Source organism: Leopardus geoffroyi, chromosome X, assembly GCF_018350155.1.
Source record: "Leopardus geoffroyi isolate Oge1 chromosome X, O.geoffroyi_Oge1_pat1.0, whole genome shotgun sequence".
Taxonomy (NCBI): domain Eukaryota; kingdom Metazoa; phylum Chordata; class Mammalia; order Carnivora; family Felidae; genus Leopardus; species Leopardus geoffroyi.
In genome coordinates this window covers 96727435-96799523 of record NC_059343.1, presented here as the reverse complement: position 1 = coordinate 96799523, position 72089 = coordinate 96727435, and positions in this window count along the sequence as shown.

Here is a 72089-nt window from a genome sequence, read left to right as displayed (position 1 = left end):
ACAGAGATGGTTTCCACTGGATACTTCAGAAGCCCGAGAAAGGTGGTTGCAATTAGGGAAGCAGCATCTTTTGAAATGCTACGTGATGGAATTAAAACAATGAGAAATCTAGAAGAGTCCTGAGGAATCATTAGTGCAACCCTTTTATCTTAAAGGGGAAACCAAGTCCAGAGTAGTGAAGTGAATCATCTGAGGTCAGCCCCCCCCCAACCCCCCCTCCACTCCGCCCGGGGCAGAATTAATTGCCCTTTCCATTATTACATGTCTACTCTTAAAGGTAAATTTCGGGGGTGCCTGGGGGGCTCAGTCGGTTGTCAGACTCTTTTTTTTTTTTTAATGTATTTTTTTTTAACGTTTAATTTATTTTTGAGACAGGGAGAGACAGAGCATGAACAGGGGAGGGTCAGAGAGAGGGAGACCCAGAATCTGAAACGGGCTCCAGGCTCTGAGCCGTCAGCACAGAGCCCGACGCGGGGCTTGAACTCACGGACCGAGAGATCATGACCTGAGCTGAAGTCGGCCGCCTAACCAACAGAGCCACCCAGGCACCCCCGGTTGTCAGACTCCTGATTTCAGCTCAGGTCATGATCTCACAGTTCATGGGTTTGAGCCCCGTGTCTGGCTCCTCACTGACAGTGCAGAGCCTGCTTGGGATTCTCTCCCCTCCTCCAACCCTCTCTGCCCTTCCTCACTTGCACTCTCTCTCTCTCTCTCTCTCTCTCTCTCTCTGTCTCTCTCTCTGTCTCAAAATAAATAAATAAGCATTAAAAAAAAAAGAGTGAAAAAGGTAAATTTTGAATTCCAGGTTTGGTTTGCACAGGTGAACTCAGGTACTGGCTAAGCTAAATTTATGGAATTACACAATATTAGTCTCAGGTACTATAGAAAACCTTATCTCAGGCGTAAATTAGGGAGAACATTTTTAACTGGTTTGGTAAAAAACATAAAGTTAAAAAGCCAGAGTTGTAGAGCGTAAGTCTAAAATTCCCAATCTTAGAGGTGTCTGGCTGACTCCATTGGTGGAGCCCGTGACTCTTGATCTCGGGGCTGTGAGTTCAAGTTCCACGTTGGGTGTAGGGATTGCTTAAAAACAAAATCTTTTAAAAGAATGTAAACGTTCCCAATCTGAGCTCTTTGAATTTCTTTACGTTTTGCACCAACTTCTGTAATGAATCTTTTCCCTATTGCAACCGCACCCCCAAACTATTGGTCCCGTTTATTTTCTATGAATATAACTCACACACACACACACACACAAAAGTAAAAGGGCAGGTTTTGTTTTACCACAGGGTGCAGAACAGAGATTTTTTAAAAAGCTTACAATGAGGGGTGCCTGGGTCGCTCAGTCGGTTAAGCCTCTGGCTTCGGCTCGGGCCATGAACTCACGGTTTGCGGGTTTGAGCCCCCTGTCGGGCTCTGTGCTGACAGTGCGGAGCCTAGAGGCCGATCCAGATTCTGTGTCTCCCTCGCTCTCGGCCCCTCCCCCACTTGCTCTCTGTCTCTCAAAAATAAACATTAAAAAAATTTTAATTGCTCGCAATGGGTTTAATTTACAGTAATATAATTTATGAGCATGTATACACGACATGTTCAGTGAATACCTCTAAAGAAAGTACCCGTCATACCCTTGGTGCTTCGGCATCCAAGTATTACCTCCAGGCCTCTGTTAAGGCCAGGTTTGTGGCCCCTGACTCTTCATCAGCTGACCTGCTGAAATAAAGCTGCTGGAGTGTAAGAAGCTACGGCTGTTTGCTATGGCCTCGATCGTTTCAAACCCTTTACCTGTGTCCCAGGTCAATACTGAAAGGATGCATTGCTGAGAGCAGGCAAAACAAAATGGCACCCGTCTGAAAGACGACTGGGACGACAAGCCGAGCCCAATAGCATGGAGGGGAGCAGAATGAGTTTGCCTTTCACCTGTGGTGCAGACCACAAGGATGGTTGCTGTTTCATTACTTTGTGTGAGTGGTAACATTGACGTCACATAAAACGAGCGGCTCTAAAGCCTACATTTCAGCGGCACTTAGACCATTCGAAATGCTGTACGACCGTCACCTCCATCTACCTCCAAAACAATTCGTTACTTCGATAGAAAGCCCCGCACCCGTTAAGCTATCACAACCCCTGGAAAACATCAGTCCACTTTCTGTCTCTATGGATCTACCTATCCTGGACATTTTATGGAAATGTAATCATACAATATGCGACCATTTGTGTCTGGCTCCTTTTTTTAAAAGAGATTTTTTTTTTTTAATTTTCTTAAAGTTTGTGTATTTTTGAGAGGGAGACACACACACACACACACACACACACAGAGTTCAAGCAGGGGATGGACAGAGAGATGGAGGCAGAATCTAAAGCAGGCTCCAGGCTCTGAGCTGTCAGCACAGAGCCCAGCGCAGGGCTTGAACTCATGAACCACAAGATCATGACCTGAGCCGAAGTCGGACACTTAACCAACTGAGCCACCCAGGGTGCCCCAAGATTTTAAAGTAATCTCTACACCCAGTGTGGGGCTCAAACTCACAACCCTGAGATCAAGAGTTGCTCGCTTCATCAACTGTGCCAGCCAGGCGCCCCAATGTGGCTCCTTTCCCAGCCTAATGTGTTTTGAGGTCTGCCCATTTCATAGCAGGTATTCATTCCTTTTTTGTGGCTGAATAATATTCCGTTGCATGGATATATCACATTTTGTTCATTGATCAGTGGGAGGAAATTTGGGTTGTCCCCAGTTTTGGGCCGTCGTGAATAGGACTGCTATGAACATTCATACGCAAGTATTTGTTTGAATACCTGTTTCCAATTATTTGGGGTATTTACCTAATAGTGGAATTGCTGGGTCATATAGTCATTCCATTATGAGCTTTTTGAGGAGTCCCTGATCTGTTTTCCATAGTATAGCTGCCCGTTTTCCATTTCCACGAGCAAGGTATGAGTGTTCTAACGTCTCTACATCCTTACCAACACTTGTTACATTCAGTTTTGTTGTTGTTGTTTATCAAAGCCAGCCTACAAGGTGTAAAGTGGTATCTCATAAGCTGTTTTGATTAGCCTTTCCCTAAGGACTAATGATGTTGGGCGTATTTTCAGGTGATTTTTGGTCATTGTAGATCCTCTGTGGAGACCTATCTATTCACGTGCTCTGCTCATTCTTTAGCGGGATTGTTTGTCTTTTTGTTGTTGTAAGAGGTCACTATATTGTGGGTAATAGACCCTGACTAGGAATATGCTTTGCAAATATTTCTCCTATTCTGTAGGTTGCCTTTTACTTTTATGATAATACTCTTTTTATGTACAGAAATTTTTATTTATTTTGAGAGAGAAACAGGGCGGGTGGGGGAGGGGCGGAGAGAGAGGGAGAGGGAGTGAATCCGACCCAGACTCACATTGTCAGTGCAGAGCCTGATATGGGGCTCGACCCCACAAAGCTGTGAAATCATGACCTGAACGGAAACCAAGAGTTGGACGCCTAACTGACTGCTTCCCTTATGTACAAAAATTTTTCACTATGAAGTGCAAGTTATTTTTTGTTGTTGCATGTGCTTTTGTTGTCATATCTAAGAATCCATTGCCAAACCGAAGGATATAGAGATTTATCCCTATTTAAAGAGACTTCTAGTTTTTGCATTTACATTTAGATCATTGACCCATATTTAGTTATTTTTTATATACGGTGTGAGGTAGGGGCCAACTTCACTCTTTGCATGTGGATATGGAGGCATCCTAGGAGCATGTGTTGAAAAGACTATTTTTCTCCACTGAATGGTTTTGGCACCTTTGCCAAAGGGACTCTGTCTGATGACCTGAGCCAAAATCAAGAGTCAGACCCTTAACTGAGCCACCCAGGTGTCTCTGAATTTTTTTTTTTAATTTCCTTTTTGGAATGCTCATTGCTAATGTATATAACTAGTGTGTGTGTGTGTGTGTGTGTGTGTGTGTGTGTGTTGATCTTGTATCTTGCAAATTTGCTGTATTCCTTTTTTAACCATAAGTAGCTTTTTTGGTGTATGTGGGGGGGGGGGGAATTTTTAGCATTTCTATATATAAGATCCGGTCATCCGCAAATAGAGATAATTCTCAACGTTTATTTATTTTTTTGGGACAGAGAGAGACAGAGCACGAACGGGGGAGGGGCAGAGAGAGAGGGAGACACAGAATCAGAAACAGGCTCCAGGCTCTGAGCCATCAGCCCAGAGCCTGACGCGGGGCTCGAACTCACGGACTGCGAGATCGTGACCTGGCTGAAGTCGGACGCTTAACCGACTGCGCCACCCAGGCGCCCCAAATAGAGATAATTCTAATGTTTCCTCGCCCGTTTGGATGCCTTTCATTTCTTTTTATCGCCTAACTGCTCTAGCAAGGACTTCCAGTACTATGTTGAACATCCAGTGCTATGTTGACTAGAAATGGTGAAAAGGAGATCACTGTCTTGTTCCTGATCTTAGGGTTCAAGCTTTCAGTTTTCACCATTGCATATAATGTGAGCTATGGGTCTTTTCATAAATATCCTTTATCACACTGAAAAAGTTCCCTTCAGTTCCTAACTCGTTATTTCTTTCATGAAAGACGGTGGGATTTTTCAAACACTTTTTCTTGCATCAATTGAGATCATCATGTGATTTGTTTCTTCCACTTTGTTAATGTGATATATTACATCAATTTATTTTTGGTCATTGCAGATCTTGGTCATTGTCTTGAACCATCCTTAGATTCCTAGGAGAAATCTCATTATTTCATGCTGTATAATCCACTTCATATGCTGTCGAATTCAGTTTGTTGGTATTTTTTGTTGAACACTGGACCTTTCGGGTAATGTAGTAACTCTCGAAACCAGACTTCACTCCCTTTTTTTTGTTTTTTATTATTCTTTCCTTGTTTTTGCTACTCTTTGTTTAAATGACATTTTTGAGCTAATCTCATATAGTGCGTGTTCTTTGTTGTCTGTGAGTTTGTGGCCGATGTAAGTTCTGTTTATTTTTGATCAGCTAATGATTGAGCTAAGAGTTCCTTAAATGTTTGGATCGGGTAAAGCCTCCTAGTCTTTGCCAAGGGGCTCAGTAGGTCTCGGAGCACACCTTCAGGACTCAGCCAGGTAGTTTACAAGTCTGCACATCCCGCTTGTGCAAGGGGCCAAGGTCAGCGAGGGATGAGACCTTGGCTTCCTCGCAGGTGTTTCCTGAGCATGCACACAACTCTGCACATGCAGGTGGCCCTTCCAGATGGCCTCCTGGCAATATTCCAGAGCTTTTCAGATTCCTCCATTAACATCTTTCCCTCCCTTGTTATTGCTGCCTCAAGCGATTGGGATGTTAAACAGTTGCCACTGATTGTTTTCCACCGACCAATGCCGGGAGCGGGAGGGCTGTTATGCAAGGATGCAAAGTAAGCACTGATTCTTGTCCTAATAATGACAACCTGCTTGGAGTGGGGGTTTCTCCAGGGAGCTATCAGACTGGTCACGGAGTGGCAACGCTCTAGAAATGAGAATGTTCTGAGAAGGGGACTTTCTGAGGAGCTCTACACCCAGTCGGCCTCCTCCCGGGACTACAAAAACCTGATTTTCATAGTGGCCAAGGTTTGTGAGGCTTCTGATACATAGGCCAATATAGAATCAAGAGTCCAGTGCTTTCGTTGTTTTTATGGTGGGGGTACCATTTACAGAGAGGTCTTTTCTCCACTGATGAGGTTTTGGGGTGATGGGGGGGTCCGGAGCCGATGACCAAGAAAGAATTCTTGAAGGCGTCTTTGGTGCAAAAAGGTGATTTTATTAAAGCGCGGGGACAGGACCCGTGGGCAGGAAGAGCCGCGCTGGGGTTGTGAGAAGTGGCTGGTCATATACTCTGGAGTTGGGGAGGTAAAGTCAAACCTGAGGCCTCCAGAGGGACTTTGATTTGCTAAGGAGGACTCCTAAGCTGCTTGCGGCCTTGCTCTTGTCAAGCTAAGGTTGTTTTTCCCTCTAGTAAGGCATTGGCATTAGGGCGGCAGGGGGTTCCTGGAGAAATGTTATACTCTGTGTTTGCCTCAAGTATTTGTCAACGGGCTGCGGGTTATAAGGAAATTTAATTTTACCTGCCATTGCCTTTGTGCCTTTGTGCCTCATATGGAGGGGTTGATGTTGGGGCTCCAGGAAACTGAGTCTACAGGTTTCCAGAGATTAGGCTACTGATAAGATCGCCTTCTTCCTGTAATTGACTAAGATATTTGCAAACTGTTGGAGACCCCTGTCCTGTATGACTGTGACCTCTATCAGTTCACCATTTGTTTTCTTTCCTTTCCTTTGTCCTTGGGCAGCCAGGAGGGCCTGAGGAATGTCACACAGATCCCACCTTGGCATTCTGTCCTCAGCCTGCCCCATGCTCCCTGATCACCACCACCCAGAAGTTCTACAATGGTTCACACCTGTGGCAGTTATTATTCCGTGTTCTCGTGTGACTTGACTCTTCCAAACTCTGGTAATGAGCCTTATCTTTTGTCCCCATGCCCGATCAGAAAGAGAAGATATTAATGTCACTGAAGTCTCACATACAGAATGGTAGCATCGTTACTGATAGGACAGTCCCGTGAAAGATCTCTCTCTTCGACGCACACACCTACTAAATACTACCTCCTTTCTTCTCTTTTATTTTAATGTTTAGTTTTGAGAGAGATAGAGATGGACCACGAGTGGGGGAGAGGCAGACACAGAATCCGATGCAGGCTCCAGGCTCCAAGCTGTCAGCACAGAGCCCGACGCGGGGCTCGAACCCACAATCCGTGAGATCATGACCCGAGCCGAAGTCGGACGCTCAACCGACTGAGCCACCCAGGCGCCCCTAAATACTACCTTTCTGTATACTGATAGGATACTACTGATGCAACACCAACAAAGCTTGTTAATATAGTAATGGTGATGAATCTACCCCTAATTCATCCATGCTTCGATATCCAGTCTCTTTGTGATAAGCAAAACATAGCTGTCAGGAAAAGGGATAAACTTAATTGACTTAATGAGAAGAGGACTCAAAAGTTTGGCCTCCATCGCAAGGTGGTCGGAACCCAACACTAACTTTGATGTTCGAGTAAATTCTGTTATTCCTGCAAAAATGAAGCATGGATAAAAGGGGAAAAAAGCCAATAATCTTCATTTGGACAAGGGTTTCAGCCTCCCCTCACGACCATTTGCCACAACTCTTAGCTTTCTTTCACATGGTTATCTTCTGATAAAAGAGCTAACAGAGAGAGAAGAAAACCCACTTACCAAGTAATTGGCTACTGGAAAACTGAGACCCGATTTTAAGAAGCTCCATGCCTTTCGGAAGCTCGCTCACTTGACAGATACCGCGTAATAAGGAATAAATTGGCATATTATTCTAGTTTCTTATAGACAAGCGGGAAAATTGCTTTTGTAATTAGATATTTACAAGCAGAGTCCCCTTAACTAAATTGCTTTTCAATCATGCAATTTGGAAGGGGGGCGGACGGGGGCAGGAGATGCATCTTCTTTGGCTTAATAATGAAACAGAATTCAAAATCGGTCAGTAAGCCTCATTTGCATTGAGCCCTAGTTTGCAGCAGGCTCCTGCTTCTTCCCTCAGGATCGCAGGAGCAGTTACGATATGCTCCACACAAAATGATTCCTTACCTATGCACTTCTGTTATATCTCAGAATAGCTTACGTAATTGGAAATAGAGAAACAGTGGCACCTATGTGCCACGGGGAAATTTGGAGAACACGTCAGGCAACAAACTCTGACACGCTATAAAGCGGTGCGTCTCAAACTTTCATCTGCACGCAAATCACCTGGGGGAAACTGTCAAAACCCAGGTTCTGATATAGGAGTTCCGGGGTAGGGCCTCTCGTGGGCACCGTGAGACATGTTCACACAATTCAAAAACTGAGGAAGTATGTCAAAATATCTAAAAGATAATACGGCCGGCTGACTCACAAGTCACGCATGTGTTATCCCAGTTTTGCGTGGTTCCCTCCAAAGAGCGCTGGATTCAGTATCGGGAATCCCGAGTCACCGCCTGGGCTGTACCTGCCCTTAACTAACTCTATGGGTGAGACTTTAGGTAGTCCATCGGCCTTCATTTCCATGGGTCCAAAAGAAAGGATTTGGAATAGTTGACCACCAAAAGTTCCTTTTTAAAAAAAAAAATTTTTTTTTTTACATTTATTTATTTTTGAGAAACAGAGTGAGACAAAGCGTGAGTGGAGGAGGGGCAGAGAGAGAGGGAGACATAGAATCCGAAGCAGGCTCCAGGCTCTGAGCAAGCAGTCAGCACAGAGCCTGATGCGGGGCTCGAAGCCCGGAACTGTGAGATCATGACCTGAGCCGAAGTCGGACGCTCAACCGACTGAGCCACCCAGGTGCCCCTATTTTTTTTTAAACATTTATTTATTTTTCAGAGAGAAACAGACATGAGCAGGGGTAGGGGCAGAGAGAGAGAGAGAGAGGGAGACACAGAATCCGAAGCAGGCTCCAGGCTCTGAGCTGTCAGCACAGAGCCCGACGTGGGGCTCGAACTCACGAACCGAGAGATCATGACCTGAGCCGAAGTCGGACATTCAATCAACTGAGCACCCAGGCACCCTATCTCCAAAAGTTCTTTTGTAGCACCAACACTTTTTTTCTGTGCTTCTCTTATGAAACACTTGGCCAACGTAGATGCTTTTCTCTTCTCCAGGATCTCTCATGATTTTTTCAACGTTTGGAAGATACCATAATTCCTTTAGGGCGAAGGCAAAACGAAGGTCTCTGGGGAGACCCAATCGGCACGACTCCTTCTGGAAGAGCATCAGCCCAGCTGGACTTTGCCTAAGGCCACAGATCTAAGTGGAGGGTCCCAAAGGGCGATATCTGAGTTTAGAGGAAAATCGACCTCCTCCACTTCCTTGGCTCCTCAGTCTGGATTGTTCATTACAGATCCAGTTTTCTGCCATTCATGTCCATGACAGGCCCACAGAAAGGCCAACCAAATTGTTCCCAGACTTTCTCGGTTACCGGTACTGTAAGGAGATCACTCGGTGAGTTTAGTGATAATGCATTTGTAGGACCGAATGTTGCAGAAAAGTGTCAAAAACTATCGTACAAGTGTAAAGGCATCCTTTTCCTCCACGTATAATTGAGAAACAGTAGCGCATTCTGGCTATGAGTACGACGCCGGGTTCGGATCTTCATTCGTGGTGCCCGCGGACAAGGGGACGGATTGACCTTTCCCTAGGGCAGTTTCATCCTGTGCCCCACATGTTTGCTTTGAGGATTCAGTGAGGGCATATGTGTCCTTGCTTTTCTAAGTGCGGGCCACAGGACAACAGCATCAGCATCGCCGGAGAGTATGTTGGGACAGAATCTCAGGCCCCACCCAGGCTTGGTGAATCCCAGAAGCTTCAGGTGAAAAAAAGATTCCTATACGCTAAACGTTCAGCCCAGTGTCTGCTTCCCAGCAAGGATTCATTAATCGGAAGTCACTGTTATTAGGATCTCCTTTCTCACTTTGTCCCCACCACCATCCGGTGAGGTAAGCAGAAGTTGTTTCTAGCTGGTCTGGCCCCCTGTGTTCATTACCAGAGCTCACCACTGGCCTCCTGGTCACCATAAAGGCCATCTGTCTTTCCTTCTGCTTCCTTGCTTCGACTCCCTCTCATCATTCCTAGTTGTTGAAGGTCTGAGGGTCCATTTTAAGGAACACCACCCTGCCCAACATACAGAGATTCCTTCCATATTTTTCACACCGATCCCCTGTTCACTCCCTGGACTCGATCCCACTGTGTCCTATTTTACGTGTCAGTTATTCTTACACAGTCACGAACGTGGGCTCTGAAGTTAAGATTGCGTCTTTACCACTTACCAGCTTTACCTGGGGCACGTCACTTAACTGCTTTGAGCTTCTTCCGTGAAATGCAAATGTGATCACGTAAGTAAAGCACGAACGGTAAAGGATAGTCCTTCGCAGTATCATTTCTGTGTTATTTTCGTGATTGCGTCTCTGTCCCCGTATTCTTACACAAGCAAGTAGTATCGCGTCTACTTTCAGATGAAGAAGTGTGAAGCAATAACTCCCCTAAAACCACACGGTTAATTTGTATAAAACCAAGTTTGATTTCAGCCTGCCTGCCCACTGTATCACATTCCCTCACACCGTAAGTAACACGGAACGTTAGAAACATTCTGGGTCTGGGCATGAGGACAGGATAGAGAAAATCAAATGAGGGTATAACCACTCATCAGTCTGGGGAAGTGGCCATGGGTTTCATCCAAGTGTATCAAAATCAGCTAGGCCACGGTCCAAATCATAAGCGCCATTATTCGATGCCAGAGCAGGATTCTAAATCGGCCATGCCCACAAGGTCAACGTCAGGAGTCCAGAGGCTACCGACTAAGCCAACAAAGCTTCCTTTTCCTTTGCCTTCCCAAGAGGTCCACACCCCTACTACTGGACCCTTGGAGTATGGTCAACCCTGGGAGGCAAGGTGAGTTAATGAAGAAAGAATCATTGGCAAGTCCAAAGTGCCTACTCGTTCTGCCCAGAATGGCTGTTAAAAATCCATGTAATGTAGATTAAAAGGGAAGGGCGTCACGAACACACGTGGAGCCAGGCTAAATTCCGAACAGAAAGGTTACTTGGTTCTTGAGAGACGAAAGGGCAAAAGGGAAGGAGAAGTGTCTGGAAAAGCACTGGTAGTTGATTAGTACCTCCTTGGTGGTCTCCTTTGCAATATGGATCAAGAGCCTTAAAATGTCTTTAAAAAAAATGCTTATTTTTGAGAGAGAGAGAGAGAGAGAGAGAACGAGCAGAGGAGGTACGGGACGGGGGTGGGGGGGCGCTGGGGACAGAGGATCCAAAGCAGGCTCTGTGCTGACAGCAGAGAGCCTGATGTGGGGCTCAAACCTACAAACGGTGAGATCATGACCTGAGCCGAAGTTGGACACTCAACGGATTCAGCCGCCCCGGGGCCCCTAAAATGTCTTTGACCCTATAATTCTACTTCAGGGAGTCTATCTTACAGAGACGCTACTAAATCTAAGGGTGGGGGGAGCTTTATTCTTAAAAAAAGACCTATGACAAACCTTGATAGCACGGTTGATGAAGGTGAAGCTTGAAAACGTTTTTCCTCTTCAGGCTCCAGGGGTCGAATCTGGCAAGGACTTTACCGCTTGTTATTGTTGTCACAGGAACATGAACTTCTGATTTGAACCTTTTACACGTGTCCTTCACACCAAGAAAGGCTGACACCGCTGCGGGATTAATTACATTATGAAAGACGTGGCTACAGAATTTCTTAAATAACTACCCTGAGTGGGTGGTTTCACGACAAGAATCTCTTACCTTTGTTATCTGAGCATATCCTTGGGTTCTAGGAGAAAATTGATTTTTCGTTGATCATCTGTTTATGTAATTAGTGTAATTATGCTTTATTACATAATTAGTGTAAGTGCATGTACTCAGCTATAACATATAATTACATAATGGAGTCATTGTAAAAAAAAAAAAAAACCCTCGTGAAACTAGATATAATGCTTTGTACATCTGCAGAAGATGAAAAGTTTAATTTTTTTTTTAATTTCGATTAGTTAAAACACGTTTTCATTTGCTTCTGGAGTGGTTACTTTACTCAAGGGTTAAGAGGTTCCACATCGCATTTCAAAGAAATGATCATACTTTCGGTTCACCATCTTGAAATTTCATCGTAAAAATGAGACTGTCGTCCAATTTTATCGGGTGCACAGCGGATCATTTAAATAGCTCTCTATACAAAGTTTGAGGCCCTGAGGAGGCTCAGGTGTGACAGTACAGGACACCGAAAAGAGGCGAGTAACGATTCCTTTCCGATCCCTTTACATATAATTGTGTGCGTCTGCCTACGATAGAAAGTTATTATAACTCAGGACACCAGATTGTAGGTCTTTGGGTGTTTTAGATAATCCAGCGACAAAGAAATTGATCGCGTTCTTTGCCTATAAGGAAGGTTTGGGATGGGAATTTTTCAAAAGGACCCTGGCCATCCTTTTTTTTTTTTTTTTTCTTGGTTCCAGTCTATATAAATATGAATTTAATTGATATTTTTTAAAAATAATGTACCTATCCTGGGTCACCTGGGTGGCTCAGGCGGTTGAGCCTCCCACTCTTGATGTCTGCTCAGCTCATGATCTCACAGTTTGTGGGTTTGAGCCCCATGTCAGACTCTAAGCTCACAACACAGAGCCTGTTTGGGATTCTCTCCCTCTCCCCTCCCATGCTTGTTTGTGTGCATGTGCACTCTCTCTCAAAATAAGTAAACAAACTTAAAAAAATTAATCTGTCCTGATCCAAAGAAAGCTGGGTGTGTGTGTGTGTGTGTGTGTGTGTGTGTGTGTATGCTTTTTGTAAAGGAAGTGTGTTTCCAATCACTCAAATTATTCAAGCAAAGGTGCTTTCTGAGGATGTCTTAAATGGAATCCTTGTATGGAATTATAAATTTTACCAGAGGACCTCTGAAATCCCTTCCCAGTCTTGAATTCCATGATGTCTGTTTTTATAAATCCAGGCAAATGAGAAAATCACTTTAGTTATAATGAAGAGGAAAGCATCACATTGCTACGAACGTGTCCGCCGTCAGGGAACAGATCACAGTTCTAAACCCACCAGGAGGGGCGCCCGGGGGGCTCAGTCGGTTAAGCGTCTGACTCTTGACTTGGGCTGAGGTCATGATCTCACGGGTTTGTGACAACGCGCTCTGCAGGAGGCTCCGTGCTGACAGTGCTTGGGATACTCTCCCTCCTCTCTCTCTGCCCCCTCCTTCTCACTCGCTCCCTCCCTCCCTCCCAAAATAAATAAACAAACATGAAAAAACAAAAACCCAATAAACTGAGAAAGCCAGTGAGGGGGAGCCCAGTACATGACCCCAAACACACCACTGGATTATCTCGAGCTGAAGGCAATCAAGGACTAAGAGACTCAGGAAGAGTCGTTTTTTGGTTTGTTGTTTGTTGTTTTGAACTTGTCCCTTACCTGTCTAAAAGAATTGAGAGCTAATACCAGAGACAACTTTTTTTTTAACTTAAAGAAAAAAAATTTTTTTTAATGTTTATTCATTTTTGAGAGACAGAGAGAGACAGAACGTGAGCGGAGAATGGACCGAGAGAGAGAGGGAGACACAGAACCCAAAGCAGGCTCCGGGCTCCGAGGCGTCAGCACAGAGCCCGACGCAGGGCTCGAACTCACGGACCGTGAGATCACGACCTGAGCCAAAGTTGGATGCTCAACGGACGGAGCCACCCTGGCGCCCCGAGACAACTTTTTAACACGAGAAAATACTGGCTTGTACGACCTGGCAAACGTTGGCTTGCCAAACGTTTACTCTTTTTCATCTTCCTGTGAATTGCTTTCCTTCCGTTAGACGTCCCAGGCCCCTACCCTTTTCTCCTTAAGCTCAGCATGGCATCTAAGCCTCAACGGCCCTTCTGGGAGCCTCTCTGTTAATCCACCTTACGTCAACTGAGTTTTAGACCAGCCAAAGAACCTAGAAGGCAGGAGGGAGAAAGTTTTCCTCCGTTATACTGGCGAGAGGCAAACCATTAATAAGGCAAAGATTATCGTTGCCTATTAATATTACTTTCAGGGGCGCCTGGGTGGCTCCGTCGGTTAAGCAGCCGACTTCGGCTCAGGTCATGATCTCGCAGTCCGTGAGTTCGAGCCCCGCGTCGGGCTCTGTGCTGACGGCTCGGAGCCTGGAGCCTGCTTCAGATTCTGTGTCTCGCTCTCTCTGCCCCTCCCCCGTTCATGCTCTGTCTCTCCCTGTCTCAAAAATAAATAAAACGTTAAAAAAAAATATTACTTTCAATAAAAATAACTGGGAGCACATATTGATGTTTTATTTGTACCGGGCCCCCTATTAGATGCCTTTACATGGGGTATCTTATGGAATCTCCCCAAAACCTTGTGAGAAGGGTATTCTAACTCTCTCTAGTTCGTGGATGTGTAAACTGACACTGTAAAATGTGAACTAGCTAGAAGCAGTGAAGCTAGGATTTCAGCTTCCATGTGTCTGAGTCCATATCGTGGGCTCATAGCCGCTCTATCATACTGTTCCTCTCCTTAGGCATTCGGTCCCCTTCCTCTGTCATCTAATTCCAGGGTCCTGCTACCCTCTGTTGTCAGGCACGAGGAAGCTGAGAAACTCACCTACACAGTTGCGTTTAAGCAACGCCTTTGATTTACGTTGGTCTCCACAACGGTTTTTAATCTTGGCTGCGTATTAGGACACCAGAACTTTTTAAAAATGCCAGTCCCGGGGCACCTGGGTGGCGTGGTCGGTTAAGCATCCAACACCAGCTCGGGTCATGATCTCGTGGTTCGTGAGTTCGAGCCCCACGACGGGCTCCGTGCTGATGACGCAGGGCCTGCTTGGGATTCTCTCTCTCCCGGTCTCTTTCTGCCCCTCCCCTACTTGTGCGAGTCTTCTCTCTCTCGCAAAACAATTTTTTTTTTTTTTTTTTAAACAAATGCCGGTCCAAGGGCGCCTGGGTGGCTCAGTCGGTTAAACGTCTGATTTCAACTCAGGTCGCGATCTCACGGTTCGTGAGTTTGAGCCCCGCGTCGGGCTCCGCGCTGACGGCTCGGAGCCCGGAGCCTGCTTCGGATTCTGTGTCTCCCCCTCTCTCCACTCTTCCCACGCTCACACTGTCTGTCTGTATGTCTCTTTCTCAAAAATAAATAAACATTAAAAAAAATTTTTTTAAATGCCAGTCCTGAGGCCCACAGTCCGTATCGGAATTTTGGGGGGTGGGACTTGGGCATCAGTATTGTAGAAAACAACTGACCTACGTAGTGAATGCCAAACACTAACGCCCTTTACGATTTGGACCTTGCCTGTTTTCTGCTCATGACAGCGTCCTGCCCACCCCCACCTCAGACCTACCCGCCCGCCATTCCTGGGCAGCCACGCAATTTCATGCCTCAGTCCCTTTAAAACTGCCCATGGAGTTCTCTTTGCCGGAAGTGTCCTTCCGGCTCTCTTCATCTGGTTGTGTCGCTCACTGTCAAGTTCCTTTTTAAAAGTTACTTCCCTGGCCTGGGAAATCTTCACATCTTAGGGTGAATTCGCCTCTTCTTGGCTGCCCCTCTCTTCACAGAAACCCATGCATGTAGGTCAACACTTCTCGTTAGTACCCTTCTGCCTTTGACTAGACCGTGTGTTCCTTGAGACCAGATTGGGTAAACCCTACACCCATATGACTAACACATAGCAAGCTCCTCATTCTGTCCCTGGTTGTAAGGAATGACCTGTGGCGCTGTTAATTCACGTTTCCCCCCCCCCCCCCAAAAGGTATTTATGTTTTTGTAGGTTTCCCCGCCCAAGAACAATTTTGTTGACCATGAGGTCTGGGGACGCCTGGGTGGCTCAGTCGGTTAAGCGTGCCCAACGCTCGGTCTCTGGCTCAGGTGACTGTCTCACGGTTCGTGCGTTTGAGCCCCGCCTCCGGCTCTACGCTGACGGCGCGAGAGGCTGCTTTGGATTCTCTCTCTTCCGCCCCCTCTCCCCTCCCCTGCTTGCTCTCTCTCTCTCTCTCTTCCTCTCAAAATACATAAAGAAACTTAAAAGAGGGAGACAAAGAAAATGAAGTCTGCACGGAAATGACTGCATTTCAAACAGAGAAATCGATCATCAAGGGTGGGATCCCGGGCCTCAGGAGGGAAGAGCTTCATCCTCAGAGGCTCATCATCTGACACCATTAACATGCATAATCATTCTCCTTAGGTGGACACGTAAGACCACAGGAGGAAACAGGCTCCTGTGTCAGATTAAAGATTCCTTCTCGGCTCCGGCAGGTGAGATGTGACAAGCACGTGTATCTTCTTTCCGCTGCCTCGGTGCCCAGGTCTCCCCAGTGCTTCCTCCTGTGCCTGGGACAGAGTCCGGGGGATCCTGCGCCATGGATCTCGAGGGCATCAGAGGTAAAGCGAACGGATGGGGCGACGGGGTGGCTCGGTCCGTTGAGCGTTCGACTCTCTGATTTCGGCTGGGGCGATGACCCCAAGGTCGTGGGATCGAGCCCCGAGTCAGGCTCTGCGCCGAGTGTGGAGCCTGCTTAAGTTTCTCTCTCTCTCTCTCTCTCTTTTCCTCGGCCCCTCTCTCCTGCTCACGTGTGCTCGCGCGCTCTCTCTTAAATTAAAAAAAAAAAAAAAAAAGATAAAGCTAAATGAGAGGAGGGACGCTGTAGGGAAAGTTAAGACCAGGTAGGGAAACCAAATCTGACAGCTGGCGTGTTTCGTGGCAAATCCAAGAGCGTCAAGGACGGGGCAAATTCTCTCCCTACCCCACTTGTCCCTGGGCTCTGTCATCCTCCTTCAGACACAAAGCAGGCAGGAACTGTAACAGAAAGTAGCACCGCCTTGTAACCTGCAGGAGCCAGAAGAAACCCAGGAGGGACTAAGCCACCGCCGGGGCCTGAGGATCCCAGGAGGAAGGGGTAATTCAAAAATAGAATTCGCCTAAGGCGAGTGCGGAGGTTCACTTTGGAACAGACCTAGCCTGACCGCAGGGTATCCTGGGCCGACGGAAAACTCACATGCACCTGCTATCTAGGGAGGCTCCAGAGCCACGGCAACGTCTGAGGAAAACAACAATCCTTGGGAATTGTCACATACATTTTCGGGGCATCAAAAGTGAAGCCGGGCTTCAGAATGAAGGAGATCTCTCTCTCTGAGCCAAGTCCAGAAGGCTGTCGGGAGGAGGGATGCATTCCCGAGGGCCAAAACACAGCAGCACAATGACTTCAAGATACTAGCAGGTGCCGATAATCGAATTCTCGCAGCTTTCTCCCCTGTTACCTGCAAGAAAACGTCTCTGCAATCTTGCCCCAACACCAGAGACTGGGCAGGGGCGGAGGGATTTCCTCGGAGCCGGTAGAAAAAGCCACAACATTAGCCCCTGAGCCTGAAAGCAGCGAGGCAATGAAGACGGACAGAGAAACACACCGTGGCTTTAAGGCTTCTCGGTATAAAGCAGTGAGTACAAATCAGGGAGGAGACAGGGGAGGTCAGGGCTGGAGGCAGCGCCCAGGTGCACCTGCTGTAAGTTACGCATCAAAGACAGTGTAGCAGAGGTTTCGTATTAAACCTTCCTGCTTTCGTTCCAAATAAAAGGTACGTTTGCTTTTCTTTTTCTCTACGGAGCAGAGTAATAAATACTACGGTTAAAAACTGAAGCAACGCAGAACGCTTACAGACACAAAAATGAGCCCTGCCCCCTCCAAAAAAATGAAATCACGCCAACCTTCACTGCCTAGAGATGATCCCTGTGAACATTTCAACGAACGGACTTTCTAGCGTCTCCATAATCGCGTGTCCAAAGCCCTGAGGGGCACCTGGGTGGCTCAGTCAGTTGAATGTCCCACGTCTGCTCAGGTCGTGATCTCCTGGTCCGTGGATTGGAGCCCCGCGTCGGGCTCTGTGCTGACAGCTCGGAGCCTGGAGCCCGCTTCGGATTCTGTCTCCCTCTCTGTCCCTCCCCTGCTCGTGCTCTTTCTCTCTCTCAAAAATAAATACACATTAAAAAATTTTTTTAAATAGATTACCCTATACATGCCCTTTTGTAACCCGACAGTTCCCTCAATAATACATTATGGATATTTTTTCTGTTTCAGTAAATACGGAACACTTTAAATAGATATCCTTTCACTGTGGGATGTGCCATAATGTATTTAACGAATCTCCTCTGAAAGACTATTTAGGATATTTCCTGTTCCTTACATTAGAGAAACCTTTATGCCTCCACTCTTCTCTAATATAAACAAAGATCCATGAAACGTACTTCGATACACATCTTTGTGGACCTAATTCCCTCTTTGGGAGGAAGTTCAGGAATGGGACTCCCCGATCGCAGTGTATACACGTTACATTTTTTTCTTATATTGTCAAACCGCTCCCTATTCCCGCTAATTTATTCTCCCACCTTATTTCAATTTGAGGATTTATTCATTCTATCTTGCCTTTGCTGGCACTCCTTTTATTTCTGTTGAACTGGTCACAGTTCCATGTGTTTCTGGATCATTTGGTATGCACGGCACTGATCGTGACAGCTTAGAAAAGGGGTCAACCCGGGTCATGGGCCCAAACCAGCCAGCGTGCCAAATCTGGCCCACCACCCTTGATCGATCGTGCGGCCTGCAAGCTGAAAATGGTTTTCACGTTTTTTAAATGCTTGGTAAAGGTGTCCAAAGAAGGATAATATTTTATGACGTATGGAAATTGTATGAACTCCCAATTTTCTGTCCGTAAGTAAAGTTCCATTAGTATAGCCACATCCGTTCTCTTCCGCGATATGTCTGGCTGCCTTCTCGCTACAGCCCAAGAGTCGAATGGTTTTGACAGAGACTCTGCGGCCGGAAAGGCCTACAGTATTTACTGACTGGTCCTTACAGGACAAGTTTTGTGAACCCATGGTATAGAGTAATGATGAAGTAGAGATTTCAGAGCCAAGGCATCCTGGATTCATATACCCGTCCCCTCTGCCGTTTATGTGACATTAGACAATGTACTTCATTCTCTCCGCCTCTGTTTTCATTCATCTGTATAATGGGGAAAATAACAGTACTCAGCTTGAAATGTTTTGAGGACCGGGTGAATTCAGCGCTTAGAATAGGGCCTACGATAAGTGCTATACAAATATCAGCCATCGCTTATATTCTTTTCGGCATAAACTTACCTTCTGTATTCTTGGCCTATCTTTCCTTTGCTGCCTATTCAATTGAAGCTTTTTCCTAGTGGAGATTTTAGTTCCTATCTAGGATGTGGTGCAATTTCTTTCCAGTTTGCTTGTGAGTGTACAACCTTGAAGTTGACTTCCATTTACCCTAAGAAAGCATACCTTCAATTTCCTACATTAATTCTAGGTGTAATCCATAAGATATTAGTAAACCAAGGGGGGGTCAAAATGAAGCCATCTAGTCCAACTAACTTTTCTCAGGCTCTATTATCCCCTTAGAAGATCCAGAAGCATTGGAGGACTCACGATCTCCTGGTGAAATGCGATCTTCCTCGGCCCCCAATTTTAATTCCTATGGTCACAAATGACACATCTAATCTCTCTTCCTTGTGTAGAGCCTCCAGGCCTGGGGAAACAGCTACCCCTCTCACCGTTACCTTCTTCCACTCATGCCTCCATCCCTGTCTTTGTTGGTTTTTTTTTGTTTTTTTTTAAGTATATTTATTTATTTCAAGAGGGAGAGAGAGCCCAAGCAGGGGAGGTGCAGAGAGGGAGAGAGAGAGAGAGAGAGCATCCCAAGCACTGACAGTGCAGAGCCCTACGCGGGACTCGATCTCACGGACTAGGAGATCGTGCCCTGAGCCGAGATCAAGAGTCGGACGCTTGGCTGACTGAGCCCCCCAGACGCCCCCATGACTTCACGTTTGCATGCCAAACTCATCTAAGGCCTTCATGTCGCATGGATTCCCTGACTCCATTCACCATGACCGTTTTTCCTCTTAGAACAGTCCAATCTATCGTTATACCTTTTGTCTTGTGCCTTATTGTGCAACGTGAAAACATCACGTCGAACACAGTCTCGTGACTAATTTCTAATACCTCATCGCACATAGCGCTCTCTCGGGGCTTCGGGATTTCACAGCTCCAAATTCCAGAAGCCTGTCTCTTTTATGGATCAAAACCATTTATATTCTAAATTGCCTCCTCCTGGGAATTAGCCAGACATCAGCATAGCACACGTTGTGTAAACTGGGATGCAGGGGCTTGGGACAGAATATGAAATAAGTACCTGTGGGACCTTTGGCCTCCATATTGGGTGCTGGGGTAAGAAGCATACTTATCATTCACTCTAACAGTTTGGGGTGCCGGCACCCCTTCTCCTGGTCATGCACACACAGCTCAAAGTTTAGAACTGGGCTGGCACGGAATCTTCGTTGCCTATAGGATCATATATAGTAACGAACATATATAAATAAAACATACTGGAGCTGGGTTTATTTCCTTCCAGCATCTCGACCAATCGTAAGTAATACTTAGCTAAATATATTAATAATTTTCCCCTGCCATCCAAATGGCATATGGAGTCACATTTGATTTTCATAAAGCTACAATTTCAGGCGGAGCTAGTCCAACAGTAAACAACTTTGTGAAAAATCAAGTGACTTGGAGGAACAGTTGTTTTTCTCCCCCGATTGCAATAAAAGAAACATTTAACTCCTAAGCAGAAATATATAATTAGATATGTGACATAATGCAAGGTCACCTACGCAGTAAGAAAACAGTCTCAACGGCAAGGAAAATGTCTTTTGCTTTCCTGTTTCGGAAAGTTTGGAAACGTTGGGATTTCGAGCCTTCCTAAATACACACCATCCCTCGTGCTTAACACAAAATAAAACAGGGGGTTTGGAAAATAAAAAATGCTGCCACCGAGTCAGTCCCATGGTTTAGTCTCTTACCAGTATAGGTCCCCACAATCTGCAGCCTTTGCCCCTTAGTGGTTTTATGACACCTTTGTTTTTTTGTTCGCTTAATTTTTTTTTATGTTTTTATTTTATTTTTGAGAGAGAAAGTGCAAGCAGGGGAGGGGCAGAGAGAGAGGGAGACACAGAATCCAAAGCAGCCTCCAGGCTCGGAGCTGTGAGCACAGAGCCCGACGCGGGGCTCGAACCCACAAACCGCAAGATCGTGACCTGAGCCGAAGTCGGACGCTTAACCGACTGAGCCACCCAGGGGCCCCGACACCTTTGTGAAACCAGACACCAGTTCCGCTGGCAGGATCGGAAGTGCTTTTGTATGCATATATAAAGCTGTACGTATTTTTTTTTTTAATTTATTTATCTTTGAGAGCGAGCATAAGAGGGGGAGGGGCAGAAAGAGAAGGAGAGAGAGAGAGAGAAAATCCCAAGCAGGCTCTGTGTGGACAGCTGGGCTCAAACTCACAAACCGTGAGATCATGACCTGAGCCAAAGTTGGACACACAAATGACTGAGCCACCCAGGCACCCCAAAGTTGTACACATTTAATGTATGCATCTCAATGAGTTTGGGGATAAGCACACACCTGCGAAACGGTTACCGCCATCAAGGCTGTAAATGCACCCATCATCCCCAACATACCCAAGGTTTCCTCTTACCCCCTTTATTATTTGTTTTCTGAAGAGCTTCTGATATTTTTCCTGTCTTACCATCAGATTAAGATAGTCCCCTGCCTAGCTCTACAGCCTATATATTTTTTAAGTTGTTTTTTAGTGTTTATTTATTTTTGAGAGAGAGAGCACAAGCAGGGGAGGGGCAGAGAGAGAGGGAGACACAGAATCTGAAACAGACTCCAGGCTCTCAGCTATTAGCACAGAGCCCGACGCGGGGCTCGAACTCACGATCGGCGAGATCATGACCTGAGCCGAAGTCAGCCACTTAACTGACTGAGCCACCCAGGCGCCCCGTCTACAGCCTATATTTTTTAAACGGCTTACATTAGAGAAAACTCCATGTTCCCATTGTAAAATTGCACAACGGCCTTCCAGGTCAGTGCCTTCCTATTGCCCGAACAAGCAGAGAGGTAATAGGGAGGGTTTATGACCTTCCGTTATAACCTCTATTTGGATGCTCGGTCCTGAGAGGGGCCCTTCTTATCTCCTATAAACTCTAAGCACCTTGTTAACAACCTGAATATCCTATGTGCATCCCTCCCATTTGTCAAGAACCAGTAGATCAGACAAATACTCCCAGATTAAGTAGATCCTACTTATACACTGGGAGAAAAAATAAGCACTTTAAAGTGATAGGACAGTACAGTTTATTGACAGCAGCTCAGCTTAATGAAAATAGGAAACTCGAAATGAGCTATAATGTGATCCAATCTTAGGGAACAGTGGGGAAGCTTTACTAAACCCAGCAAGTATATATCTAGACTTGTGCTATCTGATGGGGGTGGGGGGTATACCACCCCTGAGTCCAAACAAAGCCATTCTCTTCACAGTTGTGGGAATGGGGTTCCAGAGCAAGAAAGGATCTTCTAGACAATAAAGTAACATCTGGTCTTGTGCCTATGAGTTGAGAGTTGCGATGTCTTGTGCCTCTGAGTTGAGAGTTGCGATGTCTTGTGCCTCTGAGTTGAGAGTTGCGATGTCTTATGCCTCTGAGTTGAGAGGTGCGTTGTCTTGTGCCTATGAGTTGAGAGGTGCGATGTCTTGTGCCTCTGAGTTGAGAGTTGTAAATTTTGACATGTGTGTGTAGATACACATAAAAACCCATATGTACATACACTTAAGCCAATTCCATACATTCACCCTCCATCTTAAGAAAAGTACAATATTGGTTTCCTCCTTCTGAAGCAGGTGAAATGAATACTGTAAGAGTTGTGAGGGGGAAAAAAATCTAAAAACAATGTCTTGTACAAGGACAATTTGTAGGGGGAAAAAGTCAACTCTTTCATCCCAAATCTTTACATCCGTAAATATAATAAGCATCAGATAGTTTTAAAGTTCAAGAACAACCTCTACAAAATCGTGTACGGTTGACCCTTGAACAGCACGGGTGTGAACTGTGTGAATCCACTTATACACAATTTTTTAAAATACAGCATTGTATTTTTTTTTTTATGTGAGAGAGAGAGAGGCAGAGGGAGATAGAGAGAGAATCTTAAACATGAGAATGCTAACCGCGGAGCCTGATGCAGGGCTCCAGGGCTCGATCCCACGACACAGGGATCATGACCTAAGCCAAAATGAAGAGTGGGATTCTTAACCGACTGAACCACCCAGGCTCCCCTATTGTAAATGTATTTTCTCTTCCTTATGATTTTTATAACATTTTCCTTTCTCTAGCTTACTTTATTGTAAGAAGACAGTATATCAGACACATACAGAATATGTGCTCATCGACAGCTCCCAGTAAGGCATACGGTCGACCGTAGGCTATTAGTTACGTTTTGGGGGAGATATAAGTCACACCAGCATGCCGGACTGTGTGGGGGTCAGCTCCCTTAACCCTTGAATTGTTCAAGAATCAACTAGTATTTTGTTTCACACCTGAAGAAAGGTACCAAGAAACATTTGCGGTAAAATCTTGTGCCAATTCAACACGGACGCATCTGGTGATTACCTCCTGCCCTCCGCCAGTCTGTTTTCAGGGGAGACGAGGCTAAAATTCTTATTTTCTGGAAGAGATGGGCAGTGGATCGACAGGGAGGGGAGGGATGAGCATGTACCTTCCCTTTTATGTCCCACCGTGATGTGCTCATGGGGAAGAGAGCTCTGAGTGCCTAGCGGTGAAGTTCAAGACTTCCCAAACCTGACTGCCCCCTCACAGAATCACTTAGGAAGTTTGTGCCATATGTTTCGCGCAAGTATACATTAGGAGCCCCACCTCTGCCTGCTGGATTGACCTATTCAATACTTAGGGATTTGTTTATTTGTACTAGGCAATGCATAAGTGTGGTTCCAAATGCAGAAAGCACAAATGTAAGTATTGGTATCCAATAAAACGTAATCTCGTTTACTCCTCTCCTCTACTTCCCCTATCCTGAGGAAACCACTGTTACCAATGTAGTGAGTATACGGTTACCAGTTTCTTGAGCATTTTATGAAAAAAATGTATATATATATATTATATATATATTCGAGCAAATATGTACATTTATATCTTTCTATTATGAAGAGGAACAAGCTATACATACCACTTTATACCATTCTTTATCCACTTCCCATGTTTTGAAATTGTTTCAGATTATTTCACAAGGAAACTATATATGTATATACGTATGCATATATATATTACAGTTGTATATATATACGTTACAGTTATATATATATATATACACACAGAGTTATATATATATATTATATATATAATATATATATCACAGTTTCACAGATTTCATTGTTTGGAGAAGCAACAATATATTTGAACAGCCTCCCCACTGCTGGAAATGGAGATACGCTTTCCCACTTTTTGCTATTACGAAACAATGGGACAGCGAATGTTCTCACATTTATGATATTTGCATATGTGCAAGTGTCCACATAGTACACGTTCTCAGAAACAGAATTTGCTGATCAAGAGATACATGAAATTGGGTACCCTGGGTGGCTCAGTCGGTTAAGCATCTGACTTCGGCTCAGGTCATGATCTCACCTGTTGTGAGTTCGAGCCCCGCGTCGGGCTCGGGGCTGACAGCTCAGAGCCTGGAGCCTGCCTCGGAGTCTGTGTCTCCCTCTCTCTCTGTCCCCTCCCCTGCTCGCGCTCTGTGTGTGTGTCTCTCTCTCTCTTACTCAAAAATAAACATTAAAAAAAAGAGAGATGTGAAATTTTATTCTAATGAATATTGTGAAATACCCCTCCACACACACACACACAAAGTGCCAACTCTCAGTAGGGATGTGTAGGTTTTATAAAATCCCCTAAGTGATTCTAATTATCAGACAGGCTTAGAGGCCAGTGGTCTAGAATATCAGCTAGTGTGAGAAGTTTGGATTTGCAGATGGAAGATGCTTAACTGACTGAGCCACCCAGGCGCCCCCCACCCCCATCAATTCTTTTATTTGATGCTAGAAATAAACCTATAAGTTATGGACAACAGCTGGTTTTATCCTCGTTTCACAGATAATGAAACTGAGACTCAAACCCAATTTGCCCACATTTTTACAGCTAGTAAGTGACTCCTGAGCCAGGGTTGAGAAAATGGAATTACACCTTGGATGGTGAAGGGGTTGAAGCAATCGTCTGATGCATTTTATTGCACGCTCTTTTTTGTGTGTCGTGGGATATGAATACCATCCAGGATTGAGGATATTTACAATAAGGTGTCTTTATGGTGATCAAATGTTTCCGGTTCTTTGGGGGCATTCAGTCACCTGCGATAGCTGTTTATTGCCTGATGCTTGACAATGAACAGTATCCATCAAATTGCTCTTTGCTATAGTGCTGTTGCATAATTAGGTTTTCCAGGAAGTCTGTCTTTGGCATCATCATAATTTTCATTAACGTCGTGAGTAATGGTAGCTTCTTCTGCTATCAGACTGATGTGGTTATTTCTCAATAAGCCTGCCATGTTACCTTCCAAAGGTAAAGACGAGGGTGATGATTCAGGAGCTCAGAGTGCCCGTGGAGGGCAAGGGTGATTTTCCGTTTGGTAAGAGTAGATACGAGTAGGAACGTCTATAGTCACTGAAGAAAGTCTAGAAGCATGTGCTAGAGTACTGATTCTCTCAATCCCAGCTTCCGTTCCAAAATCCTAAAAATGGGAACCAGGATCCTACTGCATAATTCCTAGGTAGATGATGACCTGCTTTGGCCATGTTGAATATTTTAACATCTTAAAACCTATCGTAAAAAATGCCTCAAAGCTCACTCCGAGTGTCTGTCAGTTACAAAGTAAAACATGAATACAGTTAACTGGCAAATTTGGGTTCTACACAGTTCAGATCACAGGTGTTATACAAAAAAAAAAAAAAAATCCAGTTAGAACATCTAGTGGCTGGTCTTACACAAAATATATAGACTCAAGCTGTGTGAGTGAGAAAAAGAGAGATTTAAACCTAGCCATTTGGTATCATTGAGAAATCGCCCAATAATCACTCTTTCCGGTTTCAAACGTATTATTTTCATTTAGTTTAACTATAGTTAGGGAATAGAACCATAAAAAGAAATACTTGGGAAGAGATCAGCAGGACATTTTTATTATATAACTCATCCATAAAACACAGAGAGTCATAAATGATACTCTAGTTTAAGAACTGATAAAATAATGAATAGGTGTGAGTATGCCTGTGTTTTCTTTTACTGAGGATAAATCTTCTGGCTTACTAAAGAGTTCACTTTGCAGTGAAATTGGCTCATGTAAGGTTATTTTTTTTATATAGATACAGCAATGATATATATACATATATATGTGTATATATATGTGTGTATATATGTGTGTGTATATGTGTGTGTGTATACATATATATATATATATTTGGTGATAGATATTCTCTTACTGATCTTTCTCTTAAGTTTCATATAGTCAATGCTAGAAGTCCCCAGTTAGAAAATAGAATTTGTACTTGAACCATTACGCTTTTTACTGGGTGGTGGGGATTATGTATTCTGCTGAGTGGCAAAACATAGCAGATCCCTGAAAAATAATGTAGTCAGGTATGTGAAGTAACTACCACTGGGGGATAATCTGCTTTGTCGTTTAGAATCGGGCGCATAAATAACGCTAAGGTCCTTTTCTAGAGTCATTATGCAAAATAAAAAATTCCCTAATTTGTGAACCAAGCCCCAGACACGTAATCAATGCAGGATTTACGAAGCCCGCATAAACCAGAAATCGGGGAGAAGAGAATAGAGATGATTCTACTTCGCCATCATTAACAAACACAAAGAACTGAGGGAAATCTGTTTTTATTTGATAGGATCTAACGGGATTTAAAGAAAATGGCCAGTTTGCATACGACACAGAAAACTAGACTTCGGAACCAGACCTCTAATATCGCCTCCATGCTTGACTCCCTCTTCAAAAGAGCAGGCTATCCTGCCAACAATTCTCATCAAATATTTCTGTCACCATCAATTTTCTTGAGGTCATGGTCTTTTAGTCAGTATTTTATTGAGCACTGAGAATGAGCAGACGAATGAAAACAACCATGTCAGACATACATAAATGCATATATTACCGTGTGTATGGAGAAACTAGCCTGTTTCTAAACAAGGTGGGCTCTCTGTAAATTTCTTATCAGCACCGGCCTAAATGCAAAGAAAGGTCGATTCAGAGCTTCCTACAAAAACTGATTTTTTTTTTAATGTTTATTTTCATTTTTGAGAGAGAGACAGAGACAGAGGGGGGCACAGAATCCCAAGCAGGCTCCGGGCTCCGAGCTGTCAGCACGGAGCCCGACAGGGGGCTCGAACCCACAAACTATGAGATCATGACCTGAGCTGAAGTGGGGCACTCAGCCGACTGAGCCACCCGGCTGCCCCCAAAACTGAGTTTTTTGTAGTACCACATTTTAACTGACGTCACAATTTAAATCACTGAATAAAGGACTTTCATCTGTACCCATCTAAGTCAGTCATGTTTGGCCGCAATTTGTAAACAGATCACTTGAGAATTTGCGTACTCTCGTTACGGGTATACCTCGTTTTACTACCCTTTGCTTTATGTTACTTTGCAGAAGTTGCATTTCGTACAATTTGAAGGTCTGCGGCAAGCCTGCACGGAGGAAGTCAGCGAGCACCAGTTTTCCGACAGCATTTGGTCCCTTCGGGTTTCTGTGTCGCCTTTTGGTAATTCTCACAAGATTTCAAACGTTTTCATTACAACTGTATTTCTTACAGTGATCAGCGTTCAGTGATTACAACTTGCTGAAAGCTCAGATTCGCATTTTTTTTTTTTAGCCATAAAGTATTTTTAAGGTATATATACTGTTTTTTTTTTTTTTATTTGAGAGAGAGAGAAAGAGAGCAGGGCAGAGGGGCAGAGGGAGAGGGAGACACAGAATCCGAAGCAGACTCCAGGCTCTGAGCTGTCTGCGGGGCTCGAACTCATGAGCTGTGAGATCACGACCTGAGCCGAAGTTGCGTGCTTAACCGACTGAGCCACCCAGGCGCCCCCCCCAACCATTGCTTTTTAAACATAATGCTACTGCACACTTAATAGACGACAGTGTGGTGTAAACATCACTTTTATATGCGCTGGGAAACCAAAAATTCCTTTTTTGACTCACTTTATTGCAATATTTGCTTTAGTGCTGTGGTCTGGAACCAAACCCACAAAATCTCTGAGGTTTGCCTGTATAGTATTTAACTACGTACTATATGCAAAGCAATGAGCTACGCTTCCTCATAGATGAGCAACCCAGGAAGCGGGATGGAAGAAGAAAATATTTGGATAAACCCCAGAGCCCACACGTTCCAACACTAGGTGGCTACATATCCCGCGAATGTTATTTCTGCGCCCAATTTGAGAAGTTCTCAGAACGTATAGCGATCAGTATCCTTCCGTTCAATCCAAAAACGCCTGAGAGCGTCTCTGAGGCCCAAGTTCTCTGCACGTTGTTCCAGGATGTAGGGAGATGAATAAGTCCCGATCCCTGTCCTTGAGGAGCACCGACAATTATACAAAGAACTCTACTTTGAGGCCAAATGTTATCAGTAGACCAGCGAGGACCACCCACGGTGCTCTGGGCACCTTACAGAAAGAATCACAAGAACACATCATCTTGCGATGAGAAGAGGCTTCAAAGCAGAAGCAGGACTGGGGGCGCCTGGGTGGCTCAGTCGGTTGAGTGTCCAACTCTTGATACAGGATCAGGTCACGATCTCGCGGTTCGCGAGATCGAGCCCCGTGTCGGGCTCTGCTTGGGATTCTCTCTCCCTCACTCTCTGCCCCTCCCCTACTTGCTGTCTCTCTCTCTTTCTCTCAAAATAAATAAATAAACTTTTTTTTCTTTTAAAGAATCAGGACTGAAGATTGACTTTGATATGAATTGGATTTCGGAGCAGTATTGGCATACACGGAGAGGCAGGAAAGCCAAGGGTGAATTCAGAGACCAATGATTAGTTTATTTTGGCCGCAAAGGCATATGGGGATAGAAGGGGCTAGCGACTCACCTAGACCAACTGGCGGAATTAGGACCATTCGTGTGATGCTTTACTTTTCCTACAGCGGCCCCTGGTTGAAATGTTCCCCTTTCTTCTGAACTCCCCACTCTTCTCCAATCCCTCCTCTTTCTTCCAACAAAAAAAAAAAAAAAAAAAAAAAAAACAGCTTAATTTTTCACTTCCTTCAGCTTCCTTTGAGTACCCCAGGCCTTGTCTGATTAGTCGTAGCATTTCATATGGATTATACAGTTTAGTACCTTAATAAACCACTGTCTTGCATCGTGCATAGTCACTCCTGGTACGCTGGCTGTGAACATACCAAGTCGTTCCGGGCCAGCTTTTACCACATCCAAGATAAAATTAGCTTAATCCTTAAAGGTCAGGCCTACTTCTCCTCATTTGGTTCCTCTTATCAGAGGCAGGGTGTTCTTACTGATCGCTCTGCACCCCCCTGGAGCCAAAGCAGTATAATCAAAAGGGCTATCGGCTCAGGGCTTAACACCCCCTTCAAAACTGAGGTATCAACATAGTTTCTGTAATTTTCCAGAATTTTCTATAAGATGTTGCTCCTTTTTTTTTTTAATGTTTATTTTTGAGAGAGAGAGAGCGCGAGAGTGTGAGCATGAGTAGGGGAGGGGCAGAGAGAGAGGGAGACACAGAATTTGCAGCAGGCTCCGGGCTCTGAGCCGTCAGCACAGAGCCCGATGCGGGGCTCGAACCCATGAACCGTGAGACCATGACCTGAGCCGAAGTTGGACACTTAACCGACTGAGCCACCCAGGTGCCCCTACAAGATGTTGCTCTTAATGGGCATCTCACCACATAGCCATGCAGGATAACAAACATAACGCCGTCACCCATCACTATGACTTTCATTTTAATAACCCCAAATATTCATGGAGTGTTGGGCATGTGTCAAAAGCTATGCCAGGTATTGTAGGTTGTATTTCACCTAGTTGCTGCAACAACCCAGTGACACAGGTACCGTTTTTAATCCCATGTCACAGGTTCCTCAGCTGAGGTTCTCAGGGAGCCCGGGGTGGCTCAGTCGGTTAAGCACCTGACTCTTGATTTCAGCTCAGGTCATGATCCCAGGGCTCTGGGATCAAGCCCCATGCTGGGCTCTGCTCTGAGCATGGAGTCTGCTTAAGATTCTCTCTCTCTCTCTCTCTCTCTCTCTCTCTGCCCCTCTTCCCTGTACTCTCTCTCTCCCTCTCTGTCTCAAATAAACAAACAAACTGAGGTTCTCCACTTGTTTTGTTTGTCCTGAGGTTGGAAAAAAACGTCTTGATCCTTACATTCTACTCCACTGCCTCTCATGCACTGGTGAATTCCACCCAGCGCTTTTTAATGTGCACCGAAGTTTACCACCCATTAAATAAAATATGGCAGGCATCTGATGTGCGTACACAAAAACGTTACGCACACGTGAAAGGCTCTCTTCTGAATGGCGGTATCGCTGCCCCCCTGAGAATGGCAACTTCTTCAAAGTGCCACCAGAGGCTACGTTCTTTTTTTTTTTTTTTTTTTTTAATTTTTTTTTTCAACGTTTATTTTTGGGACAGAGAGAGACAGAGCATGAACGGGGGAGGGGCAGAGAGAGAGGGAGACACAGAATCGGAAACAGGCTCCAGGCTCTGAGCCATCAGCCCAGAGCCCGATGCGGGGCTCGAACTCACAGACCGCGAGATCGTGACCTGGCTGAAGTCGGACGCTTAACCGACTGCGCCACCCAGGCGCCCCGGCTACGTTCTTTTTCAAACATTCTCCATATGAAGCGTCCATTCAGAATGGTGCCGCCCTTCCGGGGAAAGGTTGCTGATCCTCAAGCCCGGCTAACGCTCTTATTTGTCTGTTTTTTGCCGCACGCATTGTCTCAACTTCTTAAGATAAACCTCCAACACTACATATTTATATAGAGCATGGCAAGGCTTGTGCCAAGAGCTATAAAATGGTTTCTCTGTTTGTGTAAAATAGAAACATGTCTCCCCCATTAACCTCTTAGCTATGACGACGGAAAACTAAAAGCGCGCTATTTGGGAGAGATGCGTCGTATAAACTAAAGTTGGCATAAAATTCTGAGCATCGTGGTGCCCTAAGAATACCCAGGGACATGTCCATCCAGAGTAAAGAAGAGTATTACAGTTGGCCCTTGAATAACATGGGGTTGAACTGCATGGGTCCACGTATGTGCTGATTTTTTTCAATAAATACGGCATAGTATTGTGATGTGTTTTCTCTTTCTTATGGTTTTCTTAATAACATTTTCTTGTTTGTAGCTTGCTTTGCTGTAAGAATACAGGGTATAATACATGTAACATATAAAATACATGTTAGAGGACTATGTTGTTGTTAAGGCTGCAAGTCAACAGTAGGCTATCAGTAACGTTTTGGGCAAGTCAAAAGTTAAATGCAGATTTTCAGCTGTGGGGGGCAGGGGGGTGGGCTCCCCTAATTCCTGCATTGCTCAAAGGGCACCTGTATTTTCCTGTGGCTGCTGTAAGAAATTCCCAGAAATTTGGTAGCTTAGAAAAATCAAACAGAAATTTATTTCCTCATGGTTCTGGAGACCAGAAGTCCAAGGTCAGTTTCACTACACCCAAATCAAGGGGAGACGAGGCCGTATTCCCTCCTGAGGCTCTCAGGAAGAATCCGTTCTTTGCCTCCTCCAGCTTCTGGTGGCTGCTGGCATTCCTTGACTTGTGGCCACATCACTCCAATCTCTGTCTCCAAGGTCACACTGTCTCTTCCTCTTCTGTCACTTCCCTCTACTCCCGTCTTATAAGGATACATGTGATTTCATTTAAGGCTCACCCAGATGATCCAGAAAAAAATCTCTCCATCTCAAGATCCTTAAGTTAATCAACATTTGCAAAGACCCTGTTTCTAAATCAAATAACATTTACAGGTTCTAGGTCTTGGGACCTCATATCATTGGGGGCCATCTTTCAACCTACCACAGATAGAAACATAGTCAAATCACGCAGCTTGTTGATTTCACCATGCTTCTACTGATGGTAAGTTCCATTTGTTCAGGCATCGTGGTATAAGAACAGTGACCTCCTTGCCTTGTTATTCCTCTCTTCCTCCAGCCAAGCATTCTCCACCCTACACCCAGGGTGGTCTTTCTGAAATACGTCCATGGCTCCCCACTGCCTAAAGGAAAATAACATACAGGCCTGTTTTGACGGTGTGTGATTTCGAACCCCTTCTACATCTGGCTCCAACCATTTCCCTGCTGGCCTCATCCTTGGTCATTGCACCTACATCTCAGTCATACTGAACTGGTCCTTGTTGCCTCAGAAAGTCACACTCTTTCAAGAAGCCTGGCTCCCTCTCGGCCTCTTATACCCTTTCCTTCCTCACCTACTGAATCTGTCATCTTCTTTTAAAACTCAATAAAAAATCTGGGGCGCCTGGGTGGCTGAGTAGGTTAAGCATCCAACTCTTGGTTTCGGCTCACGTCACGATCTAGCGGTTCGTGGGTTCAAGCCCCACATCGGGCTCTGTGCTGGCAGTGCGGGGCCTGCTTGGGATTCTCTCTCTTCTCCTCTCTCTGTCCCTCCCCTGCTCACACGGTCTCTCTCTCTCAAAATAAGTAAATTAATTAAAAAAAAAAAAACCCTCAGTATAAAATCTAAATCTGTGTAAAAGCACTTCCTCAGGGCAGAGTCTGATATCCTTTCTTCTGTGTTTCCACAGGAAGTTGTACAGACATCATCTTATAATTCATTGTATTTAATGATAAAAACCTGTTGAATGTATATCATTTTATGCTGCTCTATGAACTAGTTCAAGGGCAGGGGTACTGCGGTAGGCTGAATAATGACCCCCCTCGAAGATGTCCATGGTCCTAATCTCTGGAACCTTTGAATAGGTTGCCTTATGGGGCAGAAGGCACTTGGAGGATGTGCTTAAGGTTATGGGCCTCGTGATGGAGAGATTATCCTGGATTATCCAAGCGAGACAAATCTAGTTGCAAACATCTTTACCTGAAAGAGACAGGAGGGCCAGAGAAACAGAGAAAGACATAAAGATGGGAGCAGAGCTCAGGTAGGAGAGAAGATGCTATTTGCTGCTAGCTTTGAAGATGAAGGAAGGGGCCACGAGCCAAGGAATATAGATGGCCTCTAGAAACTGGGAAAGGCAAGAAAACAGATTCTCTCATAGAAGCCTCCAGAAGGAACATAGCCCTGCCAGCATCTTGATTTTTTTTTTCTAGAACTTCCGACTTCCAGAACTGTAAGATAATAAATTCATGTTGTTTGAAGTTACTAAGTTTGTAGTAATTCATTACAGCGGCAATAGAAAATGCACAGAGGCCCCCATCTCAATTTCACTTTGAATCCCAGCCATGGCGCCTGGCACAGAGTGGGCAGTCAATTCATTAGCCGAATCCGTAAACAAAAACAGTAATTGTTCTATTGGTGGAAGGATCTACGAAGATACTCGGCCAGCTCTGTAGACCCTGACACCATTGTAGGCAGGAACGTAATTTTACCCCCACAAAAGCTCTCCAAATTCTGATTAGAATTCCAGAGGACGCTGGGGCGCCTGGGTGGCTCAGTCGGTTCAGCGTCCGACTTTGGCCCGGGTCATGGTCTCACGGTTCGTGAGCTCGAGCCCCACATCAGGCTCTGTGCTGACAGCTCGGAGCCGGGAGCCCGCTTCAGATTCTGGGTCTCCCCCTCTCTCTGCCCCTCCCCTGCTCATGCTCTGTCTCTCTCTGTCTCAAACATAAATAAAACATTAAAAAAAAAAAAAAAGAATTCCAGAGGACGCTGAAAACTATTTCTGAAAGACATGGTTGAAGCTTTCTTGTTGTTTCTACCTTCCCGCATCCTAATCCTGGTGCTCATGTTCTCGGACTACAAGAATATACAGGACAACCAGCCCTTTTAGATTTTCCCTTTATTCCTATAGGTGAAAAGAAAAAAGAAAACGCAATGCATGCTGCAGCAAGAACATAAGAGACTTCCACATATCCCGTTATGATAGTTTAGTGTGATGAAAATACAAAGCGGCACAGGGAACATTTCAAAGGCATCGTTGGGATTTTTTTTTTTTTTCTCATAAAAATCCCATGGATCACTAAGCCCTGCAGGCCACCTGTCCCACCCAAGCAGCAGGCTGTAGACTGTTTCAAAAATCACCTCCAATCGTCCACTCAGACAGAAAGCGGCAGTTGTCGTCCACAATGTGGTACCATTCAAGGAATAAGGGGGCTCTTTTTTGGAATCCACAACCTTGGGGCGCCTGGGCGGCTCAGTCGGTTAAGCGTCCAACTTGGGCTCAGGTCACGATCTCACAGTTTGTGAGTTCGAGCCCCACGTCGGGCTCTGTGCTGACGGCTCGGAGCCTGGAGCCTGCTTCGGATTCTGTGTCTCCCTCTTTCTCTGCCCCTCCCTGCTCACCCTCTGTGTGTCCCTCTCTCTCTCAAAAATAAATAAATAAGCTTAAAAAACTGTTTGTAATTAAAAAAAGAAAGAAAGAAAATCACACCTGAGAAGCTATCTACTTCCGATTCCAGAAAAAGCATCATTTCAAATTTCCAATTGTTCTTTGGTTTGCTAAAGATATAGGCCCGAGGTAAACGACTCTTGTATGGAAATGCTCACTGTTGGGTCTTTTTTGTTTCCGCAGAAATAGGTCCAGCCTGGGACAAAACTTGGGAGTTCAAATGGGAGAGGAATTTGGAGGTTGGGCACAGCAACTAGGAGGGAGAGTAAGACAAGGGTCGAATTTAGGAGCAAATGAGACCCAGAGAAAGGTCTCTTGTTTGTTCATTCTCCCACTCTCTTTGCAAAGAGGATCTATGAAATGAAGCATCCCTATTCTTTCATCATCGGGTAGGTAGTCTGGGGGCCCAACAGTCAGCATCGTCTCAAGAGCTGATTTGATCTAGATGAGGTTCCATAGTGTAATGGACACTGATCTAGACGAATACACAAGCTTGATTTTCCCCCACTTTAATAGGGCATACATTCTCCCTTCTTTCTCACTCTTTTCTCCCTTTCCTCATTATCTATCCACCTGATCACGCAGCAGATATTTGTTTTTTTTTTTAAATTTTTTTTTAACGTTTATTTATTTTTGAGACAGAGAGAGACAGAGCATGAACAGGGGAGGAGCAGAGAGAGAGGGAGACACAGAATCCGAAGCAGGCTCCAGACTCTGAGCTGTCAGCACAGAGCCCGACGCGGGGCTCGAACTCACGGACTGTGAGATCATGACCTGAGCCGAAGTTGGACGCTTAACCGACCGAGCCACCCAGGCGCCCCGCAGATATTTGGGCGCCCCGCAGATATTTGTTAATTACACCACAGGTACCGGGCTAGGTACCAGAGGTCTGCATGTGTGAAGTTCACTGCCTCATGAAGGTCAAGTACAAGTAAACTTACTTTTTGAAGCCATTTGGAGAAGTTGCATTACACAACCTTAAAAGTGAATATAGCCTTTGACCCAGAAGCTGCAATTCATAACAAATAACAGGACGAGAATATTCAGTGAAGCGTTTTTGTAGTGGTTGGAAAACAGAAGAAAACAATAAATTGTTGAACAACAGAGGCTTGGTTCTATCATGCAGTAATATACAAAATATTAAAAATTCAAAAATATAAACTAGTAACATTTAACTACACGGAGACGTTTTTATAATATGTTAAGTGGAAAAACAAGGTGCAATACCATATATATGGCATGATCAGAAATGCATATATAAATATACAAAGAGAAATAAGCAAAAATGGCCAGACTACGTACAAAAAATGCTATCAGTGTTTATACCTTTGAGTGGCGAGATTATGGGGGATGCTTTAAAATTTTGATTTCCCTAGATTTTATAAAATTACCTGTTGTACTTTTTTTTTTTTTTACACGCATTCATTTTTGAGAGACAGAGCGCGAGCAGGGGAGGGGCAGAGAGAGAGGGAGACATTGAACCCCAAGCAGGCTCCCCACTATCAGCACAGAGCCCGATGCAGGGCTCAAACCCATGAACCATGATGTCTTGAGCTGAAATCAAGAGTCAGATGCTTAGCCGACTGAGCCACCCAGGTGCCCCTGTAATTTTTTTCTAACACTTTTCTAAAAAAATAGTATGTATTTTTGGGGCGCCTGGGTGGCGCAGTCGGTTAAGCGTCCGACTTCAGCCAGGTCACGATCTCGTGGTCTGTGAGTTCGAGCCCCGCGTTGGGCTCTGGGCTGATGGCTCAGAGCCTGGAGCCTGTTTCCGATTCTGTGTCTCCCTCTCTCTCTGCCCCTCCCCCGTTCATGCTCTGTCTCTCTCTGTCTCAAAAATAAATAAACGTTAAAAAAAAATTAAAAAAAAAAATAGTATGTATTTTTGAGAGAGAGACAGCGCACAAGAGGGGAAGGGGCACAGAGAGGGAGACACAGAATCCCAAGCAGGCTCCAGGCACTGAGCTGTCAGCACAGGGCCCTACGTGGGGCTCGAACTCAGAGACCACGAGATCATGACCTGAGCCGAAGTCGGACGCTTCACCGGCTGAGCCACCTAGGTGCTCGTCATACTCTTAAAATCACTTTTCGAAAACAATTTTATGCCAAATAATTTTGTTCTTTAGTCCTATTGAGCTGAGTCTTCCTAATCATTATTATTTTTCTCATTAGTAGAATATCCAACAGGTACTAACAGGATTTTTAGGTGATCTGAGGGCTCTATTAGAGACCCCAAATCAATACAAATATGCAGTGTGAATGCAGCAAAACCATAAAATATGGAGTCAAGATAGAGTTGGGCTCCACCGCCTAATGAAGGATCGTTCTTCGGAGGAACGGGATATGGGATAATAAAGGTTCCCACCAAGCAGAACTCACGTACGGCTTTATTTAGACCCTTACATGAAATGCATATGAAAATGTAAAATATCATATTGATATTACCAGTATTGTTCCTCAATCATTAAGCAAGGGCAACACGAACAAAATTAGATGATGATCTCTGATCTCTAGGTTTAGAAGGCCTATTTAAGCCTTACACAAAGTCAACAGTTCTTGGTTGAACATATTTGCCAGAGAGAAGTATTTGCCATAGACAAAGGGTTAAAATCTTCACTACTAAAAGGACTTAGAAAGCAATAAAATTTGAACATTTCGGGAGGGAAATAGGCAGTTTTGCACTAGCAGTTTGTAAGAGAATTACAGATGGGAATGACAACTGAAAAGTGATTACAGAATCACCAGTAATCCAAAAAAGGAATATTAAACAATGAAGATGTGCCTACAAGATTGTAAGGTTTGAAATAAGAATTTTTAAAAAATGGACGTTTGTAAAAACAGCTGTTATTTCTTTATAATGTTCAGGTTTTACTCAAAGAGCATTTATTAATTTTGTAACGAGAAAAATACGTTTTCCTAAAAAATCACATCGATGTACAATTTGATTATAATGCAGTGATGCACATACACTCTGAATATAATACGGTAATGCATATTTTATGTTAAAAATCCTGAAAATGTGCACATACAATACAACTTATTTCACAAATGCAATCACGCTGGAAACGATAAAACATACGTGAAGACATTCCAAGGAAATTTGTTTATAATAGCAAATATAGCATAAAGCAGGCTATAATAATTATCACTTTATGTCTTCACAAGAAGCATTCTAAAAATATGTATGTGTACTATAAGCTGTATGAATACATATCTTCTATGATTGCATTTTCACATATTAACTTTCCCAAGAGTAAACCTCACTTGTAATTATCCACTTAGCCTCGTTTTGCTATTACAGATGCCTTGTCCAAGCCATTATAATATAAATCAACCTTTCAATGTGTCAATTTAAAAATTTATCCAGCCAAGGAACGCCTGGGTGGCTCCGTCGGTTAAGCGTCCGACTTGGGCTCAGGTCATGATCTCACAGTTCCCGACTTCAAGCCCCGCGTCAGGCTCTGTGCTGACAGCCCAGAGCCTGGGGCCCGCTTTGGATTCTGTGTCTCCCTCTCTCCGCCCCTCCCCTGCTTGCTCTCTGTCTCAAAAATAAAGAAACATTAAAAAAAAAAAAAAAAGTGTATCCAGCCACAGGCACTGCAAAGTTCCTCTTTCTATCCGAAAATATTTGAAAAATAGGATCCTGAGATGTACCGATCGCATCATTAGACGTTTTCTAGGGTGCCTAACAATGAACTACTGTGCTTTTAGTTCTTAACTCTGCTGGGCTATTTCACAGTAAACAAAGCCTACGTATCCTCCACAGCATTCTTAAAAGCTCCCCGAGGAGACACTACCTCAAGATGGAGAGCCGGTACCCGGACTGGCTTCCTAATTCCTTTCCCATGATGACAGTTCGGAGTTTCTGAAGATGGGAAGCTGGCGCCTACGACGGCGAGTCTGTTTCTCCAGACCGCAGACAGAGCCGGGCAGGTGAGCGCTCTCTCCCTCTGCCTCACCAAAGGCACAGGGCTCTCCACCTGTCTGTCCTTGATCTCCTGGCTGCAGTTTGCCTACCAGGATGCCAATCAGTGCCAACAGGGCCGTGGGTGAACGTGCACACGGGCTTGCGGCGAAGAACTGGCAAAGAAGTCAGTGATTTAGTTTGAGGAGTGCAGTCTAAATGCACTGCACTGAGACAGACAGACTTGCCATTCAAACTCCGCTTTGTGATCTGTTTAAACCACCGCCTTCTGAATTAAAATGACCTCTCGTCACAATAACATGAGATAATCTATCCAAGAACACCCTGATTCTATCATCGACATGGTCATCTCGATCGTTGCCAACATTACTCGGGTAATGAGGGGAGCCAGGCTTTGGGCGAGGCACATACGTGAACCTCATTTATTCCCGTGTGTGTGTGTGTAGATGATATAGATATAGATATAGATATAGAGATAGAGATAGAGAGATAGAGATAGAGAGATAGAGAGATATAGATATAGATATAGATATAGATATAGATATAGATATAGATATGGAGGGAGAGAGAGAGAGAAAGCAGGGCACAAAGGAGGGATGCCACAAATATTTGATTGAATTATCTCGCTTAATTCTTACAAATTCTTATGAGATCTATAGATTATTAAATTCATCTTATAGCTGAGAAATCCGAGGCGCAGAGGAATTAAGTGATCTGCCCGTGATCACACATTTAACATGTGGCTGAATTCAGAATGAAACTCAGGGCTATCTTAAAAATCCCTCTAGACTTTAATCCCTATGATCTGTTTATATGCTTAGTCCGTCCACATCCCCTACGGTACCATTACACCTTGTGAGTTGCAGGTGCTCAACAGAAGTTAAATGTCATCAGATTTATATGCACAAAAGGTGTTCCACATTGTTAGTCACCAGACAATTGATACAACCTCACGCTCACGAGGATGCGTCTCCTCAGACGGACAGACAACAAATTTTGGAGAGCATATAGAAAAATTGGAACCCTCACAAACTGCTGGTATTAATGTAAACTGAGGCAGATGCTCTGGAAAACCATCTGGCGCTTTCTCAAATTGTTAAACATACAGTTCCCATATGCCCTAGTGATTTCATTCTCCCCAGAAATGAAATTTCACTCAAGAGAAATGAAAACAAATGTCTGCACAAAAGGCTTGTACCATTATTCACAATAGCCCAAACGTGGAATCAATGCAAATGTTTGTTCTCTTTCGTACCCACACAGGGATGCAAAAAAAAAAAAAAAAAAAAAAAAAAGTCTATCCCCTGATGGCTAGATAACCAAAATATAGTATATCCACATAATAGAATATTACTCAGCCACCAACAGGAATGACGTACGGATTCATTCTATAACATGGATGAAACCTAGAAAATATTATGCTAAGTGAAAGAAGCCAGACATAAACAAGGCAACGTGCTATGAGATGACATTTACAGGAAATGTCCAGAAGAAATAAATCTATGGAGATGAAAAGTAGATTAGCAATGGCCTAGGGTGAGGGTGGGCCTAAGGGGGGGGGGGCATGATGGGAATATTGGTAGATGAAGGCTAAAGGATCTGGGAGTTTCTTTGGGGAGTGATCAAAATGTTCTAAAATTGACCATGGTGATGGCTGCACAGATCTGTGGATATGCTACAACCCATCACATTAAAATGGGTGAATTGGGGGCGCCTGGGTGGCGCGGTCGGTTAAGCATCCGACTTCAGCCAGGTCACGATCTCGCGGTCCGTGAGTTCAAGCCCCGCGTCGGGCTCTGGGCTGATGGCTCAGAGCCTGGAGCCTGTTTCTGATTCTGTGTCTCCCTCTCTCTCTGCCCCTCCCCCGTTCATGCTCTGTCTCTCTCTGTCCCAAAAATAAATAAACGTTGAAAAAAAAAAATTAAAAAAAAAAATAAATAAAATGGGTGAATTGTATGGTAGGTGAATTTTATCTCAACATGTCAGTTATTTTGGGTGGGAAGGTGCGAAAATAACACACAGCTATGAGCACACCGTGCATATAATTTGTGCATGTGTATGCACACGTGTGTTTGTGTGTAGGCGTGTCAGCGTAAAACAAAACTTCATGTCAAAAGTTTGCTAAAGCCATTTTCTTTTTGTACATCTTTTCTTAAAAAACAATCCGAGGATACTGAAAAGACAACTATTGCTGTGGTAAGTCACCCGAAATGCATAGGTCAAAAAGTTGCCCTCGAAAAGATTGATTGGGGGAAGACGTGAAAACACCATCTGCTTAGGCACCTGCTATGGGCCAGGCATCATGCAGGCACTTTACGTGTAGTATTTCCCTTGATAAATGTGTGATATGGTAAAAGCAAACAATAGAAAGAGAGGTGAAAATATATTCCTCTAACACCTTTCAAATACTGCATAAGATAGAGTCCGATAGAAGATAAAGCATAGACGTTGTGATCAGATCCTAGTGTAAAAACTCAGTTCTTGGGACACCTGGGTGGCTCAGTCGGTTGAGGGTCCAACTCTTGATTTTGGCTCCGGTCATGACCCCAGGGTCATAGGATCAAGCCCCACATGAGGCTCCACATTGAGCATGGAGCCTATTTAGATTCTCTCTCTCCCTGGGGTACCTGGGTGGCTCCATTGGTTAAGCATCCGACTTGGGTTCAGGTCATGATCTCGCGGTTTGTGAGTCTGAGGCCCATAGCAGGCTCTGTGCTGACAGCTCGGAGCCTGGAGCCTGCTTTGGATTCTGTGTCTCCCTCTCTCTCTGCCCCTCCCCTGCTCGTGCTCTAGCTCTCTCAAAACAAATAAATAAACATTAAAATATGACTTCACTCATATGAGGACTTTAAGAGACAAAACAGATGAACATAAGGGAAGGGAAACAAAAATAATATAAAAACAGGGAGGGGGACAAAAACAGAAGAGACTCAAATATGGAGAACAAACTGAGGGTTGTGGGAGGGGGATGGGCTAAATGGGGAAGGGCCACCAAGGAATCTACTCCTGAAATCATTGTTTCACTACATGCTAATTTGGATGTAAATTTTAAAAAATAAAAAATTAAATTAAAAACAAATAATATTAACCTGCTAAATGCTGAGAACTCCAACACAGATTTTAAAATTTTCAGTCTGAGTAGCTTATCTTGGACTTTATTACACCCTCTAACATTCCAGTTTGAAGAGGGGCCCTAGCCCTAAAAACTATAATTTTCCTCCTTCAATTATAACTAGTTATATAGAGGACTTTGGCCTCAGTTTCTCCATCTATAAAATAGGTGATTTGAACTAAAACATTTTTAAAGCTCTTTAGTGCTCTAAATATGTACAAGTTTTGATGCTTTTTATTTACATGGCAAATATAGATGCCAGTCACTGAATATAATAAATATTATGACCTTAAAAGGTATATAACAGAATATTAGTGCAATGACTGCTGAACGATGAGGTATTGTTATGGAGGAAAGTGAAATGATATGGTGAGAAGAAAATGATCTTTGGAATTAAAAATATGAAATTGAAAAAAAAAGATGTTAAGGGAATCTAATTCACATATTCAACCTCTTAGTAAGTCATAACAAATACAGTAGAGGTTTCAGAGTAAAAAGACCACTTTTTGTAAATCTTATGAGACAATAAATTTATAGATTTTTGAAAAAAAAATAATTAAAAAAAAAACAAACAAGGGGCACCTGGGTGGCTTAGTCAGCTAAGCATCTGACTTCAACTCGGGTCATGATCTCACAGTTCGTGAGTTCAAGCCCCTCATCGGGCTCTGTGCTGACAGCTCAGAGCCTGGAACCTGCTTCGGATTCTGGGTCTCTCTCTCTCTGCCCTTCCTTCACTCACACGCACTCTCTCCCTCCTTCTCTCTCTCTCTCTCTCTCTCTCGCTCTCTCAAAAATAAACATTAAAAAAATTTTTTTAAATAAGAAAACAAAAACAAAACACAAAAAACCCTCAAAACCTCATTTCCATTTTCCGTTAGCTGTAGAAGCACAGGCAAGTTACTCGAGCCTCAGGACTCCCACCTGTAAAATGAGAATGCTAGTACCTCTGCTATTATGTTTGCTGTAAGAATTAAATAGCAGACTGAGAATATGGTGGCTGTTACAGAGCAACTCGCCGTAGATGTTACTTTCTTTTCCCTTTCCTTAATTCAGTTACCTTTCTAAAGTGGTGTGTGTGTGTGTGTGTGTGTGTGTGTGTATCAGATGTTCAACCAACTGAGCCACCCAGTTGGCTTTTTATTTTTAATTTTTTTAAGTTTATTTTGAGAGAGAGAGAGAGAGAGAAAGCAGGAGAGGGACAGAGAGAGAGGGAGAAAGAGGGGATTATAAATTAAAATAAGGGAATCAAACAACAGATGCATTATGGACAAATATCTTAAGTGAAAGACATTAGTTCCTGCCCCTCCGTCTCATTTGTATTGCTTTACAAACTTTCTTTTCCTTTCTAAGTCATCTGTGACCGGTAGAGCTGAAAAGAACTGAGTATTTGTGGATATTTATTTATCCTGGCCAGCAGAATGTACTTTGGGTTATAAGAGATTCTCCATCTAGATCATCAGGGGAATGCCAATTAAAACAACAATGAGATGCCACCACACACCTAGAAGAATGGCCAAACTCTGGAGCACTGACAACATCAAATGCCGGTGAGAATTTGGAGCAACCGAAACGCTCATTCATTGCTGGTGAGAGTGAAAAATGGTATAGCAATGTTGGAAGCCAGTTGGATGGTTTCTTACAAAACTTAAACATGCCCTTTTCATATGGTCCAGCGATCACACTCCTTGGTATTTGCCCAAAGGAGTAAAAAATGTCCATACAAACTATGTCCATAAAAAATATGTCCATACAAACGTGCACACTGATGTTTATTGAAACTCTGTTCATAATTGCCAAGACTTGACAGTAACCAGCATATCCTTCAGTAAGTAAAAAGAAAGGAGCTATCAAGTCATGGGAAAACATGAAAGAATCTTACACGCATACTACTAAGTAAAAGAAGCCCATCTGAAAAGGCTCTATACCATAGGATTCCAACTATATGACATTTTAGAAAAAGCAGAACTATGGAGACGGTAAAAAGATCAGTGATTGCCAGGAGAAAGGGGGGAAAAGATGGATAGACAGAGCACAGAGGATTTTTAGGGCAGTGAAAATACAGTTGATCCTTGCACAACGTGGGTTTGAATTATTTGGGTGCACTCGCACATGGGTTTTTAAAATAAATGTAGTACGGTTCTAGAAATGTATTTATCCCCCTTACGATTTTCTTAATAATGTTTTCTTTTCTCCAGGCTACTTTATGGTAAAAACCAGTATATAATACACGTGACATACCCAATGTGTGTTAATCGACTATGTTATCAGTAGGCTTCCCGTCAACAGTGGGCCATTACTCGTTAAGTTTGGAGGGAGTCAAAAGTTACACAGATTGCCAACTCTGTGGGGTGTCCGTGGCCCTAACCCCTGCATTGTTCAAGGGGCAATTGCACTCTGTATATTATAAAGATGGATATATGGCTGTATACATTTGTCCAAACCCACAGAATATGCAACACCAAGAATGAATCCTATGGTGAATGAAAGACTTGGGGTGATTATGTGTCAATATAGGTTCATCTTTGGTAAAAGTACCATTTTGGCAAGTGATGTTGATAATGGAGGAAGCGAGGCCTATGTGGAGGCAGAGGGGTATATGGGACATCTCTGTAGTTTCCTCTCCATTTTGTTGCAAACCAAAAGCTGCTCTAAACAATAATAATAAAGCCTAAAACAAATACACGGAATACGGCGTCAACGAAGCCTCAGTACTCCACACAGTTTTCAAAAGACAGAATGAGCAACATTTCAGTTGATTTTCGAATACAATTCCCATTTTTTTTCCTCCTTCTAAATGGAAAAAAAAAAAGAGAATTTGTCAACCAGTGGCCGCACTTCCCAGCCCTCCTAAGAATTCTTATTACAGTAAGATAACTGGTCAGGAGAGCAGTGACGTCGGGCAAAAAGTGTATTTTGAGATGAAAAAAAAAATTGCTGAAGATCATCCCAGGAATGAAGAGAGTAGACTAGTGTGTCACAGAAGGTTTTCCTGAAAAGAAATGTCGCATTTCATCTTTATTCATAAAAGTATATATCGTCTGCAAGAATCTTCGCGACAGCACAGCAGAGCAGATGTCTGATGACGGGGTGAACCAAAGAGCAGTATCAGGGAGGTGCTGGAAATGTGAATGTGACAGGTAAGGGAGTGGGCCAAAAAAACCCCAAAAAACCCAAGGGATTTAGCCAAGCTTTCATAACTAAGCAATGGCAGAATCTGATTTCTAATCCTGCGTCCTTCATCATTCACTTTTTTGTTGTTGTAGTTTTTTTAGCTGCAACTCTGGGTTCTCCTAGACCTTGAAGGGACAACTATGAAACGGACATTGTTCCTTGTCCTCAATGTAGGTTACAATCTATTTTGTCGTCCCTGGAATTGCACCATGTGTCCCGGCTACAGGGACATCACAGTCCTCCACGTTTGCCTTTCATGCTTCCAAATATTCAGACCTGTACCCGTGAAATATATGAGGCGAAAATGGAAAGAGTGAGAGAAATAGACACTTTAATGATAATTTAATAACCCCATTTTCGGTGATGGGTAGAACTAGACAGAAGATAAATAAGAGAAGAATTAAACACCACTATGAATTAACTAGACCTGACAGACATCTATAGAATGCCACACTCACCAAAACCAGAATACACGTTCTTCTCAAGTACACATGGAACCTTCTCCAGAATAGACCATATGTTGGGCCACAGATAAGCCTCCATAAATTTAAAAAGGATTGAAATCAAAGAAAATATGTTCTCGGGCCACAGTGAAGTAAAATTAGAAATCCACAGAAGGAAATTTCAGGAATGCACCATGTGGAAATTGGACAACACACTCCTAAATACGCAATGAGGCAAGGGAGAAATAGTAAGTAAAATGGCAAAGTATTTGGAAAGAAATGAAAATGGAAACAAAGCACACCCTCCCCTCCTCTCCCACAACCACCGGTTTGTTCTCTGCATTTATACGTTGCGTGAGTTCTGCTTGTTTGTTAGAGTTTGGTCTGTTGGTCTGTTTGCTTGGTATTTCTGTGGCCATATCCTGTGCCAGTATAGATCCTATGAGTTCGTATGAGACATGCCACTTCTCCTATCACTCAGTATATATTACTTAACATTAACTAATGCTAATCTTTGGATCTGCTGCTGCTCAAAGTTCAGCCCTGAAGACGTAAAACCTTGTATTGTACTAAAAAGAAAGTCAGCTGCGGGTCTACTGCTCTAGCTACTTCCTTTCCGGGTTACTACTGGTCAGTGCGGTCAGCGCTGAAAGCAGAGAGTGCCATGACCTCAGAAAAACAGCAGTTTCTGCCAACGGCTTCTGCAAAATAGCTTTTGGAAGTGCAGTGAGACGAATTTTAGAACTTCCCTGACTGTAGGGAGAGAAAAGAATGTCTTCCACGTTAAGTCCTCTTTGGAAGACTTCGCTCGCCGAAACCCTTACTGTTCTGGTGGTTTCCCGTTTCTCACTCTCAACAGTTGAAATTAAAAGGAGTTAGGGGACTATATTCTTATGTGTGACGGCACCCACTATATCACTCTATTGTAGTCCTTTTTGTCCGTCTCCTCTACTGGAGGATGAATGCTTAGGGAACCCTTATTCATTTCAATATGCATAATGTCAAGCACAACGCGTTGCACGGAGTAGACGGTCGCCGGGTATCTGTTGACTGGATGCATAGATCCATCTTGTACAGACGTTTTCCGCCAGGAGGTTAAATCAGAACTACGTGGTATTGAGCAAGTCTGAAAAACATGCCAGACAGTATCCTTACATGTAACTCACAGATCACCCATCAAGACTTTGAAGATATTTTAGTTTTGAAGAAGACCTCAATACGAAGCAAATACTCCGCGGAGAACCCTTCAAGATGTCCATGCCCTAATCCCCAAAACCTGTGGCTATAAACAGTTACCTTACGTGGCCAAGGGATTTTGCAGATACGATCCAGGTTACAAACCTTCAGGGGCGCCCGGGTGGCTCAGTCGGTCAAGCGTCCGACTTCGGCACAGGTCACGATCTCGCGGTTCGTGGGTCCGAGCCCCGCGTCGGGCTCTGCGCTGACGGCTCAGAGCCTGGAGCCTGCTTCGGATTCTGTGTCTCCCTCGCTCTCTGCCCCTCCCCCACCTGCACTCTGTGTCTCTCTCTCAAAAGTAAATCAAAACATTAAAAAAAAATTTTTTTTTAAAGGTTAAAACCTTCAGGTGGGGAGGTTATCCTGGATTATCTGAGTGTGACCAATCTAATCATGTGACTCCTTAAAAGCAGAGAAGCTTTCCCAGCTGTGTTTAGGGACAGATGTGATGATGGAAGGAGGTCACAGAGATGCAGCACTGCTGACTTGAACACGGAGGAGGGTCATGGACCAAGGAGTGTAGATGGCTTGTCGAAGCCTTCTAGAACCTTCAGAAGGAACACGGCCATGGTGACACCTTGACTTCAGCCCAGTGAGACCCGTGTTAGATTTCGACCCTACAGAACTATAACACAATAAATTTGTATTGTTTCAGGCTACCAAGTTTGTGGTGATTTCTAAAATTTCATTCATTCATTCATTCATTCATTTTTTGTGGTGATTTTTTTTAAACAGCAGCAATAGGAAACGGATACAAGAACAAAACCAGTCGTCGCATCAGGAAGTTTCTGGCAATACTCCCATTGCTAGATTTAATTTTTCCTTTATTGAACATTTGTTAACTGTTAGATAAAAATGATCATTAAGCCTCAGAATAAGCCTTAAGGGCAGCAATGTTCAGCAAAATACTTTATAAGCATCCTGTCTGTCTTTAACAACATCCATCTCAAAGAGTATGGTGATTAACATGAAAAAAATTGAGTGCTGTAACATTATCCAGCTGGCTGGGACTACACGCCCTTCAGATGGTCCTGTTACCGCTGATGTCTACAAACCCCTCTAAGAACGACCCTTAGAATGGGGGCTATGGCAGGAATTGCCAAGAGGTGAGTCCGTTTTTTTCCAAAGTAGGTTATGTCAGACAAAATTCGGAACTTCAAAAAGAGAAAAGCCCACGATTGGCCAGATGTTTTCCCCTTATTGACAGAAGACTCTCTCTGAGCTTCAAAAGTGGGGTCTCTCCTCCTGTCCTGGGGAACGGGATCGGCCATGCGGTGCCCCCAAATCCTCAGCCATGTGCCAAGTGAGAGCTTGTTTACATGAAAGCACGTTGAAGCCGTAAAGGGCTGTGTACGTGTTTTAAAGGACTGTATCACTGCCGAGTTCCCGTCGATCTATCCATGGTCTTCTTCAAGGCTCTGGTCACACCTAGCATCTCGTTAATTATGACAAAACCAGCTCGTGGTTCCAGAGCTATTTTTATCTTCCCGTGTTCCTATACTTGTACCGGCTCAGCCTTTTCTCCCACAAAGCCTGTGACATAGGAAGTTCAAATTTTATTAACTCCATGGACAGAGGAGAGCATTGAGGTTGAAATTAGGTAACTGCAACTCGGCAAATACACATAAGAACCATTGAATTGTACACATTATTGTGTTTTTGTTGTTGTTGTTGTTGTTGTTTTAAAGTAGGCTTCAGGCTCAGCGTAGAGCCCAACACGGGGCTTGAACTCACAACCATGAGATCAAAACCTGAACGGAGATCAAGAGTTGGATGCTTAACTGACTGAGCCACCCAGGCCCTCCGAATTGTACACTTTAAATTTTTTTTTAAATGTTTTTATTTATTTTTGAGACAGAGAGAGACAGAACGTGAGCAGGGGAGGAGCAGAGACAGAAGGAGACACAGAATCCGAAGCAGGCTCCAGGCTCCGAGCGGTCAGCACAGAGCCCGACGCGGGGCTCGAACTCACGGACTGTGAGATCGTGACCTGAGCCAAAGTCAGACACCCAACCGACTGAGCCACCCAGGCGCCCCAAGCTTTAAACAGGCAAATTCTATGGTAAATGAATCACATTCTCAATAAAGCTGTTATATATAAAAAAAAATCATTATTACCTGCAATTTTTTTTTTTTTTTAATTAAGTGCCCAGCCCAAGGTCTCACAGAGTTCGATCAGAGTTGGGTCGTGCTGACAACGTTGGAGATGCAGGGAAGTGAAAGAAACATAGTAGCAGAACCGTGATTATCATCAACCACTGAGCGTCAGATCACCGGACCCAGGAGTCTCGAGCTCTGATCAAAATGGAGTTCTCCTCACCCTGCCCCCTCCGTGGAAGCTCTGAAACTCCTTCATGCCTCGGTCAACTCCTCAGGCACTATGCTAAGCCCGAACCTAGAGGTGAAGGCCGTCGACAGATGTAGGTCGGCAAAGCAGGTCAGACAGAAGCAGTGGCAATGAACCAGAATTGCTCATGTGCTTTCCCAATGGACCGTGCTCAATGACATTGTTCTGTGTGTCTCAAATACAATGCCCAAAATACAAGTGGGTATTTCCAGCTTATTTATTTTCATGCACAAGTTAGATCCCCGTGCAACGCGAGGAAACTTTATCTGCTTGAGCATGCTCTATACTAATTTCCATTCCAACCTTTAACTGGAATAAAAGAAAAGGCAACAATCACCTCCCAAGTTATAGGACAACAAAAACTGGAGCTCAGAAGAGCCACTGTTCATTCATTTCTCCATAGAAAGAATATGGATGTGGCTTTGAAACAAATATCATTGAGAATTTTCTAGGCAAAACTGTGCATCTCCCCCCGCCGCCCCCCCCCGTCCCCATAAATGATGTATGCAGATTTTCCCTCCACATAATTCCCAGTGTGCCCCCTGATCTACAAGCTGACATTTCTTTGTGAATATTTAAGCTAATGTCTGTTCTGGTCTCCTGTGCAGAATCAAACGAAACTTTTCCCGCTCAACTTTAGTCAAGTCTTCCGTATTTGCTTATGAACATTGCCTGGGAGAAAAAAAAAAATGGGTCACCTATTTTAAAAAGATTATTTTGTATCTGTATAAATGAGGGTCCCTAAAAGGCGTTTTGGGGATTTTATTCGCAAAGAACAGATTTCAAAGAAGCTTTACATTTAGCCAGACTATAGAAAGCTGTCCCAGCTGGAAAATGAAACTACCGTTTCACTAATTACCTCCTTTCATTTATTGGAATAAAGTTTTGTTTGATGTACCGGGACTGTTCCAGTCAATGATGAGTTCAAATGTCTTTCTCTGTAGATGAAGGGCATTTAGTACACCTAATGACCACCTGCCAACTACGGGAACGCTTTTGCAAGTATCTTTTTGTGTTCCAGAATTTTACCATCGCGGGAACTTTTGGTCACAGCTGATCTGCCCGTAACAATCATCTAGTTTGCAACTTGAACAACTAACCCCTGAGAACGGGTGCTGGCTCTTCAGTTTCCTACATAATAATATTTTTCCATTTTGGCTCAAGTTTGTCACTGACTTTATAGGCAACCGCATCTATATGGGCTCCTGCCATATTCCAATCCATTCTGGCCGCATGTTAAATTGGTTACCTTTCTGCCGTTTCTCTAACTCTTAGTCACTTGATCCACGTTTCACCTCCATAATCCTTTCTTGACAACTGAGATCACTGCATGTAAATGAACTACCCTGTGCTAATGATTTATTTTACTCTGTCCCTCAATTCGTTGAGGATGGAGAGTGAAGCCAACACACAGAGAGAAGAAAAGCAGGAGCATTCATAAAATAAAGGGTGAAAGGGGCCTTAGAAATCAGCAGGTCCAGGGGTGCCTGGGTGGCTCAGTCAGTTAAACATCTGACTTCGGCTCAGGTCATGATCTCACGGTTTGTGGGTTCGAGCCCCGCATTGGGCTCTGTGCCTAATTCATCTCTGAATCGTTATGCACAGAACTACACCCTGCCTAAAATAGGTACACATCAAATGCACACATCCAACGGAATAAACTTGGATTTTTTACAGTGTATTTTTATTTATTTTGAGAGAGAGATAGAGAGCAAGTCGGGGAGGGGCACAGAGCAAGGGAGACAGAATCCCGAGCAGGCTCTGCACTGCGAGTACAGAGCCTGATGCGGGGCTTGAACTCACGAACTGTGAGATCATCACTTGCGCCCAAGTCAAGAGTCAGACGCATACCCGGCTGAGCCACCCGGGTACCCCTGGAAAAAAGTTGGGTTTTAAATTTCAGCCTCAACATTCAAATCAAAACCGAGCTAAGAGGCCCTTTTCACCTACTGGCCAGAGAAAAACCTCCAAGTTTAACAACACGCTTTTTGTTGGTGAGGCCGTGGGGAGAGAAACATCTAAATCATTGCTGCCGAGCACACCAAATACTATCCTCTCCATGGAGGGACCGTTGGGACTATACAGGGAAATTATCATATGGTTTAGCTTTTGACCCCGCAATCTCGCTTGTAGGAATTGATCTCAATGACACACAGGCAAAAGTACGGACAAAATGTTTACACGATACTATTTACTGCAGCACGATTTGTAATGGTGAAAGACCAGAAAATCACCCACGTTTTCCAGAAGACTGAGTGCAAGAAAGACTATGGTACATGTACAAAATGGATGCACTACGGACCATGCACCAAGGGTCAGTGTCTGACTCCTGATTTCAGCTCCAGTCCTGATCTCGTGGTTCATGGGTTCAAGCCTGCTTGGGACTCCCCATCTCTCTCTCTCTGCCCCTCCCGTGCACTCTCGTGCTGTTTCTCTCCCAAAATAAATAAATAAACTTAAAAAAAATTTTTTTAAAAGAAAGCAATGTGAAACAAATAAACCTAGCTATGTATCCAATTGATGACATAACCACAAAAAGAGGAACAATTCCAAGTGACTTTAAATCACGGTGATTTAGTGGCACTGAGTTACTGGGATAAGCCCTGCAGATAAAAATGACCGCAGGGGCGCCTGGGTGGCTCAGTCAGTTAAGTGTCCGACTTCGGCTCAGGTCATGGTCTCATGGTTCATGGGTTCAAGCCCCGCGTTGGGCTCTGTGCTGACAGCTCAGAGCCTGGAGCCTGTTTCGGACTGTGTCTCCCTCTCTCTCTCTCTCTCTCTCTGCCCCTCCCCTGCTTGCACTCTGTCCCTCTCTCTGTCTCTCTCAAAAATAAACATTAAAAAAAATGTTTAAAAATGACTGCAAAAAGCATCTTGATAGTTTTTTCCCCAGTAATCATATCATTATTAGTAGTTTTACATTGTTATTCTGCAGTTAAAGCCAATGAGCAATTATATCGGGATCGTTGAGAAGTAGGATTTTCAAGTGGGTAACGAGAGATACACAGGTGAAATTAATAAGGTTAGGGAAGCAAGACAAAGTAATGCTATAAATGTGTAATATACTTTACCCTAAAACTGAACACAAACAACACACATTCTCTAGCTCTGAACGCTAAAGGGTAGTAGAGACAAAGGCCATCCCAATAGCGGCAAACATTCCGAGTGCCCCAGTTGTCGTTTTGAAAGACAACTTCCTACTTAAAAGGAATCATCAAGGAACTCTTTGGAGAAATGGCTGATTTCAGCGCTGGGGTATGAAATGTACAAAAGGAGCCTGGAACATGTTTTAAGGTCATCAAGCAAGAAACCCATCAAAACCTTCTGGAGTTATGTCAAAAGGACTCAAAAACCAATCGGAATTAACTCTGAATGGCTTAAGATGGGATCGTATAGCATAAATAAAGATACAAGCTACAATAGGGGCGCCTGGGTGGCTCATTCCGTTAAGCGTCCAACTCTTGGTTTCGGCTCAGGTCACGATCTCACAGTTTCATGAGTTCGAGCCCTACGTGGGCTCTGTGCTGACAGCAAGGAGCCTGCTTCAGCGTCTCCCTCTTTCCCTGCCCCTCCCCTGCTTGCAGTCTGTCTCTCTGAAAATAAAGAATTGTTTTTTTTTTTTAATGTTTTTATTTATTTTTGAGACAGAGAGAGACAGAGCATGAGCAGGCGAGGGGCAGAGGGAGAGGGAGACCCAGAATCCGAAGCAGGCTCCAGGCTCCGAGCTGTCGGCACAGAGTCCGACGCGGGGCTCGAACCCACGGACCGCGAGATCGTGACCCGAGCTGAAGTCGGACGCTTAACCGACCGAGCCCCCCAGGCGCCCCAGAAAGTAAATAATTTTTTAAAAAATTATCCAAAAAAGGATTCAAGCTACAAAAAATTTAAATACTTTAAATATTTTAAATATGTTGACATCCATAGCTTTCTAATGACACTCAGAGAATCATAACTCACTTGTGGCAGATGCCAAGAAAGAAATCCATTATTCCGAAAACTGGTAAATGAGGAGAAGTAATCATTTCTCTTGCTTTTCCTACATGACATGTACCTCATGAGAACTAATGATAGATTAGGAAGCATTTGTCTTTGTGAAAGCATCTCAGCTAATAAATGAAGAAAGTTACGATTGCATGAGAATATCACCATTTAGAAACCCCTATTGTGTATCACAACAGATATCGGGCACTCGTGAGGGAAGCACTCTGTCACTTCCCTGTGGTACAGGCTCGCCATAACAAAAAAATAGGTAAAATAAAGTAAAAATTTGCAATGTATCCGATCCAGCCTATGCATCTAATGTTCAATTTACAGAAAATACTAGGGACAGAGAAATATGCTCATGACCCCACGCGGAGGCAGACAGCCAAACCAAACTGGAAACTTCCACAGACAAAAAAAAACCGTTTCCTCCAAAAAAGTTTACAAAGAAAACTTAGTTATCGGAGAATCTAGAGATTATATTTGGATCCCTACTTCGACAAACCATAAGAAGGTAACTACAGAGGAATGGCTATTTGAGGATATTAGAGAATTGTTCTCATTTGTTTTCAGAGGTAATGTTTAAAATAACATTTAAAGTTTTCAATGTCTATGTATTTGGGGGGGGAGGGGCAGAGAGAGAGAGGGAGACAGAATCTGAAGTGGGCTTTGCTTGTCAGCGCAAAGCCCGACGTGGGGCTCAAACCCATGACGCTCAACCAACTGAGCCACCAAGGCCTTCCTAAAATAATATTTTAAAGGGATACTTTTAAATGTCACCCAATATTTGCCAATTAAAGAATATTATATCTGAAGTTGCTTTACAATAAAGCTAACTCTGTGGCTGGGGTGCAGATGACACAAGATCAGTCACGAGTTGATAACTGTTGAAGCTAAATGAGTTGTAATGAGAGTCGGTTACACTGTTCTATTTTTGCGTACATTTGAAACTCTCAATGGAATATTCACAAAATTTCAGTCGGAAGCTTATAAATAAGTAAACAGAATTTGGTTCAATATTTTATTACCAAGGCTTCCATTGTAATCATTTTAGTGTCTCCTGCCTGAACCTCATTTAGAAACAGAATGGTAGTTGGATCTATTCTACATATGACAGAGGCCTTCGACAAAAATATAGCTGAGTTTTCTTCCTTGGCCCATACTTAGGGAAAGGGGGGAAAAAACAATCCTTTGCTGTGCTGTCTTTCCTATATTCTATCAGGACAACTTATGTCAGCCAATTTAAGAAGGGTCATAATGAGGGGCGCCTGGCTGGCTCAGTCGGTTAAGCGTACGACCCTTGATCTCGGCTCAGGTCATGATCTCACGGTTTGTGAGTTCGAGCCCCACGTGGGGCTCCATGCTGACGGCATGGAGCCTGCTTAGGGTTCTTTCTCTCTCCTTCTCTCGCTATCCCTCCCCTGCTCTGTCTCTCAAAGAGAAACACTAAAAAAAAAAACAAAAACAAAAAAAAGATGGGTAAAATTGGGCTTCATACACACGGGTATAACTAGCCACGGTGAGAAGGGCATCAGGATCTAGCCTCCAACAAAATGGAGGTGGGACCCTCTAAGGAATCTAGAACCTTCTCGATCCGTCTAGGAGTTCCAGAAGGGGCTTGATGTGCAAATGACGGAATCCAGATAGAAGCCACAGGATACGGATTTAGACAAAGGTAACATGATGGGGGACGGCCGCGGCTCAGGCACCCAGGAGTATCATAGGCGTTCAGAGCCAATATTATCCATCTGGCTAATGAATACGATCAGGAGAACACCTGGCTGGCTGGTCATGTTTGGTTTAAAAAATTGGGGGGGGGGGGGGTCTAAGCCTGCAGGCTGAAAGCTCTCAGTGCCTCTAGCTGTGCTTATTTCCATGCTGTCAGCCCTGCCTCTAACGCGTGATTTCCTGCTGAGGTGCCACTACTGATCTTTTCAGAATCAGGCCAACTATCATCTCTTCTAGGAAGCACTTCCTGATCGAGATGGACAAGATTCCTCCTCCGTTAAACCCCAGAGTGTCCGGCCTGTAATTCTCTGATGACATTTCTCTTACTTTACCTCGTTCCTTTCCCTTGTATGCTTATCTTGCCCCTGTGAGATTACCAACTCCTCCAGGGCAGGGATCACGTCCCCATCTTCTTATGTCCCTCACCCCAGAAAAAATACTTCAAAAGCATGTGTTTGCTTGGAAGTTTAACTGCCTTCCAAGTTGAAAATCTGATGCAGAACTTCAGGTTTAAAATGACGCCCGCCAGCAGGTTCCTGTTTCACCCTCACTCACTCCCTCACTTTGCAATAATACCTTTAAAGATGGGGGGCGGGGGGCGGGGGTGGGGGCAGGAAAGAGACAAGAAAAAAGTCACAGTGCCAAAGGAAAAAGACATGAGGCACAATCACGTGACTGCCAGGACGCGGAACAGTTTTTTCTCTAATTACTGGACCCCGAGAATGAAACTGGCGATCGCAATTAGAAGGCGGCCCATGCTTTGCAAGTAGAAATGAAGACCACCTTGATGGCACCGGGGAAGGCGTCATCCCTCCCACGTGTCTGACCCCAGGATGCGCACTATTCAGAAAAACAGGCAATCACACCGATGCGACGCAGGTAACTTTTGTGGGGGACCAAGATACTCCTATGCTCTTGTGTCCGTTTTTACCTTTGTGATGATCCAGGGTCCGCAACTCAAGAAAACAGTGTGGCAGGAAGGCGTGATGTGAAATAAGAACGGCAGTGATACCCTGCGTTCCACAAGGAATAGACCCACGTTCACGAGCCTGGTTTGATTTGGTTTGGTCGTTCCTATTTTAGTTGGTTAACATGCAGTGCGATATTGGTTTCGGGAGGGAAATTTCGTGATTCATCATTTCCACACAACACCCAGTGCTCATCCCAACAAGTGCCCTCCTCAGTGCCCATCCCCCTCCCAGGCTCCGGGCTTCGAGCCGTCAGCACAGAGCCCAGCGCGGGGCTTGAACCCACGGACCGCGAGATCATGACCTGAGTCGAAGTCGGACGCTCAACCGACCGAGCCACCCAGGCGCCCCTCGCTTGGTTTGATTTTAAAAAGATGCTCCTTCTTGGCGGATCCAGACTCACACGCACATACCTAGGAGAATGAAGTGGATGCTGGATCACACCCCCCCCCCCAAACCAGATGCCCTTTTGTAGAACGCAACCTGTACAACCATACTTGGCAGCTGTGAAGAGTCCCAGGAAGTAAAAGGCTATAGGTGGAGGAAGAGATAGAAAAGGGACTGGCACTGGTACACCCTGGAACTTAGACGTTTTCAGGTTCTTCTTTAGTTCAATGTCAGAAATGAGCGTGGAGACAAAACGAAAACATGGACATGATCCCAGATCAATTCAACAAAGTCTGCTTAGGAAAATAGTTCTCAATCCGGGGGTCATGTTGGCCCCCGGGGGGACCTTAGAGAAAGACTAAAGACATCTTTGGTGGGCACGCTAAGGGAGGACGCACAATTTTGAGGGTCACACTGGCATCTCGCGGGTAGAGGCCAGGGATGCTGCTAGAATCCTATAATATACAGGAGAGCCCCCCCCCCCCACAACAAATGAGCAATCTGGCCCCAAATGTCAATAGTGCCGAAGTTGAGAAACCCTGGATTAGATAAATGTGTACTAGCACTTTAAATTGGGCCAGGAAAATACAAACAGCAATCTAACTTGAGAATAAGGTTCTATCTATGTATGAGCTGGACAAGATTAGGGAAAAAGGGTTGCCTACATGTATCTCCAATGTTGGGATGGACTAGAGCTCTCCTTGTCCTCAAAGAAGGAGAATAAATGATTAATATAGGGTCTATGAAGTGGTATTGCAGAACAAAGAAAAGGTGAGTTGTTTTTTTTTAAAGTTTATTTATTTTTGAAAGAGACAGAGAGAGTGAGCAGGGGAAGGGCAGAGAAAGAGGGAGTGAGAGAATCCCAAGCAGGCTCTCTACTGCCAGCACGGAGCCCAATGCGGGGCTTGAACCCATGAACCTTTAAGATCATGATCTGCGCCAGAACCAAGAGTCAGATGCTTCACCGACTGAGCCACCCAGGCGCCCCAGAAAAGGTGAGGTTTTGAAGGTTTTGTAAAGGGGCAGATTCTGACAATTATTTGTTATAGGCAAAATAAAAAATAAAAAATTAAACTTCTTAGCAACCTATATAAAATTCAACAAGACACGGTCTTTATGAAATGAGAACAGAGAAAAATGAGGAAGGCTAGAGAATACTATGCAAAGGCATCTAGATGAGCTAAAAAGAAGCTGCATAGGAAAATGATTCTGAAGAAACTAAAATAGCACACCTTGAATAAAACATGGTCGACAAGCAGAAAACAGAACCGAAAGGAAGGGTTAAGGAAGGGTTTAAAAAATTAACGAAATGGAGGGCAAATTAAGAAACTGTATCAGCAAGGAAAAGACCAAAACAATGAGAGAAATAAAAAAGACTCTACTACAGATAACTGGTGTTCCTAAGCAAAAGACTAGAATAAAGGGAGCAGATATGATCACAAAAGCTATAATAATTGGAAACTTTTCTGAACTGAATAAATATCAGAGGACAAAATCCTCAGGGTTTAATACAGCAGAAATACTTTTTTGAAAAAAAAAAAAGGCCTGCACTATGCATTCTCACAAATATTTGATTTAAGTTAATTAATAATTAAAAAGATCCTACAAATTTCAGGCACGCATGGGTTGGGGCAAGATTTTCTACATAGAAAGAAAAATCAGACATTTCAGACTTCACACATCTTCCTGGATATACTCCAAAGACATTGTTAATAATTGTGCGATACATACAGAATTCTACAGAAGAAACATTCTGCCTCAAGAATTTTATACCTAAGTGAGTTATCATCTATTTATATCAGATATGAAAGAGCCTGAAAAAATACACCAACCAGAAGCCCTTCTTAAAAAAATAAATACTTGACTACGTATTCCGGCGCAGCCAGGAACGAAGCTAAATGAATAAGTTAAGCAAAAGCTATTCTAACCTTAAGAGGTTGCCCATTGGTCACCGAAGTGGATGAAATACAGACCCCACCCCCAAAGGGATATAATTAGAAAATCTGAATGCAAATGGTAAAAAGTTGTATCATAAGAGACCTATGATGACAAAAACATAATTGCATGCCTAGAGCTAGATCTCAAACTCTGATGGGGGTTGGGGGGATGGAAAATTAATAAATGATTGAGCACATGGATAAATAAATACATGAACAAAAGAAGCCATTGGTAAAGGAAGCAAAGAAGATGATGGGATGGAGAAAAACTGGGCGACCCACTTTTAGAGAATAACTTTCTCAGGATGTCACATTGAAGCCGAGACCTTGAAGGAAGGGAATGTGACCAGTTGGGGAAGAGAGGGGCAGAATGCACTATGGGTGAAGGTCACCACAAGCGCAGTTGTCCTGTGCGGGGAAGGAGCGTGGCACACTGGAAGAACTGAGCTACAGCCTCACCAGCTTCTTTCACAGCGAGCCTGGGCAAGTATGGTGGGACAGGATGGTAACCAGACTGGTGGGAATGGTCACATCATGTAGGCTCTTGTTGGCCATAGCAATAGTTTGTAGGTTTATTCCAAGATCAAAACGTTTTGGGTATTTTTTAAAGTTTATTTATTTTGAGAGAGAGAGAGAGAGAGAGAGAGAACACAAAGAGAGACAATCCCAAGCAGGCTCCGCATGAGCCCGATGTGGGGCTAGAACTCACGAACTGTGAGATCATGACCAGAGCTGAAACTGAGAGTCAGACGCTTAATCCATTGAGCCACCCAGGTGCCCCCAAGATCAAGAAGTTTTAGAGTGAGAAGGAATATATATAATCTGATTTACTTTTCAAAAGGAAAGTATAACTATTCTGTGGAAATATACGGATGTTCTTTTAAATGACACAAAGACAAATATTTTGCAATTTACATGAATTATTTCAAAGCACAGAAAAATGCAAACAGCTTCCCACATAATTTTTTGAATAGAACGTAACCCTGATACTGAAATCTGACAAAAATAGCTCAAAGAATAGCAAGCAAGAGATAAATCTCACTCATAATATAGATGAGTTCTAATTAAAATAATGAGAAAACAAATTTATTGGTATATGAAAAAACGTACCATGACAATCCCAGGGAAATGTAGATCGCAAAGATTTTTCAACATTAGGGAAGCTATTAATATAACCCATCAAATTAAAAAGCCAAGTGAGAAAAAAAACAGGCAAATATCAGATGGAAAACAAAGTCGTTGATAAAATTAAAGTTTTATTACCGATTCTGAAATTCTTAAATAAACGAGGTATAGAGGCGTATTTCCTTAATAGGATGTAATTCATCTATTGTCAACATCCCCATAAGGGATTATCCCAACGTTTTCCATATTTTCCCCCAAGTTGCCAAAAAAATGTAACAACCTCAACAAGAACAGCATTTACAGAGGATTTACCATTTGTAAAACAATGGTGTTATTTGTTTTAGATGACTTATTGCTTTTGATTTTCACAGCAATCTTAGCCGTTAAGTACTATTTATCTCCATCTTACAAATGAAGAAATTGAGAGCATAAAAAGAAATGCCAGGGCGCCTGGGTGGCTCAGGCGGGTAAGTGTCCAACTTCAGCTCAGGTCATGATCTCACGACTCGTGAGTTCCAGCCTCACATGGGGATCTCTGCTGTTGTGCAGAGCCTGCTTTCGATCCTCTGTCTCCTTCTCTCTCTGCTTCTCCCCAGCTCTCTCTCTCAAAAATAAACAAACATTTAAAAGATAAGAAAAGAAATAATAAAAAGAAATGAGATACAGAAAAAAGGACAAAAAGATGCAAAATTATCTTTCCTTGTGAATATAGAATTATATGCCTAAAAATCCAAGAAAATAAATTTCAAGTGGAATAGAGTTCAGTTAAATTGGCCAGATTTTTTGGGGGGGGGGGGGCGGGGAGGAGCAGATTTTTTTTTTCAAGTACATAATTGTATAAATAACAGCAGACAAATACATTGAGACTTACAGTTTCTTTTTTTCTTTTTTTAAGCTTATTTATTTAGTTTTGAGAGAGAGAGAGAGAGCACACAAGTGAGGGAGAGACAGAGAGAAGGAGAGACAGAATTCCAAGCAGGCCCTGTGCTGTCAGAGCAGAGTCTGACTTGGGGCTCGAACTCACAAACTGTGAGATCATGACCTGAGCCGAAGTCAAGAGCCGGACGCTCAACTGACTGCACCACACAGGCGCCCCAAGACTTACAGTTTCTGTACCCAACATTGTGAGTTTGTTCATTGTCCCCAAACTAACGTATATGTGTAAATCAGTTCTAATCAAATACTAAATTCAATTATTGGGAATTGACAAATGGGTACCAACATTCGTAACAGTGAATAAAAGGGCAATGGAAAATTTGGAGAAAGAGTTTTAAGGAAAGACTTGCTCTATCAGATAAATACACATCACAAATCTAAGTAATTAAAATTGTAACACTATTGTAAGTAGCGTATCTGATCAACAGAAGAGAATAGAAAGCCTTGAAATATTTTAATATAAAATAATGTAGAAGAAAGTAAATACATTATTTCAAATAAGAGTAAAATGGATTCTTCAATACATTTCCTGATACAAGTGACTATTTGGAAAACATTGGTATGTTGGAATCCAGTATTATTTCACATCGCTAAACTATACAATAGGTAAACCAAAAAATAAAATATAAAACAACAAATACATAATGAAACCAGAAGGAAACGACTGATTATCAAAACTTGATGTTTGTAACCGAAAACTATTATCATTTTGAGAATAAAAGTACTAAAAAGTGAATTAGAGAAATGAGTATCAATGCCCAATAGAAACAGGGTATAGCATGGGGCGCCTGGGTGGCTCAGTCAGTTAAGTGGCTGACTTCAGCTCAGGTCATGATCTCACGGTCCCTGAGTTCGAGACCCGCGTCGGGCTCTGTGCTGACAGCTCAGAGCCTGGAGCCTGCTTCGGGTTCTGTGTCTCCCTCTCTCTCTCTCTCTCTCTGTCCCTCCCCCACGCATTTTCTCTGTCTCAAAAATAAATAAATATTTAAAAAATTTTAAAAAATCACTTATCAAAACAGGGCATAGCATCTAAGAGTCATTAAAAGGAAAATATAAATGGTAACTAAACATTGAAAATTCAACCAAAATAAATGTATGACCTTGGGCAAGATCACACATAACCTCTAAGCCTCAAAATCCTCATGTGTAAAATGATAAAATAAGGAAGGGAAATAGTTTGTCTTCAATATCCATGAGGGTATACAGATGACTGGTTATAAATTATCCACTGTGATAACAAAGAGTTCCCATCTTTGAATGGGGGCTGCCTCCTTAGGAAAGGTATGCCTCTAGCTATCATGCCAAGGAAAGGAAGGATCTAGCAGATTCCCATACGAACTTATTGGTAGAAAAAGTGGATCACAATGCCCTTTCAGCATGGCTAAAGTGCAGTTCAGTCATCAACGCACTGTAAAGAATCATTTTTCTACTTGATTAGAGGCGCTCCCGATAACGAGTGGATTCACGAACTCAAAGTTTGCTTATCTGGTGTTCCATCTCACAAAAGATTATGAGCCGCCAATTAAAAGGAAGGGGGAGGACACATGGCAAAAACTGTTGGAGACTGACTGTAACGAAAGAAACAGCGGAGAGCAAAATTATTAAAACACACGCGCACACAAATACACACAGCCTAGAGCCATTTGCTGCAGAGACAAACAGCCCTACCAACTTAATGGCCCCTGGGCTTGTCGAGACATCACAAGTCTGAGCAGTAATTACAGACATAAGAACAGCTACTTTTGATTGAAAATGTATCCTGTAGCCAGATACTAAGAGAAGGGTTTCGTGCGTGCCTTTTCACTTCATCCTCCTAACAATCGTATGAGATTGGCACCATTATTATCCCAACAGCATAAACGAGAAAACAGAAAGCTTAAGCAACTGTCAAAGGTCACGGAGACCGAAAGCGACAAAACTTGGATTGAATTCTGGGCATTTCTGACTCTATTCTGCTGTGTGGTCTTCTCCGGTCAGGTTCATACACTATGTGTTGGACAGCCTGAATCTCCATTTCTTCTTCCTATCACTTGTCGGCCGTCCATTTAGCACACGTATTGAGCAATCAATGAATGGCCTCACCACTACTCTTGGGATTATCCTGAAGGGGCTCGTACTCTAGCGAGGGAGCACATAAGTCAAATCATTATCAGCAATGCAATAAAGTAGTGCTAGCATCTTCCTTGATTGGTGGAGGGGATGAAATTACCATGAAATACTTGAGATTCTTTGCAATGGAATCTAACTGTAGTGCATATTTTATTTCACTTTTGTTCAGAGTTCTCAAAAAACAAATACTGCCTCCTGAAATCCTGATGACATTTCTACCCGATCTTCATGAATGATGGAGAACGGGGAGGGAATTCTAAATATTGAGAAGAGAATGCAGAAACGCAAGAAAGCGACAGAGAATAACAATGAATTCAGCGACTGGAGTCTTCCAGATAGCTCGTCCTCAAACCTGAGCCATCTGGAGCACCTTCCAAAAATGAAATTGAAAAAAAAAATCGCATTTCTGGTCCCCATTCCAATGATTCTGATTCAGAATCTTGGGTGGGGCCCAAGAATCTGAATTCCAAGCAGGCTTCACTCTCTTACCTAGATGGATCTGATGCATGCTCTGGGGAAGGAACCCTAGGAAGCAATGAAAGGCAGATTCTGGAAGTTTAATAGCTTTGTTCATCTTAGGCATCGTGCCTGAGGCAGTTCCTTGGGCTCCAGCTCCGATTTCCTCTGTGGGGTTACTTCCTACTCTTGGGACAATAGGCCACAGACCATTGGGTCATCTTGCCTGTGGGCTGCAGGCATCCATCCAAGCCCAACTACCAGTGGTGTTTTTTTCTTAGCTCGGGCTATAGAGGAGCATCCAGAACGAAGCTGAGGTTGCCGTCTAGTGGGTTCTGCGCACCAGGGGAATGACCACACCAACCGCTCTTCGTGGATGTCAGTTTCTGTTTTTAATTTTTTTTTAACATTTATTTATTTTTGAGACAGGAAGAGACAGCTCATGAATGGGGGAGGGTCAGAGAGAGGGAGACACAGAATCCGAAACAGGCTCCAGGCTCTGAGCTGTCAGCACAGAGCCCGATGCGGGGCTCGAACTCAAGGACCGTGAGATCATGACCTGAGCCGAAGTCGGACACTTAACCGACTGAGCCCCCCAGGCGCCCTGATTTCTGCCTCTTCTTAAAGGACGAAGCTATGGGCCTATATTTAAAACACCAACTTTAAACTCTCCCTCTGAGATATTTCAAATCGGAAGGTGTAGTATAGAACAACAACTACGATACCACAACAACATTTAGAGCCAATTTAATACTTGACCGGTATTTATTAAGCAACCGACCCAGTTTTGGAGCTGTGCAAAATGTTACAGGAAAGGGAAAGACATTACTCCTGTTCCCAGACAGCTTAGAGTCTAGGTGTGAGAGAGAGCACCCAATTCCAATTCGGACGGGGTGGGGGGCAGTTTCCCCCACACCACTAACAAGCAATGCCCAGACGCCAGCTAGCGTCCTACGATTTAACTCGACCCTGACACTGTCTACCCAGAGATAGCATCAGATCCCACGGGTCAAGGGCTCAGTCCCGCAAGACTACTCCCCATGCGCACGCACTTCAGATGCCAGTTGCAAACCCAGGTTTGTTACCCGTGCTTCTGACCGACCGACGGTAGATCAGAGGTTCCAACCACCACCTCTTTGGGTTCCATTGATGAGCTAGCGTTCCATGAATTTGCTCACAGAACCAGAGAAACATTTTGCTTACCAGATTACCGGTTGCAAGATGATAGGATGTGACTCAGGAACAGCGGATGGAAGAACCACGTGGGATGAGCTATGGGGAAGGGCTGCGAAACCCCCATTCTCTCCCCAAGCGCCATTCTCCCCGAATCTCCAGCCAAACCCGGAAGCTCTCCGAAGCCAGTCGTTTTGGGCTTTCACGGAGGCTGCGTTACCGAGGCTTGATTGATTACATCATTGGCCGCTGGTGACCCACTCAAGCTCCAGCCCCTCTCCCTTCCCTGGAGGTCTGGGGGCAGGACGGAAAGTTCCAGCCCTCTAGATGCAAGGTTGGCTCTCTGGGCAACCAGCCCCCACGCGTAGATGCTTTCTGTAAGTTGCCTCGTGAGGACAACAAAAACACCTTTATCTTTCACCACTGAGGAAGTTCTAGGGGTTTTAGAAGCTCTGTGCTAAAACTAAGGCCAAGGCCAAATACGTATTTCTTCTTAGACATCACAAGATCAACACACACCGATTGTACCGCATACACCACAGCAATACTGTTCACACACGCCACACGAACCCCAAGCCAACACAACACTGAACCACACGCGCACGACACACGTACACACAGAGCACACCTTTGTATGTGTGAATGCGTGTGTCAGTGTGAGCCTGTGCACAGGAGGGGGAGGGGTCTTGGCTCTCTGGAGCCCAGCTAGGTCGAAAGGAAGATACCAGGAAGTTAGTGACAAAGGCTTTCCCCTCCACGTTGTCACGCCCACTAGGAATGCAAAGACAGGGCAAGGTATTTAGAAAGCTATTCGAATCACAAAGGACAACAGAAGCGAATCCCTTTGTAATCAGCCACAGCCATACACAGCTACATACAATAAACCCTCAATTAGCCAATCAAATTACTTCATGTTCAGGTTCTCCCCCACATTGTACGTTTAAGGAAAGGGCAACGACAAAAGACGTGAATGCAGAAAAGGTCAACAATAATAACATCTGTTAGGTATGTCCAAGAGTCAAAAGAGACTTACCTCTTCCATTTTGCTAACCATCCTGTTGGGGCGCCCCGCTGGCTCAGTTGGTAAAGCAGGTGACTCTTTATCTCAGGGTTATAAGTTTGAGACCCACACTGGGTGTAGAGATTACTTCAGATCTTTAAAAAAAAAAAAAAAAAAAAAAAAAAGGATTGCGTAAGTTACCGAGACCAATAACTTGCGGTATATTTGCAGATCACTATACTGTTGGCAAAGTACTATTCCTATATATTATCTCATTTAATCCTTACACCTCTCTCTGACCCTCCCTGGCTTGTGTTCTTTCTCGCTCTCAAAAATAAATAAACATTAAAAAAAAATTGTTTTAAATGTCTAGCTACATGTTGTCAACAAGGTCACAGCACTCTTGATTTTGGTGTAAAAAAGCCCACCGATTTTTCATTTTGAGCTGTTCTATGAACCTCTGTGTGACCTGCTCACTTGATAGTGGTAAGAGCATGGGATTTAGAACTTGACATACTTGTGTAGAAAATATAGGTCCGACACTATCCAAGTGGTCTTGGCCAAGTCACGGTACTTTCACAAGTTTCCGCAGAACGGATGGGTTAGAGTCTGGGGTCTAGAGCGAGACCAAGTATGAATCCTAGCTCTTATACTTACAAGCTGGCTGGTTTGGGGCAGGTTAAATAACCTCCCTGTGCCTCAGTCTCCCCATCCATTACCTTCACAGGGTGTTATCAGGAATAAATAACATACTGTATGCATCCAACACAATACTCAACACTTCTAAGAGCCCAGTAAACAGCGGCGATTATTACTTACCCTAGCCTGAGAGTGAGAACGGAAGTTGGTAATCATTAGGCAAAGACTGCAGGTGTGGCTGGCAAATTCAACCAACACGCGCACGTTTACTGTGTCACAAATCCCTCCCACAAAAGGCGAGATTCGCACCACAGTGCATAAAAAAAGCTCACTTCGACTTCAGTAAACGGTGGATTTTTACAAGGCCTTCCTACGAAAACGTTCTCCTGGAATAGTTTAGATTTGCGAAGAAGGCACACCTCTCCCAGCCTAAAGATCGTATCTGGCACTCTCCCTTCAAAAGCGTGATACCAGTTAAAAGCACAGAACAAGTGAGCTTGGCCAAGCCACCAGCTGCTGTTTGGTTAGCCCGGCACACTGGCATGGCGAACAAGGTGTACGACTTGGGGCCACGGAGACCTGAGTTGGAGAGCTGGCTATTGGGATGAATGATGTCTCTGCATCCCAGATTCCTCATCTGTAAAACAAGGATAATAAGAGCTGCCATTCAGGAATTTTGGTGAAGACTGGAGGTATCTAAAGCACCTAGCTGGGGCCAAGAGTAGAAGCTCTGTGAAGGAAGTCTGTACTATTACAAACCGTATTCAACTTCCGGTCTCCAAGTTAACTGAGGTGGAAGGGAGTCTGTTTTCGATCGATTGATCGATCGATTTATTTGTGGTTTGTGATTTTTTTTTTTTTTTGAGAGACAAAGAGCACGAGGAGGGGGAGGGGGCAGAGAGAGAGGGAGACACACAATCTGAAGCAGGCCCCAGGCTCCGAGCGGTCAGCCCAGGGCCCGACGCGGGGCTCGAACCCACGAACCCGGAGATCATGGACCTGAGCTGAAGTCGGACGCTTCAGTGACTCAGCCATCCGTGAGCCCGTTTTCTTTCTAATCACACCTTTTCACGTGCCCTTAATGAGAACTGTTCCGACAGAGGATAGCCAGCCAACATTCAGCCACCTGAGTTCAAAACAGTGTCGCGGATAGAGGGCTGGGCCAAATAGGTGAAAAGCCTCAAACCTCCAGCTATAAAATAAATAAATAAGTCACGGGGAGGTAATGTACAGCATAGGAAAGGTAGTCAATAATATCGTAATAACTTTGTGTTGCGTCACACGGTGACTAAACATACTGCCGTGATCATTTTGTAATGTATAAAAATATCAAATCACTGTGTTGTGCATCTGAAACTAACACGATATTGCACGTCAATCATAATTCAATAAAAAATTTAAAAATAATAGAAAAAAAGTTTAAAAAAAAGACAGTGCAACGTGGGGGCGCCTGGGCGGCTCAGTCAGTTAAGCGTCCGACTCTTAATTTAGGCTCAGGTCATGATCTCACAACTCTTGAGTTCAAGCCCCACATTGGGCTCTCTGCTGACAGCACGGAGCCTGCTTGGGATTCTCTCTCTTCCCTTCCCCCCCACCTTCCCCTTTCCCCACTGGCGCTTTGTCTCTCTCCCGCTCTCAAAAATAAATAAACATTAAAAAAAAAAAAACACCAGGGGCACCTGGGTGGCTCAGTCGGTTAAGCCTCCAACTCTTGGTTTCGGCTCAGGTCACGATCTCAGTTTGTGAGTTTGAGCCCCACATCAGGCTCCATGCTGACAGTGCGAAGCCTGCCTGGGATTCTTTCTTTCCCTCGCTCTCTGCCCCTCCCCCACTTGCTCTCACTGTCTCAAAAATAAATAAATAAACTAAAAAAAAAAAAAAGAAAACTTAAAAAAAAGTGTAACGTGTAGTCACTTAATTGTTTAAAGTAAAATAATAAAAGTACACGTCACGGAATCACTCATAATTCTTTTTTAGTTTTTATTTTAAGTAGGCTTTACGCCCAGCACAGAGCCCAGTGCAGGGTACAAACACGTAACCCTGAGATCAGGACCCGAGCTGAGATAGAGAGACGAACGCTTAACCGACTGAGCCACCCAAGTGCCCCTGGAATCGCTGATAATTCTTAAATTTGTTTTAGCTAATGCTTTCAACTTCTTCACTAAGTCTCTCGATTTTTGCAACAAGGAAACAAACAAACAAAAAACCGCCGTCGTGTTTCTATCATTTTTATTTTGTTTTCCCTACAGTCTGAGAGAGGTGATATGAAACAAAAGTGTTGTGGGGTGGCCATAGGAACAAATAAAGGAAATGGACATTTATGGAGTTCCAACTATGTGCCCGGCGCTGTGCTAGGCATTTAACACACGCCATCTCATTTTAGCAGTACAGTATCCCTAAAGCATAGGGATTCTTTTTATCCCCATCTTACAGCTGGGGAACTGAGCTTAAATGTCTTGCCCAAGTCACACAGCTTGTGTCTGAGACAGAAACTGAAATGAACACTTTGCCCTTTTCCTTAGAAGAGCCCGCCTCGCGATTGCTGACCAATCTTTGATCCGAGATAATGAGCCTCAGGTTGCTGTGAAAGGCAGTGTCAGTCTCACCTCTAGAGCAAGGTGCATACCACGTGCAGCCATGGCATTAGCAGGCCTAACTCCAAAAGATTTGGGCCCATTTCCTTTCCTAATTCCTCTTAACTTTCCTTAAGTCGGTAGGAGCCGTGCTGCCCATTGTTCCCTTCAGCCTATTTGTCCTGAGGATTTGCTAATTCAATTATTTTATTCTTCCAATATTGATCTTCGCACCGCCCTCTAAGCCTTCGCTGGTCCCATTCCCGGAAGCGCAATGATTTCCCATCAAGTTTTAATTCTGCGGGTGCACTCAACTAGGTCAACATCACCTTCTCCTTGGTATTCATCTGCCCAGATTTCCTCATTAGACTTTGAAATTAGATTTCCCCGCCGCCTGGAGCAGGGCCCTCCCCCTTCCCTGAAATGGCGGAATGATTTCAGCACTTTCTCAAGAAAGTTGTGTAGGGAGCTACAGCTCAATTTTCAAAGTAAGGGACATTACGACCCAGGTCTGGGATGCAGTTCAGTGGTTTCAAAGGCCGACCTACCGCACAGAAGAAGTCATATTATCATGACTACCGATTCAAGAATCCTCAGCTTTTTGTAGGGGCGCCTGGGTGGCTCGGTGGGTGAAGCCTCCGACTCTTGATTTCGGCTCAGGTCATGGTCTCCCGGTATTAACACTGAGGTCCGCATGGGGCTCTTGCGTTGAGTGCGGAGCCTGCTTGAGATTCTCTCTGTCCCTCTCTCTCTGTTCCTCCCCCCCTCTCTTTCTCTCTTTCTCTCTTTCTCTCTCTCTCTCTCTATATATATAAATTTTTTTTAATAATAAAAATGAAAACCAGAATCTTCAACTTTTGTAGAGTATTATGAAATATTTTATTTTTAAAATTTCTTAGGAGAGCACAGAGTAGATGAAGGGTGGTAAGATTGACAAGAGTGGGGGAGTGAGTGAGAATGATTTGAAATCAGGTCAGAAACATCGGATTATAGTACTTCAAGAAATGACACTTGAGAAATTAAATGTCACTTTTTCTGTTGAAGGCCTATCTTGTCTTTTCTGACAACCTACATAAGGGCAAATGCAAGATCCATCTTTTAGATCCAGATAGATCATGTATGATTGGAAAAACATACCAGTGGAATCAGCCAACATATTTGACAGGAGGTATTATGGTGTACAGGTGATTGAGCGTTGGACTAGGACTGGAAAGATTCAGCCCCATCAAGAGAGCAGTGTTAGGCAGTGAGAACAGAAAGCTGTGGTTAATTAAGTAAGGAGGGGTTGGTGGGCATGGGCTAAACCAACTAAATTGTTGGTGGGGATTTCTAAAAGCCAGAGTTGCAATTAAAAGTCACTTGGGAGGGAGCATGGAAGAGGGAGAGTTGTTCTAGGATAGGGGAAACCTGAACTTCATTTTTTTGGTCGACATCATACTTTCTAGCATAATACCTAACAATTTAGCTCTTACCATATGCCAAGCATTCTGCTAAGCACTGTCTGTAGATTATCTCACTTAATCCTTTGAAACAATCCTATTTGTTCACAGATAGGAAAATTAAGCTCAGAAAGGCTAGGTGACTTATTCAAACTCACGCAGGCACTTAAATAGTAGAATCGGGGTTCAAATCTAAGCATTCTTTTCTCCAGAGTCTGTGCTTGTAAACATTATGTTATATTGGCTTTCAAGTGTAAACAGAAGGAAAGAAACCAGAATATAAAGAGCCTAGAATTGCTTGGAGAGGATTATAATTGATGGAGTTATGGTCCCAGAAAAAGAGTGACTAGAAAGAGGGGAGATATTTGCCTTGGGAATGAAAGGAAAACATCTTTCTTCTAGAACAAGAAGGAAAGAAGCGAAGCAAAAAAAATAGGGAGAGGAGCGACTGGGTGGCTCAGTCAACTAAGCGTGTGACTCTTGGTTTTGGCTCAGGTCACGATCTCACAGTTTGTGAACTTGAGCCCCGTGTCGACAGTACGGAGCCTGCTGGGGATTCTCTCTCTCCTTCTCTCTCTGTCCCTCCCCCACTTGTGCTTTCTCTCTCAAAATAAATAAAGAAACATCTTCTAAGAAAGGAAGAGACAGAGAGATTTTGAAATGGAGAAAACAGATCCTGAGGGAGCACACAATGTATAAGTCAAGTAGCGTGCCGCAATCTAAAAAAGTCTGGAACAGTAATTGGTTACTGCCGTAGGGACTCTGTAAGATGACAAGGATTTTTAAATATAACGAGGGCCCTCTAAGACTAGGGAAGATGAATTTTCAGCGAACTCCATGAACATGGTTTGATAATTTTCTCAATGATCATTTTTTCAATTGATAATTTTCTATAGGGATTACCTTAGAGCCCAAGATATAGTCTGTGAAAAGCAGCAGGCTTTAGCCGGGACAGGATAAAAGAAAAATGATGATAATAAGGTCAAAGGGACGGGGGGACTCCGGGAAGGGAACATGTTAGTTCGTTGGGAAGCCTCTAGGAAATTGGGGCAGTAGACACATGGCTCGACTTTTTTCCTCCACGGGAGGAAACTGACAGCCAGGATTTTTCACCTGGTCACGCTGTGCTGAGCGGGGGTAAGGATCAATGGCACAAGCGACCACCTCCATTCTTCCCTGGGCAGCCAGTCCATGCTGGACTCAAGAGTTCCAATACCAGTAAGACAGAAGTTAATTCTCTTGGAGCCCCCTCAGAATAGTTGGGCCACTAGGGGAGGTCGGGGGCTAGGGAGTCGCTTCCTGCTATTATGGTGATGCACGGAGAGCAGGGTCTCCATGTAAAGGTGTCCCGAATCTCCCGACCAGCTTTGGTGAGTCTGGTGCCGGAGACTTTCCATTGGTTTCTGATCCCTCACGAATGGAATGCGCCCATGAATTACTGCTGAATCAATGTGGTTGTTGAGGAAAGAAGGGTTGAGGACGTCCTACTCTGCCATCTTGCCGATGTCAACTGCCCCTCAACCTCTTTTTTGTTTGTTTGTTCATTTGCTTCCTTTTACTGGTATTCTTTGTTTGTCTTTCAGCAGATTCCCACAAAAAGGTGCGTGATAGCTCAATTTTTTTTTACTTGGCCTACCTAAACATGTTTATTTTACTCTCCTGCTTGATGGCTACTTTTTGACTGAATAGGGAATGTTAAATGAAAAATAATGTTCGTGCAGAATTTTGAAGGAATCGCTACATGGTCTCATAGCTCTGTGTTGTGCTTGAGAACTCAGATGTCATTTTGAGGCTTGATCCTTTGTAAGTAACCTACTTTTTCCTACCTGGGAGTTCTTACTGCTGTCTCTTTATCCCTATTGTTCTGAAATTTCACTATCATGTGCCTTTTTGTGGATGTTTTTCCACGTATTGTTCTCAGTGGGCCCACTCAGTCTGGAAACTCGTGCCCTTTAGTTCTGGGAAATGAAAATCACCTTGGATCACTTCTTTGAATTACTTCCTCTCCCTTTCACATTTTTCTCTTATGACAGAATTCATCCTACTCAAATATTTCACTTCCTAAGGAGAGCCTCCAGTTTTCTTATATTTTCTTTTTGTCTTTTTATTCCAGTGTGATTTTGGGTGCAAAATCTTTGCCTTCCATTCATCCATGGGTTGCTTTATTTCTGCTAACATGCATTTGAGAGCTAGTTTTAATAACCTGATGCTAACATTGTACAAGGCTGCAGTCCCAATAGTTTATTTTTGCTTTTACTTCCCTTGCCTCGGGAGACAGATCTAGAAAAATGTTGCTGGGGCCGAGGTCAGAGACATGACTGCCGGTGCTCTCTTCTAGGATCTTTATGGTTCCAGGTCTCACGTTTAGGTCTTTCATCCATTTTGAGTTCATTTTTGTGTACGGTGTAAGAAAATGGTCCACTTTCAGTCTTTTGCATGTCGCTGTCCAGTTCTCCCAGCGCCAATTGTTGAAGAGACTGTCTTTTTCCCAGTGCCTATTCTTTCCTGCTTTATCAAAGATTAATTGGCCCGGTAGCTGTGGGGCCATTTCCGGGTTCTCTATTCTGTTCCATTGATCTATGTGTCTGTTTTCGTGCCAGTGCCATACTGTCTCGATCGCTACACCCTCGTAATACAACTTGACGTCTGGAATCGTGACGCCTCCGGCTTGGCTTTGCTTTTTCAAGGTTGCTTTGGCTGTTCGGGGTCTTTTGTGGTTCCTTACCCATTTTAGGATGGTTTGTTCCAGTTTCTGTGAAAAATGCTGGTGGTATTTCGATACATTAAAGGTGCAGATTGCTTTGGGTGACACTTTAACCATATTTGTTCTTCCAATCCTCGAGTATGGAATGATGTCTTCACATTTCTTTCCATTATCTTCAATTTCTTTCACCAGTGTTTTGTAGTTTGCAGAGTGCAGGCCTTTCACCTTATTGGTTCAGTCTATTCCTGAATATGTTCCTGTTTCTGGTGCGCTCGTAGATGAGACCGTTTTCTTAATTTCGTGGAGAGAAATTCTTAAGATACATGATCGGAAATAATAATCAAATTCATAAAGTTTGGGGGACACGATGTCCATATACAAGAGTAAATAGCAGCCCAGATGAATCAGAAAGGATAAATGAAAAAATAATCCTATTCAGAATACCATCAATATAGTTTAATGGTTTACCTTGCGACCTTAGACTAAAACCAGAAAAGCAACAGACAGCCTTTAAGAAGAGAATTATGAAACAATTCTAAAGAAGGTGAAAGAAGGCTTGCTAGAGAAACGCAGTGATCATGAGTGGGAAGACGCAATTCTGTAAACATGTGACATAACCCCAGATTAAGCAATCTGGTGTCCTTCCAATCCTGATAGGATTTTATTTTATTTTATATTTTATTTTCTTAAAGCTCTAGGTGAGA